The sequence below is a fragment of the Lepisosteus oculatus genome, chromosome 14 (assembly GCF_040954835.1).
Source record: "Lepisosteus oculatus isolate fLepOcu1 chromosome 14, fLepOcu1.hap2, whole genome shotgun sequence".
Taxonomy (NCBI): Eukaryota; Metazoa; Chordata; class Actinopteri; order Semionotiformes; family Lepisosteidae; genus Lepisosteus; species Lepisosteus oculatus.
The window spans coordinates 183,057-244,004 of NC_090709.1; the positions used below are offsets into that span (position 1 = coordinate 183,057).

Below are 60,948 nucleotides of genomic sequence, written 5' to 3' on the forward strand. Positions count from 1 at the left end.
TTTTTACATTACATTTTTACTTCGATCAAATTAACATATCCACAGAATTGAGCTTATAGATACCTATGTGTTAACCACTGAATGTGCAAGGTGTAAAACTGCAAAATTGTCTTTTAAAATATAAGGATTACAGTACTACATTTGATCCTAAATATTTGAGTAAATAAATGTTGAGTGGAAACTCACTTGAAAAAATGTCTAAACTCAGTGAAAATTTGGTTTTCAGACTTATGACAAATGAACTGATGACAGAATTCAACTTCGCTGGCACAAACCGAAAAGATAAACAACAAAAGAGAGGGCTGGGAGACACAAATCTTTATAGAGTAATTAAAGGTACTCCTATTCTATGTTGTACTTTCAAACTTTGGGTACTCTTTAATTAGGACAGACTTTATTGCTCAATTGCTGTGATGCAAGCCACATTTTATCCGTTTATTTCAGCTTTGAGCTTAGTAAACCTTAATGGTTCATTTTTGAGATTATACTCAAGAAGATATTAACCATCATTTATTTGAGTAGTAATAGTATATAATTTTCTCCTAGCTGTGGTGCTGAAGTCCCACCCTACATCGAAAGAAAAAGATATAAAGGAGCACGCAATGCGTTACTTGAAGAATGCATATGCAAGGCAGGGGGCCAGGAGATCTGGACACTGAAAATAATAGGTTTCTGGTCCTGTTAGGACAATAAGACAGGGTTTGCAAATGGTGCACAAAAATTGTCTTAACTTCCATTGTAATATTTGGTTTTTTTGGGTAAATATATAAGTTGTACATTTTAAAATTTATATTTGAATCAAAATGTGGTTTTGAGTTAGATAGTGTGTTAATGTAATTAGTTTGTGTTTGTCATTACTATACTGTATATTGATGTTACCAGAATTTGTAGCTGAAATTTAAGACTAGTTGTGTTTTTTTATGATTATTGCCCATATGTTGATTGTTGACTGATTGCATACAATGTATAATTTAATTTTTCAGGTGTGAATGTGTATTTTCAGAATAAATTTCTAAACCAAACCATTGGCTTGGCTTACTTGTTTCTACACCTATAAAACCTATCTTTGATGTATAATAGACCTCTACCCATATACGTATAATAGACTTCTAAAGTTATCCGTATAATAGACCTCTAACCATATACGTATAATAGACCTCTAAAGTTATCCGTATAATAGACCTCTAAAGTTATCCGTATAATAGACCTCTAACCATATACGTATAATAGACCTCTAAAGTTATCCGTATAATAGACCTCTAACCATATACGTATAATAGACCTCTAAAGTTATCCGTATAATAGACCTCTAACCATATACGTATAATAGTCCTCTAAAGTTATCCGGAACTCCAACCACATATGTATAATAGTCCTCTAAATTTATCCGTATAATAGAACTCCAACCATTTATGTATAATGAACGTCTAAACATAGACGTATAATTGACGTATAACTTTAGACGTACATTAGAATTTCATTCTAGATGAATTGCAGACCACATTTAGACGTCTAAGGTATGCGTTTAATAGACGTATATTATACGTCTTTTGCCCACTGAGAGGGAACTATTTACATGGAAAACGGGCGATCTCCCCAGACTGTCTGCCCGTTTCACTGTTACCTGGATACCTCTTTATTTAGAACTCACTAACACTGATTTTTAGTTTAGAAGGATTCAAGTAGGGTTTTAGAAGAAAGGCAGCGACCTTAATCAAGCCCAAATCATAATTGAACCCATTCAGAGCCTACATTACATTTTAGCGTTTCATTCTGAGCAGAAGACCCTCACACCTGAAGAAGGCTTGCGTTTTCTCTCTTCTCTTTTAAGCATGTGTACAATGTGTAATACAATTACAATGTGTAATTACAATGCTGTAATACAATTTGAATAGTATGGGGGGGGGGAGGTGTCTTTCGCTGGAAATCTCGCCTGCTTCTACTTTACGAGTACAACCCCCTCTCTGCCGGAGTGCTGGCTGTGACGAATTAAACCGGTTTCACAGGTATTTTCAAATTAGAAAGTACAGTGTTAACTGGTAGCTGGTTCAAAACGCGATTCAAATCAATATAAATGTTTATTTTGTAACGCATAGGTGACTATTCATTGTTATTAAAAAGACTTAAATTCGATCATGTTGTGATATTTAGAAATATAAATTTGTTTGGTGCGAGTGAGGTTTTATTTAATCTCTGACCAAGGGAAACGTTTCATTTCTTCAAAGAAATGTTTGTTAAAAAATAAAGTCATAGTTCCATGGGATTCAATCACAGACCATGTGACATGGGAGTCAGGAAACTAACACACAGCGCCACCGGATTTGATAACGCTATAAAAATGCTATAAAATAATGTGACTAGTCACAGAACAAGTTTACAGCAAAGTACAATAATAAATGCTGACCATGACTTTAGAAGCATAAATTGCCTTACACTCAATTTAAACACAAGCTGTCTTTAGCCCTCTAAGCTGGTTCATACAGAAAGGTAGAGATCCAGGCTCAGAACACACAGCTTCATTAGCGAATACATATGCAGGACAACTAGAGAAGACATTTTACAGAGGATGGATTTTTAGAAACATCCCATCAGTGACATCACTGAAGTCAACTCCTAGGTACTGTAACTGTTGTGTGGATAGTTTCACTAGAATCAGACAAAGGTTTAAGCATCGCTTGTTCTAGATAAAACTGCAAAAAAAAAACAACAACCCATAATGTACTTCTTTGTGGCTCTGTTTGCCCAAATCATATATTCACAACATGAAATCTAGAAAATAATATTACGTAACCAAAATCCGCAATATGGAAACAGAACCTGTGTAATTGTTGATAGATGATATACTCGTAACATTTTTTCAAGACGAACTACAACATTTAAAAAATGACTTGTATGTACTTGATATCTCTAATCAATCCACGGCGACATTGTTAAAAGCAGAGTCCCAGCACAAAACGAAACTAAAACGCATACCGTTTTGCGCTTCTTATTAGTTGCTCAAAAGTAATTTGACCGTATGAAATGCATAAAATAAACCTAGAAACATATGTGAGCAGTATTTACCCACTGTAGTATCGGTGTTAAGACACCTCTCAAATACTGTAAATCAAGTTAAAAATATCTCAAGACCGATTCTGGTCATAATGAAACCATGTTTCGTGTATGTTTTCTTTAAAGTACCGAGACCAGCCATATACTGTATGTTTATGTTCCAAAATTAATATAGTTTATGGCCTTCACACGCGTTGCAGTATGCTCCTATTCTTTTTATGCTCAGCTACTAAGATTTCCCTTCAGTGGTAAAATTAGATATGAATATTCAATACTTAAACGGGCACAGTTAAGACATTAAATATACATATACATACTGTATACAGTACAGTTTTCATACGGTAATATGTTTATGTTCCTAAATCAATCTCTTTTATGAGCATGTGAAAGGCATGGTGAATCGATTCTCAAAACTTACTGTACTTTGCATGATTGGAAACAAATGCGTGATTGCGAAATGCTGTGGTGTTACTTTTACAAAGACGGTCAATGAAAAAAAGAATGTTGACCAGGGCAATACTTTGAGTTTACACTTACAGCTTGTCCAAGGTCATTCATTATTAATACTATTAGTAATATCTTCGTTAAAGACTTTGATGGCCACAGCTCAAACATGAGAGGTTGAGCTTTATTAGCTCCACCTTGCAGAAATTCCAGATACTATTATTTTGCTTGTCATATTATAGGAGAATTTACGGTAACTTGCTGTATTTACCGGTAGCTTGCGGTAGACTGCGTACAGCGTACCGGAAAATAATGCGGTATCGCCCGCGCATTTTGAATGGCTGCATCTGTATGCATCCAATCTAAACTAACACTGCCCACCTTTTCACAACCAAAAATGATTCTTTCCCAGACAGAAAGTGTAACATTTGCCTGATGTGCCAGGCCATCAATTAAATGTAATCCACAGAACAACTCATTGATAACTCCGATCCTAGCCTTGTCTGTCTCACTGAGGTCATCAAATCCATCTACAATTTCAGGCAAGATATCAGTTCTGTACTGAACCAGAATTTCATTAAATTTCTTTTCTGTACTTGCCCTGTCGCCAATTAGATTTGTAATTTTGCAGAAAATTTCCTTCTCAGAACGTGTTGCATCCGAATCCCTGCTTCCACTGTTAACAACATCTTTCACCATCTCTCTAACTGTGTCAAATATGCACTGAGCTGAACCTGATGTCTGCTCTCTGAGTCCTAAATGCATTCTGCTACCATCCTGGAAAGAAATCCCTGCAGTTCCATATTTATGGCCATATTTAGTGGTCCCATCTGTGGCAAGGGTTAAATTACTTTCTTGCAACAGTTTTCTGTCAGATGTTGCAAAGAAACTTGCCTCGCTTCTAACACAAGATATTTACAAAAACTTTCCCCTGGTAATCTATCTACCTGAATAACTACCAATTTATACAAAACTAGTCTGACTATCTGAGAAGCCTTTCATACACTAACGCCCATGTTTGCTACTAAATCCATATAAGCCTCTCTTACAGCATCACTATACTTGCCTTTTTCATACGTGCTAATATTGTGACTCACTATCCTGTCTATCTCTGTTTTCAAGCCTTCGTATTCTCCCTGCTAGAACTGTACCTCCTCATTTAGGTCCCTCACCCTATGTGCCAAATCTGCTTCAGAGTCACATTTCCTTTTATAATACGCAACCTTCTGCGATTCCTTTTTTTTTTGGTATATCTAAGCTTTTCCAACTGTTCTTGCAATTCATCAATAGTCTTCTCTAGCTGTGCCTTTTCCTTCTCTAACTCACTTTTCTCCAGTTCATTCAAAATGACTGTCTGCTCACACTCCACAATTTTTTGCTCAAGTGTCCGAATTTTACTATCCCTGCGTCTAAGCCTTTTATTCACATTTCTAACACTTCCATGTCCTAACTTTTCATTTGCCTTGCTAAATTTATTTGAGAGCTTTAATTTCAGTTTCAGCCTTATAAAGCATAAGTCCTCTCTCTTTTTTTTCTTGTCTAACCTAGCTCTTTCATCATGTAGTTTCCTGCATTCTTCCATTAATCTATGCACATTTTTAAACTGTGCTCCTAATTCACTAACTACCTCATTAGTGCACTTTACATCACTTAATTCACTCGTTCCTGATCTCACATCACAAGCAGAGCTAGTGCTCGCTGTTTGCTGTGCATCTTCTGCAGCTGAAATTTCACTGCTCTCCTTTCTTACTAGGGGCAGAGCAAAGATCTGGCTGTCAAAATCTTCCCTTTCACTTTTTCTTAAGCGGGATTTCTTATTGATGATCCTCTGTACATACAAACTAATCACTCGCTGAAAATATTCTTTTTCCTGTTCATTTCTTAGACAAAATTGTGATTTAAAATATCAAAAAGTGTCTGTTTCCTATTTGATTTTTTCATCTCTCTGTTCGTCAAGATTTTAACATCTAGTTTTTTTATTCGTTCAGATTTTAATTCTACATCTATCCCTTATTCCTCAAAGTAGCTACTGATGTATTGCTTTCCCTTACCACCAGGGCACACAAGCGTTTTCTCTGGATTCATTTTTTTTCTTTCGCAGGGTCTCTCTGATTTGATGGCGTCAAGTCAGGCACCCAGAGGAGGGGGGGGCGTCTTCCCGCCTCCATAACTAAAATGCCAAATAGGAGTGGCTTAAGCGACATACACAGTCGTGTAACTGACAGTTTGAGGTAGCCTATCGTGTAGATTTCGCTTTGTTGCTGATACAGATGCAGCCATTCAAAGTGCGCGGTACAGACACGTACCGCAGGTAATTGGCTGTGCTGTCGCGTATCATGACGCAAGATGACGTTGGGTACCGCGGTACGTGATTGATTGACCGAGAGGGGCACTCGTGGTCCATTGGTCTGTTGTAGAAAGACTTACTGTAAACGTCTTTACTGTGCCCGTTGTAGATATTGAATTTTACCACTGAAGGGAAATCTTAGTAGCTGAGCATAAAAAGAATAGGAGCATACTGTAACGCGTGTGAAGGCCATAAACGATATTAATTTTGGAACATAAACATACAGTATATAGCTGGTCTTGGTACTTTAAAGAAAAAAATACACACCAGTATTCCATTTCTCCCTAAACATTTTAAGCTTCGAAGTCTTTAACTAACGTGATACCGGAGTCAACAAGCATACTTTTAGAATTTGATTAATAGGGAATATAATATGGAATCGCGTATCTAAAGAATTTAATAACGGTATGATTATATTCGTGTACTGCGACAGGGCTGTGTAGGGCTGTTTCGCCTCCCTATTCATGCGAGTTGTCTTGTAGCCTACTGGTCTATGTGCCTGACTAACAACTGGCAGGTTGTGTGTTTGAATCCAGCTGGTGCTGAACTCTTCTTTTAACAAACATTTCTTCGAAAAAATAGAATAGCGATATTATGGACAATCAATTGACTTTTATATTTCAAAATATCGCAACATGATCGATTCTAAGTCATTTTTGATAACAATGAATAGTCACCTTCTTCCCTTCTGACAACAGTCCCTGCTTCTGCTTCCTGCTTCTATTGTGTGTGTGTGTGCAACAGAGTAAATTTTTATAGAGAAATGGAGGCTGGACAGTATGCGTTACAATATAAACATTTATATTGATTTAAATCGTGTTCCGATTTAAATCGCAAACGCGTGTTTAATTATATGTGTTTTTTAATCATAATCAGGCTAATGCAACATAAACTGATACAGTATCTTTGTCTTCTAAGTATCTTAATAAACTTTCAGCATAGATTTCTACCCGTCAAGATTTATATTTCTTGGGGTTTTGGGATCAAACGTGGAAGGATTAGATTGTAATCGTTTTTATTTGTCAAATACGTGATTGTATTTCTGAATGTTATGTGACACCTACAGTAGTTCACTGCTTTAAATACATCGAATTAAGAAAGTTATGTGTAGCACTTTAGATCTTTTTTCTGAACCAGGGAAAATCTGATTATGTTTCTCTATAACAATAATAAAAAACTTTATTTTACATATCGCCTTTAAAAGTGGCATCTCAAAGCAATACAGTAGATTGAAAAACAGTTAAAAGGGACCAAATTAAATACCAGACAATCGCAAACGTGTTTTCAATAAAATTATTTTATTCATTCAGCAGAGAGTGAGAGGGACATCCAGCAGAGAGAGACACACACACCGGTTTTCATTGACAAAATTGTTTTTTTCAATTCCTCTTGTCTAACAGGAATGTTTTGTTTGTGGACAGACTGTTAGACTAGAGGAAAAGAGCGCCTCCTCCTACGAAGCATTAATCGCGTATCTAAGGAAAATTGCAATATACCTTTGTTCATGCACATCATTATACAGTATCTCATTTTGTATTTTGATAAAAAAATCATTTGCCCAGCCACTATTGTTGTTATTGTTTTTATGTTGTTATGTTACATTATAATTTGGGTGTCTCCTCTTGCCAGAAAGCTCTAAATTGCAACGTAAATTGCAAAAATGCACTTGGAATCTGTCGAAGCCCTCCTACGAAAATTATTTAAACTGCGACACTGATCATTCATCTCTAAATAAACTTTATTTTATATAGCGTTTTAAGCGAATAGGTAATTAGATTGCTCATAAACCTATGAACAATCACGCTGTGTTTTTCTACATAAACACAGCGTGATTGTTCTCTGAAAATGCTTTTCCTTTATATTAAGGCTCAGATTTCAACTATAGATCGTATTATTATAAACTTTCTTGGAATAATGTATTTCATGTAAACCATGTTTGCTATTAATTCATTTAGGGCTAAAATACGTTCATTGTCTTCCAATCGAGTCGAGTTGACATTGGAAGCTTGCCACTCCCGGACTGTTAAAGCGATTCTATTGAGGGAGGAGCCCAGCTACCACTTAACACTGTACTTCCTACTTTGAAAATACCTGTGAAACCGGTTTAATTCGTCACAGCCAGCACTCCGGCAGAGAGGGGGTTGAGTAAAGTGGAAGCAGGCGAGATTTCCAGCGAAAGACACCTCCCCCCCCAAAAAAAAACCCAGTAAGCAGTAATGCTTTTAGTTGAAAATTGAGGTAGATTTTGAGGATGATAAAGAGGATAAACTGGGATGGGAGGAGGGTTTGGTTTTGCATAAGGGGCGGGATTATGATAATTGGAGGAATTTGCGAGAGTATAATGGTTTGATATATTTGATTTTGTATTGTGGTCGTTATCTAAGTTTTTGGTTGGTATTATGTTTATATGGTTGTTTTTGTTGGTTGGTTGTTATTATGGTTATTAATTATACGATCTATAGTTGAAATCTGAGCCTAAATAAAAAGAAAAAGCAAGTGATTAGGTTTATGAGCAATCTAATTACTTATTCGTTTAAAACGCTATATAAAATAAAGTTTTTTTATTAATTTGCTAGACAGAGCGGAGAACATTATTATGCATAAGACAAAGATAACAAAATCTGTGTACGCTGTAAGGTTTTTACTTCTTAAACTTTTAAAATACACATTTCGAACAGAAAGAAATCCTCTTCCTGGTACAGTACTGTATGTATAGCAAACCAGCACGTCTTTTTTCTCCAATCAGAGGGGTGTCAGATGGTGTCAGCCAATCACCATTCTGAAGCCCTACCATAATCTCTGGTATGGGGAGACCCCAGAATTCTGTCCTATAGTTTAGACAGATGATAGATACTTTTATTGATCCCGTGAGGGAAATAAAGTAATTCATTTTCATTTTAGGAAATTATTTGTTATTATTTGTTAAAAGCAAAGGAGATTGTCTGTTATAGTGGACATAAAAACAAGAGTTCGCTGGCATTATATCCTAGAAGACACAGACCAGGAGAATGCCCACAGCGTAAAAGAAAATGCCAGATGAACTGGGCGTTTGCCCAGCGTAGTTTTAGTGGACATAAAAACAAGAGTTCGCTGGCATTATATAATTATACAAATTACACTAATATAATTATATCTTATTAACTTCTTGAGATACGCGATTCTTTTAATACAATCTTTGCTGTGCTCTAGAGGATCCTTGTGCTATTTCGAGCTTGTGGTGAATGATAAGTGTCGCAGTTTAAATCATTTTCGTAGTAATAAATTATGGAATGCTCTGTTAAAAGCAAGGGAGTTTTTATGTCCGTTGCAGTTCTTTTGCAACATGAATATAATTATATCATTATTAATTTCTTGAGATACGCGATTCCATATTATATTCCCTTTTAATCAAATTCTAAAAGTATGCTTGTTGACTCCGGTATCACGTTAGTTAAAGACTTTGATGCTTAAAATGTTTAGGGAGAAATGGAATACTGGTGTGTATGTTTTCTTTAAAGTACCGAGAGCAGCCATATACTGTATGTTTAAGTTCCAAAATTAATATCGTTTATGGACTTCACACGCGTTGCAGTATGCTCCTATTCTTTTTATGCTCAGGCACTAAGATTTCCCTTCTGCTTCCCTTCTGCTTTGTGTAAGGATGGTATCAAAAGCAATCTTAAGTGGTGAGAAAGCTGTGCTCAATGTATTTAAGGGACTTAAAAGTAAAAGGAGATGCTTCATATTGCTTGACTAATTTTAAAAACTAAGTTATAAATGCAGACGCTCCCTCTGTGCCGCGCCGGGTGTAAATATCAAAATATTGTAACGCAACGGGGGCTCTGGCGGGCGCCCTTGCAGCATTAGGTCGGCCCCCCACCGTCGGGGGCTCGAACCCGGGACTCCCGCGTCTCTCTGCAGTGACCTAGCCCCGTGAGCTAAAGAAAGAATTCTCTACAGCCCAGTAGCTGTAGTCCTGCTATCACAGGGAAGGGCGGTGACGTCACCTGCTCTGTAAGCCGGCTCTTACACAGTGCCTGTCGGCCGTGAGCATTACAATATACATACCCAACACTGCTTGTACCCATCTGTCATGCAAATAAAACACCTTGAATTGAATTGAATTGAATTGAGGGAGGGGGAGAGACATAGCCAGGACTCAAGGCAAATAAGATACTTATGGGTACACAGGCGTTTGCACGTAAAGTTAAGTTATAGTTAACGTATGAAACGCTTGCACGTATAGTTAAGTTATTACTTGGTTTTCAAAGTGCAATGAAATACAATATTGTTGTTGTTGCTGTTCTGGTTGTTTTTATCCTGTAAAGCGTTTTGAGGAGCCACCTTTAAAGGCGATATATACTGTAAAAGCGCTGACTCTTATGGAATGTGGATTCAATTTTTATTTTATTTTTAATCGCGTTTCTAAGGAAATCTCAGTTTAACTTTGTTCATGAACAAACAGTGGCATGTTACATTATTATTAGTTTTTTTGTTAACAAGGCTCGCCAGCTAATGTGAATCGAAACCTATCTTTCTAGCTTTTAAAGTCGTGCAATGTGTAAACCACAATTCAACTAGAGAAAAAAAGACCTGACTGACAAGATTTAAGATGTGGCTATCACTGTTGGATTAAAAAAAACGCATTGCCCGACGTTTGTTGCATTGCTTGAAAAATAACTTTATTTCGAGAGACTGGATAACTAATTCAAGTGTTTTTTTTAACTTCCTGAAAAACAACTAATAATTTAACTATATGTGCAAAAGTTTTATGATATGTTGCTGTTGTGAATGTCTGTGTGCTGGCTGGACAGGAGGCTCCACTGCACACAGGGAGGGGCAGGAGGAGGGGACAATCCGATACGTACTCTTAGAGTTTGATTAATAGGGAATATAATATAATATAGTACTAAAAATAAGATGCACTCTACAGACATTCACAACGGCGACTGTCAGAAGATAGGACACAGCCGCTCAGGCACCCGCTGAATGGAAAAGGGGCACTTTAATGTTCTGTATGGCTAATACTAAAGCCAATACTGGCTCAATACCGTCAATGGGCTTTAACGTGCTAATGCGTTGGTTTAACAGTCCGGGTGTGGCAAGCTTCCAATGTCAACTCGACTCGATTGGAAGACAATGAACGTATTTTAGCCCTAAATGAATTAATAGCAAACATGGTTTACATGAAATACATTTTTCCAAGAAAGTTTATAATAATACAATCTATAGTTGAAATCTGAGCCTAAATATAAAGGAAAAGCATTTTCAGAGAGCAATCACGCTGTGTTTATGTAGAAAAACACAGCGTGATTGTTCATAGGTTTATGAGCAATCTAATTACCTATTCGCTTAAAACGCTATATAAAATAAAGTTTATTTAGAGATGAATGATCAGTGTCGCAGTTTAAATAATTTTCGTAGGAGGGCTTCGACAGATTCCAAGTGCATTTTTGCAATTTACGTTGCATTGTCCAATGTTCTGTTGTAATACAGGCTAGAATACAGTTAGTCTAAGCTTTATCAGCTTATTTAAAATAAATTTTTTGAATCCCCGGCGGAACACATTCCATAGGAATCAGCGCTTTTATACAGTATATCCCCTTTAAACTCATATATTTAAACACGCGTTTACGATTTAAATCAAAACGCGATTCAAATCAATATAAATGTATATTTTGTAACGCATAGGTGACTATTCATTGTTATTAAAAAGACTTAAATTCGATCATGTTGTGATATTTAGAAATATAAATTTGTTTGGTGCGAGTGAGGTTTTATTTAATCTCTGACCAAGGGAAACATTTCATTTTTTCAAAGAAATGTTTGTTAAAAAATAAAGTCATAGTTCCATGGGATTCAATCACAGACCATGTGACATGGGAGTCAGGAAACTAACACACAGCACCACCGGATTTAATAACGCAATAAAAATGCTATAAAATAATGTGACTAGGCACAGAAAAAGTTTACAGCACAGTACAATAATAAATGCTGACCATGACTTTAGAAGCATAAATTACCTTACACTCAATTTAAACACAAGCTGTCTTTCTGTATGAACCTCTAAGCTGGTTCATACAGAAATGTAAAAATGCATTAGCCTGATTATGCTTAAAAAACACATAATTAAACACGCGTTTGCGATTTAAATCAGAACACGATTTAAATCAATATAAATGTTTATATTGTAACGCATACTGTCCAGCCTCCATTTCTCTATAAAAATTTACTCTATTGCACACACACACACACAATAGAAGCAGGAACCGCTGTCAGAAGGGAAGAAGGTGACTATTCATTGTTATCAAAAATGACTTAAAATCGATCATGTTGTGATATTTTGAAATATAAAAGTCAATTGATTGTCCATAATATCGCTATTCTATTTTTTCGAAGAAATGTTTGTTAAAAGAAAAGTCCAGCACCAGCTAGATTCAAACACACAACCTGCCAGTTGGTAGTCAGGCATGTAGACCAGTAGGGTACAAGACAACTCACATGAACAGGCAGGCGAAACAGCCCTACACAGCCCTGTCGCAGTACACGAATATAATCATACCGTTATTAAATTCTTTAGATACGGAATTCCATATTATATTGGCAGAAAAGCTTAAAACTACCACTTTTTCACACGCTATTTCACATGCTAGTTAAATACTTCGATGCTTAAAATCGTTAGGGAGAAATGGAATACCGGTGTATTTTTCCTTTAAAGTACAGATTCCTGGAATCTGACTGGCTGACACCGTTCTGAAGTGGTTCCATAAAATCTGGTATACGGAAAAGAAAGCGTTGATAAATACAAGTGTCTTTTAATACACTCTTTGCTGTGGTCTTGAGGATCCTTGTGATATTCTGAGATCTAGTTGAATGATAAGTGTCGCATTTTAAATCATTTTCGTAGTTAGAAATTATGAAACGCCCTGTTAAAAGCAAGGAAGTTTTTATGCCCGTTGAAGTAAAACAAAATGCCTGACAAACTATGGCTTGGACAGATTCCAAGTGCTTGTACAAATGTGCTAAAGAAATTATACTTTGAGTACACAGCTTGTCCAAAGTCATCCATTATTAATACTATTAGTAATATCTTCAGTAAAGGCTTTGATGCATTAATATTCCTGATAAAGGTAGGTTGTGTACTTTTGTCCAACTGAGCAATCTTGCTTTCATAAAATATACCAACATTTTAATGACTGATGATTAACATGCTGTAATACACAGTTCAAAATTAAAGGCTCAAATGCTGTACATGAGAGGTTAAGCTCTCCCTGGCGGTTTTACAAGGTGACGCCGGATAGTTTCCGGCAGAGCGTCAAATGACGCGCGATTAACCACATGACACTGCGTGATACCGCGTGATACCGCGACACGCCCACCGGGGTATGCCGCGAAATACCTCACCCATTTTGAATGGCTGCATTTGTAGGTTAAGCTTTTGAAACTCAAAAGTCATGTGAATGATTTTTCGCCCTGTTTCATTTGATAAACGCAATGATCACAAGCACCACCATGGTAACTGGGATGTGTAGTTTTTAATTCAGTTTGAATTATAACTGTACGTACTGTCTTCGTATTTGGCCAGGGCTTTAAAGAGAGAGCACGCCAAAAAGTTTCGGTGTCGTCGTCTCCGCTTTAAAGGTACCCCTGACGCGGAAGAATTCAATCTCGGAACGTTTGCCCAGCGTACTATAAGTATCCTACAGTCTCAATTCTAAATCTTCTTATTTTAGTAACTGTCTTGTCTGCATGAGGCTTCTGAACAACAGGTCTGTGCACAATCCCAGTGTCTCTGAGGAAAACGAACAGAAGTGAACAGAGACCTGAGGGCCTTTAGCCTTTCCGCTGTTGCTTTTGATGTGAGGAAAGCTTTCTGCTGAGGGAGAAATGTGGTAATTGTTATTTATAGCTATTCTTAAACTTAAAGACGGTTAATTAGTTCCACTAAAACTTGATCTCAGTTTAAATATAGCAGATATTTGTATAACAATTTTGTAAGATGTAATGCATCTAAGATGTGCTTCATCCGATGTGACAAATTGCCACAGACAGTATTTAGCAGAAAAAAAAAAGAGTTGAAGCAACATCAGCTAATATATAGACTCAGTCTCACTGGCTACAGCTGGCACATGGACTTTACTTCCTCGCCCATTAAATAAATGAAGGAGAAGACACTCACCTCAATGTAACACACTTCTGCTATAATCTGCTTTCTGATGGTGTCCAGGTGCTTCCTTATCTGTGAGAGGAGCACCAAGCAATGTGTTAGAGTTTGGATTTGGCATTTTATATTTCCCTGCAATACCCTAGAATCTGGATGGCCCACAACTGGACATCAGAGAGGGCAAGGGAAAAAAAACCATAAATTTGGCATTTCCAGTTGTGAATCAACTTTGGTTTACAGATGTCCTCAATGTGAAAGGTATGACCAAAGTGGGACAGAGGATGGGAATAAGTAAAATACTGTTTATTTCTGAAAAGATTAAAGAGTTTCATTAATACAGGTTACCACAGGTGCAGGTCCTATTTTTAGCATGTTGTTCAGAATTTAATCAGACAAGCCTTCTCCCCTGTTGCTCTGTTTGGGTTTAATTTAGCTGTTCTGTTCTTTAGTTGCTCTGTTTGTAGAAAATTTAGGATTGAGACCATATCACCTAATATTTCAGGTGTGAGTAAGCAGCTCTGTCTGTAATGCAAGTTAGAATTTCAAATAGGCGTAATATTGTTATTTTTTATAATTGTAGAGCTCCTCTCATCCCAAAAGGGCTTCACGTGTACAGTGCCTGAAAAAAACGTATGGACTTGGACTATACACATTTTACCATGCTATCCTGTGTTGGGTTCATCAGAATGTAGTTTTATGTTGAATGAAAAAGTCCTGGAGCTGCCTAAGCTTTAAAATGGAAAATTGTTAGTAACCTTATATGCCATCGGTGGACTGTGTGGGTTATATTACAGGCTTTTGGTTTATATAGAGTGCCCTGAATGGTACACTCACCAGCTTCTTATATTAATCCCACACAGCATCATGGGTTTCTTCCCAGCTTCTTCTGAGCTCCCCACAGTGCTGTTGAACTTTTCAAATGAAAGTTTACTTCATTTGCAACCTTGTCCTACATCTGCCTTCACTGCACTTCCAGTAATTCTTACAGCACTTTAACAGATAATAATGCAAAATTCCTTGAATTTGTCAATACAAAAGGTCTGGTAACACTGACTCCATGCTTGTCCTCCTCCCTCGCTGTCTTCAGCACATTCTAAAGCTGCCTTCACTGTGCCTTCACTGTGCCTTCCTGTAGTTGTTTCAGAACTTTAACGGCTTATAAAATCACATGAAAAAAACTGGTAACACTGTCCCCATTCAAGACCAGTAAATAACTTCCATGTTATATTGTGGCTGCTGTCTTCAGCCAGCCCAGACTGACACACAGAAGAGAGGTGCTATCACAGTCAGAGTCCTTCTCGCTGTCTTCATTTCCACTGAGAAAAGTGAAGATCACTGTGAAGAGACACAAAATCGCCTGCAATTACAATTCCAGAAACATTACTTTAAACAGGTTCAACTCTTTTTCTTTCTTACTTTCCAGCAGCTGAGACCCTCTTTCACCCTGAGTCCAAGACAAATGCTTTATCAAGTATGATGAATGTTAGCAACACTCATTATTATTACCTTTCATTGCTTCTTTAATTGCTAGTGGAGAAAGCTTGCTGTAGAATAGGATTATCACCAGTCAGAGCTTGACAACAGAAAGCAGTTTTGAATACTGCAGTTACTGGCAGTCAAGATGCCTACAGTATATACTAACTTGGCTCATACTGTAGCTTCCATCTGTCTGAAACATCCTTGTACAGATGCAGCCATTCAAAATGAGCAGTAAAAACCCGCGGTACAGTAACCAACCCGCAAGGCACCGTAGGGCACCGCAGGGCAAGTGATTGGCTGGGCAAAATGACCAACAGGGGCACTCGTGGTGCATTGGTTGGTAGTGAAAAGATTTAATCATTTAATGTCTTTACTGTGCACATTTCAATCCGCTTAGTTTTGAATATTTATATGGAATTTTACCACTAAAGGGAAATTTTAGTAGCTGAGCATAAAAAGAAGAGGAGCATAACGCATCTGAAGGTCATAAACGATATTAATTTTGGAACATAAACATACAGTATATTGCTGGTCTTGGTACTTTAAACAAAAAAATACACACCAGTATACCATTTCTCCCTAAACATTTTAAGCTTTGAAGTCTTTAACTAACGTGATACCGGAGTCAACAAGCATACTTTTAGAATTTGATTAAAAGGGAATATAATATGGAATCGCATATCTAAAGAATTTAATAACGGTATGAGTATAGCCGTGTACTGCGATAGGGCTGTGTAGGGCTGTTTCGGCTGCCTGTTCATGTGAGCTGTCTTGTAGCCTATTGGTCTAGGTGTGTAACTACCAACTAGCAGGTTGTGTGTTTGAATCCAGCTGGTGCTGGACTTTTCTTTTAACAAACATTTCTTCGAAAAAATAGAATAGCGATATTATGGACAATCAATTGACTTTTAGATTTCAAAATATCGCAACATGATCGATATTTGCGATATTTTGAACATATCTTCCCTTCTGACAGTGGTTCAGAAGGGAACACTGATCTGTTGTGTAGTGCAGTGCACAGAGAGACCTGCAGCTCTTGTTGTTTTCTGTGATAAAAAACTACAGAAGTCCACAAAATCAAAGAGTGACAGTCAAGTGGTTTTTAATTTCTTTTTAATCAGTATAATGAAGGTATTAAATCCAGATATTAAAATGTAGCATATAAAATCAGATTTACTATATGCACTATTGTCAGCTAAAACTAATTTTAATAGAAAAGAATTCCCCAGTAATTGTAAAGTGCTTTAAGTGGAGTGTCAAGAAAAGTGCTATATAATAAGTAATTATTATTATTCCTGTTCTGTTATTTTATCCGTGACCATGGCAATGGATAGCGCTTAACTTTTAAATTGAAGGTTGTTTTTCACGAGTATAAAACACTGCTTTAGTAACAGTTTGATCGACCTGTTTCAGTGTAATTAAACGTAAAAACGTGCGTGCTGTCTTTGTGACATCACAGCAAAGCAACGGTAGCCATAGCAAACAAAATGGGGTCAGTCAAGCTAAACAGAAAACAAAAACGGAAATGAATCCTGGTTCAGTCCAATCCGTATTTATGGTCTTTTAATATGATCAAAATAAAGCTGTTAATTAAAAACTAAATACAGCAGTGACGAAGCCAGAATGGACGAGCGGGGTTCTGAGTGCTGAATGCCGGTCCCCGTCACTTGTCACTAAGCAGCTCACCTCCTTTTCCAGTCTCATCATCTCACCTGAAGACTCATTTCAGGTGTCGACATATATTTTAATAAAAGACAGGACTGTAAAGCTATTGCCTCTCGATCGGTGCTCAGCAATTGGTTTAATTTGCGCAGTGTTTCTCCCGTATTCAAAAACAACACAAGCCCAGGACAAAATAAAACATCAACCTACCTTTTTTCGGGTGTAACAGGTTTGCTTTTAAAGAGTAAAATATTGAATTCGTCAAATTTAAAATATTGAAGGGAGCTTGAGATCTGTCCATCTGATGGCCAATTGTTTCAGTGTCGACTGAGCTGTCCGCGGTCGTGTGGCGTGTTGACGTAACAGGGGTTTGTAAGATTTTGAATCCTGCGTCACCACTCGTAGGTTTGAAAGTGGCTCTCGCTGTGAATTGTGGGTATGATCAAAGTAGTTGGCTGGTATATAGTGCCTTACCCAATGAATCAGGGGTGAGTTTCCCAAAAGCATCATAACGCTAAGAACATCGTAAACTTGATCTTAAGATCTTTCGTTAATTTACGAGTGTTTCCCAAAATCCATCGTAACTAAAGTAGGACGTTAAATCCTTTGTAATCTATGTGCTCCCCAACCCACTCGTTAATCACTAAGTGCTTCTTAAACTGGCTACCTCCTGCGCCAACCTTAGAGCCAGAGATTGCCAGACAGGGGTGAGTTTCCTGAAAGCATCGTAGCGCTAAGAACATCGTAAACTCGCTCTTAAGATAGATCGTTAATTAACGAGTGTTTCCCAAAACCTGTCGTAACTATAGTAGAACGTTAAATCCTTCGTAATCTACATGCTCCCCGACCCACTCGTTAATTACTAAGTGCTTCTTAAACTGGCTACCTCTTGCGCTAACAGAGATCGCCAGACAGAGCACATTCAATTCACGTCATGGGAATTGTCTGGAAATATAGAATACTAAGAGTTTATATTAAGGATTTTGATATTTTGTTGTACTATGTAAGAGGAAATTCGAAAAAAGAACATTTATTTCTACAGTAATGAATTTATTAGTCATCTTGGGTAAATTTCATAATCATAAGTCAAATGTTTTAATAATACTCCCTCTTTTAGTACTTTTTTGGGTGGGGTTTAAATTGTATTTAAATTCCATAAAGAACGTGAAACATGTAGGTGCAGCGCTGTAACCCCTGTCCCTGTGTGTGTACCTTTCCCGATTCGAGTTAATAAATGTGTTGTTCAACCCTATTCCCTGAGTCCCACGCCTGCTCCATTCTGTATCGAAACCCGCGGTCGATACAATATTTAAAGTTCGAATACCGTTTTATGTTCTGTCTTGATTGTTGACGGTAAAGCTTAGACCTACTTGTTTTTAAATTTGATTATAGGTCCTGTATTTGTTGAGTGACACGTGCCAAGCTTAGTAGTTAATTTTTCAAGATGTTATGTTAATAAGACCAATTAACACACACCCAACAACTTTAAATAACAACAGTATTTTCTCATGAAACACTGTGATTCTTAATGATGGCAGCGTGACAAAAAATATTGCTTTAAATCAAAGACGTTGTACAGGATGCATACACTGTCCACGCATCTTAGAGACTAACGAGCAACTTTACGATGTACGTAGTAGTACTTGCTACTTTTTCGTGCGTTTCCCAAAACCGCTCTTAATCGATCATTTTACGAGCGAGTAAAAAGTACAGTACTTCTTTGTTAACCCCGCCCCTGAAGTCGCTTAGCAAAAAGCATCACAAGTCGATTGACAATACTGTAACGCAACGGGGGTTCAGGCGGGTGCCCTTGCCGCATTAGGTTGGCCTCCCACTGTCGGGGGCTCGAACCCGGGACTCCCGTGTCACTCAACAGGGACCCAGCCCGCTGAGCCAAAGAAAGATCTTTGGCTCACTGGGCTGGGTCCCTGCTATCACAGGGAAGGGCGGTGAAGTCACCTGCTCTGGTAAGCCGGCTCTTACACAGTGCCTGTCGGCCGTAAGCGTAACAATACTTTCATTATATGGTGTCGGTTTTGGTCCTTCAGTGTGATGAAATAAAGTTGTGAAAAGGAATATGAAGTAAACATGACATCATAATTTAACAACCATTTAAGTGAAAGCTTATAGATAGGCACAAAATGGGACCCTTATTGTTTCTAAGAGAAAATAAAATAAATGACTGACATGCCGTAAAAGAAAACCAAGTTTAACTGGGTGGACAGTGTATGCATCCTGCACGACGTCTTTGATTTAAAGCAATATTTTTTGTCACGCTGCCATTGTTAAGAATCACAGTGTTTCATGAGAAAATACTGTTGTTATTTAAAGTTGTTGGGTGTGTTGGAACTCCATTTTAATTGGTCTTATTAACATGACATCTGGAAAAATTACTAAGCTTGGCACGTGTCACTTAACAAATACAGGACCTGTAATCAAATTTAAAAACAAGTAGGTCTAAGCTTTACCGTCAACAGTCAAGACTGAACATAAAATGGCTTTTGCGCTTAAAATATTGTATCGACCGCGGGTTTCGGTACGGAATGGAGCAGGCGTGGGACTCAGGGAATGGGGTTGAACAACACATTTAATAACTCGAATCGGGAAAGGTACACACACAGGGACAGGGGTTACAGCACTGCACCTACACTAACATACACACACACAAAGGGAAGAGACTGTATCCCAGTCTCTGTCCCACTATATACAGTCTGGTAGTCCCCAGGTGCTGTTCTCAGCCCACCCTGCGTGGCTCTACATTGTAATACATGTTACATGTTTCACGTTCTTTATGGAATTTAAATACAATTTAAACCCCACCCCAAAAGTACTAAAAGAGGGAGTATTATTAAAACATTTGACTTATGAATATAAAATTTACCCAAGATGACTAATAAATTCATAACTGTATAAATAAATGTTCTTTTTTCGAATTTTCTCTTACATAATACAACAAAATATCAAAATCCTTAATATAAAATCTTAGTATTCTATATTTCCAGAGAATTCCCATGACGTGAATTGAATGTGCTCTGTCTGGCGATCTCTGTCGCTAAGGTTGGCGCAAGAGGTAGACAGTTTAAGAAGCACTTAGTGATTAACGAGTGGGTCGGGGAGCACGTAGATTATGAAGGATTTAACATTCTACTTTAGTTACGATAGGTTTTGGGAAACACTCGTAAATTAACGATCGATCTTAAGAGCAAGTTAACGATGTTCTTAGCGCTACGATGCTTTCGGGAAACTCACCCCTGAAGACAAGAAGTTGTGTTTTTTATAACCGTGAACATTTTACGTTTTATTTTAGTATGTAATCTTTATTTTATTTATAGTGCAGTATATTCTTGGCATAATCTTTACATTTTGTGGGTTATGATTATTTATTTTAATTATTCCATAACCTCTATCTGTAACACTACTAGTGCAGCTGAACTTTGTACACCACTGGCACATTTTAGGCAGAACATTCTTAAGGTTGATCTCCTTGGATGCATGTGTCCTAGGTAATAATCACAAAGGAGATGTTTTTTAGAAGAACTTCAATACCTTTTTCTGACATTTATTTGAACCAGTGTTAAATGAACACAGTCTAGGGTTAGAGAAAGTGTCCCATTATGGTTGGGGTCAGAAAAACCATAAAGAGGTGACTTCAGTCAGTGTTATATCTGTTTTCTGTATGGCTTAAATATGGTTGTGTGATATATGATTGTAGTAGTTTGGAGGTAATGATAAGTGACCTCATTCTGAAGGCTTTGTGTTATTTAATGAACCAGCCACTGAATCTGTGGTGCAATCGTGACTCTTGTTCTCTGTGTGAAATGTGTTTTCATCCCAATTTGTGACATTGCAAGAGACAATGATATCTTTTGGAAAGTGTGAAAGCCATCTCATTTAGGGAGACATTTGTTTTAAATGCTCAGTTACTCTGACAATCCATTGACAAGACTGTAACAATAAGGGAGGGAGAGGAGCCGTAGCGAACACCAGTAAAATTTGAATGCCCTATTTGAGGAGGCAGAGGCAGATTGACCACTGCTAGGTTAGCAAAAAAGAAAAAAAATACACCACTTTACACAGCATCATCCAGAGTGGACCCTATTTAACAGGGTTTAGTCTTGGGGAAAAATTCTCCGCTTGGAATAGCAGGATCCAGCCTGAACTCTCCCTGTCTAGCGGGGTCCAAACTAGAAGAAAAGGAGTAAGGCCAAAAACAAAAGAAAACTCAACCCGCCCCCATGAATCATCAAGGTGGGACAGGAGAAGAGAAAAAGAAAACAAAAAGAAGCAAAAATGCTGCTTCAACACAAGGCCTGTCCTGAGGAGAAATAAGTTGTGCAGCTCAGCATACAGTTGCCTGATCAGGTGTTTCTGTCTTGAGTCTTCAGCGTTAGGAAGCCCCTAGGAGAGCTATGTTCAGTTCCAGGCTCCCAGCTGGTGTGTCCAGGACTATTCAAATGCCATAAGCCCTGGTTTAGATGGAGTGTACAAATGGCTGGCATCTTCTGAGCCAAAAGTATGAGCTTTTCATTTCTGTGTTGTATATTTACTAGGGATGCATCGATATGGAATTTCTGGGCCGATAACAATAACCGATAATTAACAGCTTGTGGCCGATACAGATACCGATAACTGATAATTTTCCTTTTTTTCTGAAAAAAAAGTTCACACTATAATATACATTTAATCTACAATTAATTACAGTTCATGTGTAATGAGGGTAAGAAAGCTAAAAATCTGTAAAGCTTAGCATACTTATTGGACTAATGTCAGATGTCCATATGTCTGTTGTGAAGCTAATGTCTCTGACGTTAGCTTTGATCAGCTTTGATCAGGTTGTGTAGGTGTGTGTGTGACGACAACATCATACAGGGGTGGCAAAGCAACATCAGAACAGTAGCTGCGGCTTGGGAGAGTATAACGGGGTTCCTAACGTTCAATTAGTTGACAGAATCCTCTATCCTCCACAATCGAAAAGGGTTGGTCCTCAAGTGCTGCTGTAATGGTGAAAAAGTTCCACACTGCCAACATTTTCACTTTGCAGCTACTGTACTGTAACCAGTCTAGTGCGTCAGTGTGTGCACATAAAATAAACTAATTGCGCAAACAGAAATAGGGTGCTGCATTATCAGTTGTAATTGACAATATCAGAATGATAAAAAAATGAAATTTTCGGATTTATTGAAGAATAATATATCGGCCTGCGATGCATCATGCACCCCTACTATTTGCCAGACTGGGGCTGGAATCCCAACTGGACCAACTGCTCACTACAGAGATATCACTCCAACACTCCACATGATCCAGTAAATCATAATAATAATAATTATAATAAACTTAATTTTATATGGCACCTTTAAAGGTGGCTTCTCAAAGCGCTTTACAGAAAGACAATGGCAACAACACCAATAAAAAAATAAACACGATGAGAATGTGTGAGAATTTGGATGGTGGTACTAAATACAGTAGGAGCTGAGGGGTAAAGAACGGAACCAGTTAAGTAAAGGCTCTTCTAAAGAAGAAGGTTTTAAGTCTGGATTTGAAGGAGTTTAGAGAAACTGACTTTCTAATATCCTTGGGGAGAGAGTTCCAGAGCTTGGGGGAATAACCGGAGAAGGCCCTGTCACCCATAGAACGTAGACATGCCTGGGGGACAATTAGGAGACCAGAATTAGAAGAGCAAAGGTTACGAAGTGGGGAGTAGGGCAATATTTCAGACAGGTACTGCGGTGCCAAGCCATGCAGAGCCTTAGAGGTGAGCATGAGAAGTTTAAAGTCCACACAGAATTTGACAGGAAGTCAGTGCAAGGATAGGAGCGATGTGATCACTTGCACTAGACTTGGTCACGATTCTGGCTGCTGAATTTTGGACATACTGCAGTACTACAATTCAGTTCAAATTGTTTATCTCTTTAGGGCTAGTGTCTCTGTTGTTGTTATTATTATTGTCAGAGAATCTGTTCTGATGATGTATCGATAAAGTGCTCATGCTGTTTGCATTTTGCAGTATCACATTTTGTGTTCAAGTAAATTATTTGAACCAGAGATGCATTTTCCAAGAGTTATTTGGATAAGTGTTTAGCTGACTCTATACCTGGACAAGAGCTACATTCAGTGAAGCCAGTACAGTACATAATGATAAAGATATTACATTTCCCAACAACACGACATGATTCTTTATCAGTATAATTTGTAGTTCTCTTTTACGTTTTTTGCCTTTACTTAGCTAATTTCAATTTTTTTGAGGGAGGACTTACAGTTTTTAAACTGGTGACACTTCAGCCTGCTGTGATTCTGATATTTGTTCTGTGACATCACCAGTCACAAAAGTCAATGCAAACACTGGCACAACACAGTAAAATGGTGTTAAGGTATGGACATGTAGGATTTTTGTTTTCAATAAAAACAAAGCTGTGCTTTCTTTGTTTTACTTTTGCTTTTTACATAGAGCAAAATATAAGACATTTGTTTTGAACTTTTTCTGGCTCTTTCTGTTTCAAACTGTTAAATATGGAACGTGACCAGTGGCGGGTCAGTGGCATTAGTTTTCTTGCAGTTAAAGGGTTGTAGGTGTCTGGAACAAGGTACCCAGGCATGTATCTATTTTCTTTCAACAAATGGCTAAATGAGATCTTTGAAAAGCAACCAAAATAGCAGGATGGTCTGCATGGCCTCGTATCATTTGTACATTAGTGTTTCATGTTCAGTTTCTAATTATGAAAAAATAGCTTATTTTCTCTATTATTGTTCACAGAAATCATACACAGAATATCATTGCAACAAGCAGTCAGTCTAATCGCGGTGGCAGCTGTTGGTCTTTGTAATTCTAATACCTTACGACTGCTCTGCTCTGTACTTAAATGTCTGCTTTCTCCTAGCAGGTGTGTGAGGTACCCGCTGACAGGCAAGAGACACTGCACAGCAGAGCTCTGCAGGAGTAACCCTTGCTAAAGACCCAAGAACGAACAAGCCAACGGTTCTGGACTCTAAGACACAACCAAGAGCCCAGAGGTGAGGATAACGAGTCCCAGAGTCACTAAGTGGCAGAACTGGATTCTGATAAGGGTATAAAGATTTTATTTTAGGTTAATATTGTGATCAGTTTTTTTTAACTGTGTCCTCCCATTTGTAACTACTTTATCCATCACAGTGTTTGAATGATTTATTTGTTAATAGTGTAGCGCTCTTGGGTTTACGTGGGTATGCGCACTCGCCGCTGCTGCCTCAGGTCAGCCCCCCATCGCTGGGGACTCGAACCTGGGTGTTACTCAACAGGGAACCAGCCAGCTGAGCTAAAGGGAGATCTCCCCCCAGCTCGCCGGCTGAGGAGCCTGCTATCCACAGGGGAGGGGGGTGAAGTCACCGCGTAGGTAAGCCAGCTCCACAACCTGTAATGTCGGCCGTATGCTGCCATAGCTGCTACCACCAGGTCACATGGGTATTAACTTACATGGGCTCAGACTTACCCTATTCTGACATTTCAGTTTATTTCCCTTAAAAGTATGGAGAATGTAGTGTACTGTAGGTAGGGAGAAGGCCTCGGTTAAAGAGGAACTGCAACGCTATTGTTATAATTCAGGGTTAGAAAGAATCACCATTGATGAGTGCATTTCAAGCCACAGTGAATGTAAAATGCACACAGTAATGTGTAAAACCTCCAATTTATGTAACAAAATAGACAAAATAGATTATATTTCCAGGTGTGTGCAGCGCCATGCATGTGGTTCAGAATGATGCAACAAAACGTCTGGTGACGTGTGCACTCCTATGACATTGTAAACAAGCAGACTTGTGAATACATCCGAAGACACCCAAAGAAGGCTCCACAGCCTTGTGTTTCCTTTGTCCTCTTTTCAGGATGGATTAAACCTTTATTTGTTCCTTTTGAATACATCTCTTTTAATTCCAGACTGTTTTGCCAACAAATACCACTTACTTGTTGGCTCTGCCTGCAGATCATGTTTGAACATTTCTGCCATATCTACTGCACAGCCTGTACAGGGGCATAAACTTTCTGTAGACAATTTATTTCATCTACTTTTCATTTACAAAAATTATTTTGAAATTTTATGGTCATGGGAGGGTTAGTGTTATTTAGGCTAGGTCAGTCTTTTTAGTTCTAGGGAGAGTGGCTTTATAAACCGTTTCAAACCTAGCACCCATTGTCACGAGGGCTAATATTAGGTGTTGCTTTCCTTCTGCTTATTTCTGTGAATGCCAAAATTCACAACTGTAGGCATAAAACTCCAGCAGTAGTACTGACAGAACCTTTTTAAGAAGACTACTTTATATGAAACCCACCATAGTGGGAAGGGTTGTTTGAAAATGTTTTGTCTATTAGTTCTTGTTTTATACAGAGATAAAAAGTTTAAAGAATTTAGGAAAACCTTGAAAAAAACTTTTGTGACTCCTGTTTCCTGTCACACAAAATTGAGCCATATGTCAGACTTGTAATAAGCATCAAAAATTGTATTAAGTTTTATTGAGGATTTATTTTGGGTATTTTCTGTATTCAACTCTTTTTAGTTTTGTTTCTAGATTAAATCCAAGAATAACTATTTTACATGTATTAAATTGAATAGTCCCAATTACAATGTACAATCTACAATGTTTGCTGTTTGAGCAACAGTGTCCAGCCCTGACCTCTTCTCCATAATTCCTGCTGGCAGAGGAGAATAGAAGTGGATACACAGTGAATGTGTAGCTGATCAGGCTGGGATCTGAGGATGCTGCACTGAAGAAAAAGGCACACAGCTCTCTGGTCAGCGTGCTGCTCCACCCCACTGACCCCAACACAGAGGTCATCCAGGTAAAGACACAGAGCAGTGGGACTGTAGGTCTTCTCAGGTGCTTCTTCGACATTGATACTAGTCTCCTGGCCAGTAATTAAACAGGGGTGCTTTGAAGAGTGATAGAAAGAGTGATTTTGCAGGGAAGATGTTGATGTTTTATTGTGGGTTAACCTGTAGTTTCTGTAAAGATCTGTCTGCAGGAGTACAGTCCTGCTGAGTGTTCGGACCACGTCATTACAACTGATGAGTCCCAAGCCCAGTTCTTCAATATTCAACCCTAAAGCCGTATTCAGTAATCGAAGCATGTTGATCCTCCTCCTCATTTTTAGTTCTGAGAAATCCTGTGTTTGTTAAAGAATTTTGTGCAAAGATCCCAAAAGAAAAGACAGTGACCATCACTAGTGGGATCTGCTTCAAAAAGAATTGATGTGGTCAAATTCCTTCCTCATCTCCCACATGACAAATTCATCCAGGACAGCAGCTCACAGCATGTGAGTCATGCAAAAAGGAGGTCAAATCCTTGAATCACTGGTCATATTCCACTTATCAGACTCCCGAGTGCTTCCAGTTTTTCAGCTGTTTCAAGTATTCCCACTGGGACTAATGTTTCCCCATCACAAGCTGTCCTGGGATGTGCAGTCTCCCAGTGGACACTGCTCACTCAGTGCTGTGGATCATGTAGTGATGGTGACCATGTAATGTCAGGTACATTGAGAGTGTCACTGAGGCAGTTTTGATCTTCTACATCACTGTGTGGCATGGCAACACTTTTGCTCAGGACAGGGAGCAGCTAGAGAGATTAGTGTGTACTGCCTGCAAAATTGTAGGATGCTACCTTCTCTCTGTGGACTCGCTCTGCTACTCTAGACTGAACCGCACAGCTCTGAAGATCCTCAGCGACCCTTCCCTCCCTGCTAGGCACCTTCAAGAAGACTGTGAGATACATTTTGTTTTACATCAAGTTTTTGCAGGGCTATTTGTGTGCAAAGGTGTTATATATTTTATTACTCAGTTTTATTTATTTTATTTCTGGTGTGTGTTAAGGATAGCATGTGAAGATGTGCTGGGTGAAAGCTGTCTGTTATTTGCTTTATGTTGTATATTTGTATTCTGTGTCTTTTGATTGTATGAGCTCACCAAACCAATTCCCATCCAACTAGTTTTCAGGGAAAATTTAAAGTATCACAGAAACTGTGCAGACCTTTAGAAAACACTTAACTGCCTGTAGTATATGAAGTGCTTTTTGTCAGTAATGTGTTTCTTGTTGACATTTCCATAAAGTATTCATGATGCCTCTCTGTTTCACTGGATTGTCTTTAAAAGAAGCTCCAGTTGACTATTTGTTCTCACTGATGGTATCTCATAGAGAGTCTTAGAATCTATTTTATCCAGAAATCTGGCTGTAGGCTATTACACAATACTTACCCATTGTGTAGAGATTTTTGTTATCTTTATTTATATTTGTCAAACTCAACCAGGACTGAGGAGCCTCCTGCAGGACTAAGAGTCACAGGTGCAGTGAGGGCTGCTGAAGCCATGGAGTGCTTCAGCTGGCCCTGAGCGATGGTCTTGTGTTTGGGGCTGTAGGGGACTGGGGCTCCAATCCCCTGTCACTGCAGAGACCCTGGACAAGAAAGGATAGTTGTTCACACTGTGAGTTCTCTGTGTCTCCTTGAGACACATTTTAAATTTATTAAATGATAAAAAATTGTGCAGAACCTGTATTTCATTCCAGACACAGGCAGGTGAGACAATGTCCTAAATTGTTATTATGTTGCAGACAGTTTATGACATTTTAAGTTGTCATAAATGTTGCAGAAACATCTTCAGCATTTTGAAGACTGGAAAAAGTAAAATATGTGCGTTGGCCATCAAAAGAAAAATGATGATGATGTAAAACAAAATACACCTGAAGAAGACTTAACAGCTGAAATATTATTATCTGTTATTGTTCATTTCAGGAATTATCTTGTTATTATTTGTTCCTTTGTTGACAAATATAAAAACTGTATCAATATTGATTACCTAATTTCAATAAAGGTTAAAGCATACCTACAAGAATAAATAGTTTACACCAACAGTAGGTTTCACAATCTTTGGTCTCAATAAGAATATGGATCCTACTTTTACACTTTACTTTTACAGGCAAAATAATGGGAACTACAATATACAGAATATTCATCGTTTGCTGATAATTTGTTAGTTTGTCAATATTATCAGCCAGTAATCATTGAACAGTGTCCTGACATTCAAGGCACTACACCGTTTTAACTTCGCATGATAGTGAATGCATGGGTCTGCATATTTCCTAATGCATTATTATCACAGAACACATTGATTAATTGAATTGACAAGCTCAGCGGAGATACTGCATTAACATTGAAAATAATACCGAAATCGAATGACAAAAATGGGTGAATAACACCGAAGTCCCATATTTGTGTTTCATAGCAACAGTCACTAAGGAAGTGCGTCTTAACCCGGAACTCTTCTGAGTGGAAGAGGGATTTGTTCCTGTTTGTGAACGCGAGACTTCCTGTTCCTGTGGTTGTGTGTTCAAACTCGCATGTTTAAACCCGCACCTTCATTTATTGCTTCTTTGTCAGATGGACTCTGAAAAAATGGAGGATTGGTTGTTTAACCTGGAAACCGATCTTCAACCTTTTATGGAGGTTTTGCTTAAATCGATCGTGTATGAAGTTTCAGAAGTTTTCCGGAACAGAATGTCTGATTCCGAGGACTCGATTCAAAACAAACTCCGCAGCATCTCTCAGATTCTGGTGAGACGGGCGGTGATTAAAATCACACAGTGTGTCCAGGACAGTTTCGGCACCGAAATAACACAAATGAAAAAAGAAAACGAGACCCTAAAGGTCAGATTGCAGTTCTGGGAGAAGGAGTCGGGAGCAGGCGGAGAGCAGGGACAGACAGATAATGGATGCATGCCTCCCTCTGAAGTCACTGGAGAGATAAAAGAAGAAATGGTCACGAAACTGGAGCTGTCAGGTCAGTGTGGTGACTTGTATATAGTAATGTCTGGGGTATTTAAAAACTGTTTTTAAGTTCTTTGCCGTTTTAACCTGTAAGATTCTATTGTATCAACGATATCAGTAGTGAAACACTTGTGAATCGTTTATTTGCCTTATATTGTACCAGTACCGGTTACATATGGCAATAAAGTTCAAGTTCAAGTATTTGATATATTTATTTAGATGTCTAAATTGTATATAATTATGTATCATCAAGAAAAGCGAACACACAAACTTTTCAAAAGAACAAAGGTTAAAAAGAAACCAATTATAAAAAGCTCTGTATTTTGTCTCACTGTAATGTAAAGTATATAAAAATTGAAAATAGTAGCATTAGAACTGTATATATTCAGCGTTTCTTCTGGTTTATCTTAACAAATTAACTTTAAATTTAATGTGTGCAAACTCTTGTCGAAATGATTGCGCATAGAGAAACGGCATGGAGCTGTCTCTTGCGAAACACCGAAAGAAATGTGTAAAATCCTACCAGTGCTTAGAAAATGCACTTATTTATCAGGAAGTTTTAAAATACTAGTCCTCCAGAATGGAGTTGCTTTCAAACTGCAGTTTCCGAAGAATAAAAACTTATATTCTGCTATTAGAATACGTATTAAATAATCAAAGTATACACTGCTTGAGCAAATCTTTTCTTCTTGTTTTCTTCTGCTGTACTTTAAGATGCTTTTTTTTTAGCTGTTTGCAGTTACTGCTGCTCTTGAGTATAAATTGAATATGTGACACAACATATGGTTTGAGGTTGAGGAGATAGATGCCCAGACAATCGATCTGTCTCTATTAACGCTCTTCTCTCTCAGTGCAGTGTTAATGTACTGTAGTGTCCAGTCAGCGTGTCAGTATTAACTGCTCTCTCTCCCAGTGCAGAGTAAGTGTACTGTAGTGTCCAGTCAGTGTGTCTGTATTAACCCCTCACTCTCAGTGCAGTGTATCTGTATTAAACCCCCTTTCTCTCAGTGCAGTGTTAATGTACTATAGTGTACATTAAACAGCCACAGGTAACTAGCAAAGAGAGGACATTAGCTAGCCAATATGATAAAGGAATAAATGTTTTTTTAATTTCTTTTGCACATTTATTTGAACATTTCCATCGATTGTACAAGCACTTGGAAACTGTCCAATCCCTAGTTTGTCTGCATTTTCTTGTATGCTTTTATTCTGTGTCTTCTAGGATATAATGCCGGCGATTTGTGTTTAAATTGGGTTTCCAATTACACTGCAGCAAACTCTTGTTTTTATGTCCACTATAACAGACAATCTCCCTTGCTTTTAAAACCAAGCGTTTCATAATTTCCTAAAATGAAAATGCGACAGAATTCTGGGGTGTCCCTATACCAGAGATTACGGAAGGCTTCAGAATGGTGATTGGCTGACACCATCTGACACCCCTGTGATTGGAGAAAAAAACTTGCTGATCTGTTCCACATAGCAGGAGGACAAAAGCATATGCTGCTTCTATTCAAAATGCGTATTTTAAAAGTTTAATTAGGAAGTTAAAACCTTACAGCGTACACAGATTTCTAAACTGATCAGAAGGAAGAAAAATCACCCGTGTTTCGCGCATAAAAAGTGGTTATTAACTATTGAAACCTGTTTTATTTATTTTATTTTTATTTAGATTAAGAGTTCCCGTCACCCCCATTGCCATTTAAATCGCAAACCCGTGTTTAATTAAATATTTGTATTGATTCACAATCCGGCAATGCAACGTAAATCGTTATCTTTGTCTTCTTCATAATAATGTTCACCTCTCTGTCCACCAAATTAATAATAAACTTTATTTACGTCGTCTCAGCTTAAAAGGTACCCCGTCGTGGAAGAATTTGACCTCTGAACGTTTACCCAGCGTAATATTGTATTTAATTGCACTTTGACAGATTATCTTTAAATCAATTGTTGTCAGAATATCCCCACCTCCAAACAAGAACAAAACAATTTTATTAACTGGCTGTTTCAGTAACTTAAAGTATATATTTAAAGTAATAATTTAACAAACATATCTTTAAAAATGTATATATTGTGTTGTGAATGTCTGTAGATTGTATCTTATTTTTAGTTTTTGTTTTGTTTCACGTTAATTTTATAATGGAGAGTGTCATAGAGACGATTCCTTTACCCCCCATCTTTATTAAAATACTTTTATTTTTTCACAATCTGGCAGTGCCAGACAGAATTCACATTCGCTGGAGCCAAATGGCCTTGCAGATCAGAAAATCAAGGAACAAAACAATTATCGCGTCCGGCTCCTCAATGGAATTGCTTTAACATGCTAATGCGTTGGTGTAACAGTCCGGGCGTGGCAAGCTTCTAATGTATCCCGACTTCGGCGAAAGGAACCCATCTTTCATTTAAGACAATGAACACATTCTCACCGTACATTAGAATATAATGCTGGCGCGCGGGTGTGGTGGGGTGCTGTACCAGCTGTCAAAATTGTTTTTTTTTTTAAAAACTCAATTGAGTGTCCATAATATTGCTATTTTGCTATTGCTACTGAGTCTCTGTGTCTACAGTACATTGTGAACAAACCGGTTTCACAGGTATTTTCAACCCCCAGCCACTGTTGTTTCATCGGTTGTTATCCTGTAAAGCGCTTTGAGGAGCCACCTTTAAAGGCACTATATAAAATAAAGTTTATTATTATTATTAATATTTATCATATTTTTCCTTACAGAACTTGTAAATTGTTGTTGTTATTGTTGTTGTTATCCTGTAAAGTGCTTTGAGAAGCATACTGTCAAGCTTGTCAGGTGCATTCTCTTGTAAAATAAAAAGTAGAGCTTTGGGGTTATTAGTGCTCCACTTACAGCAACCCAATGTAAATACATTTTGTCTCCAAATCCACCACCACTTGTATGAATCATAGCCCTGCCAAACGATGCAAATTCCGCTGCAATGGTTGTGAAGAAAGATGTGAAGACGGGGGTTTGAATTTAATCTTTTCTGTAGGGGGTTTAGACTTCCAAGTCACAAGCTGGGGTTTATGGCAGGAAAGGGGGTTAACTGATAAGGATTGCAGATGCCAGCTAGGAACCCCCCTGGGTGTAATGTTAAACTGACCATTTGCCCAGAACATCGTAAACTGGCCAAATACCATGAACCCCCCTCTTTACCATCAGACCGAGTGACGTCAGAAACGGAGAAGAAAACTGTATATAACCCAAAAGTTTGTAACAGTACGGGGAACAATACTTCGGTTTTGTTGTTTCTTGCGGGAAACAAGACTTCGGCTTTATTGTTCCTTGCATGCAATAAACTCATCTGTTTTACTTCATCTCGGGATCAAGAACCTTATTTCTTCTGTTACAACAGTTGTGTTCAGGAATTATTCAGTATGGCATCTCCATGTTCAAGTAAACACTGCTCTATGTGCAAATGCAAAAAAGCCACCTTTAAAGGCGCTATATAAAATAAAGTTAATTATTATTAATATTGATGATATTCTTCCTCCCAGGACTTGTAAAATTATTGTTGTTATCCTGTAAAGCGTTTTAAGAAGCATACTGTCCAGCATATTGCATTTCATTACACTTTGACAGATCGTCTTATAATCACTTGTTGTTAAAATATCCCCCCAAGAGGATATCCCCCAAGAGGTATCCAGGTAAGAGTGAAACGGGCGTACAGTCTGGGGAGATCGCCCGTTTCCCATGTAAATAGTTCCCTGCTTCCGCATCCCTTGGTCTCTCTCTCTCTCTCTCTCTCTCTCTCTCTCTCTCTCTCTCTCTCTCTCTGGCTTGTCTTGTGTCTCTCTCTCGTCTGGGCGCGGGAGTGTTGCTGGCGGGTGTTGACGGAGAAGAAATAAAGCACAGTTTGAGTCTCTGTGTTCGTCCTCAGCAAACCCAAATTCATTACATTGGTGTCAGAAGCGGGAGGATGGACAGTGAATGGCTGATGATGTCGGACTCGGAGAAGCACCGGTTCCCCCAGCAGCTGAGTGACCCCCTAAAGTGCCTTTTGGGGGCGAGCAGCAGCTGCCAGCTGCCGGGACGACCCCTCAGCACCACCAGTAGCCACAGCCCTTATCAGGGCTACCCCATGGTGACCTACGCCACCCCTGCTCTAGCCTGCGCCGGTGAGACCTAGCCGTTATAATAGGGCGTTCCTCTGGGACCTGGCACCGACTGAGGAAAGAGTGCTTCACCCCGCCTGCTGTGGGAAAGGTTGGCCACAGCCGGGGCTTAATTCTTCCCAGCCTCATCGAGGGCAGACCCTACCAGGCCCTCGTCGACACCGGTTCGACCATCACCCTGCTGCGACCTGGTTTCCTGCCGGGCGCCGAGGCAGCCGGATCCCCAGGGTGCTCACCGTGTACTTTGGGGCTGCGAGGGTGAAACATCCCTTTTACCTTGCCCCAGTCTGCGAGGTGGGTAGTTGCCTTGACTTGGGCGTGAGAGACGGGGTGCTGCGCCGGGGGTGGCGGGTGCCCTCCAGTAGCAAGGTCAGGTGGCAGCAGCGGGCGTCGCCTGGGCCTGTTGGCTGACTCCCAGGACGGTGAGATAAGCTTGCCCCTACCCAAAGTCTGTAAGGCACTCTGTGCACTGTGGGAGGCCTTGGAGGTGAGGGATGGGGTACTGCGCCGGGGGTGGCAAGTGCCCTCCAGTGGCGAGGTCACTGCTTGGCGGCCTCCAGCTGGCCGTGCCCCGCTTGGAGAACTGCCCACGGAGTGACCACGACACCACAAACTGCCACCTGACCTCGCCGCTGGAGGGCACCCGCCACTCCCGGCGCAGCACCCCGTCATCCTGCTGCTGACACCAATGTAATGAATTTGGGTTCGTTGAGGACAAACACAGAGACTCAGACTTGTGGAGTTAAAAACTGCTTTATTTCTTCTCCGTCACCACCTGCCAGCAGCAGTGATTATAAGACGATCTGTCAAAGTGCAATGAAATACAATATACTGGACAGTATGCTTCTCAAAGTGCTTTAGGGGATTATAACAATAACAACAACAATTTTACAAATCCTGGGAGGAAGAATATTATCCCTATTAATAATAATAATAATAAACTTTATTTTATATAGCGCCTTTAAAGGTGGCTTTTAAAAAAAAAAACTTTTTTTAAATGCATTTGCATTTGCACAGAGAGCAGTGTTTACTTGAACATGGAGATGCCATACTGAATAATTTCTGAACACCACCATTGCAGCGGAATTTGCATCGTTTGGCAGGGCTATGATTCATACAAGTGGTGGTGGATTTGGAAACAAAATGTATTTACATTGGGTTGCTGTAAGTGGAGCACTAATAACCCCAAAACTCTACTTATTATTTTACAAGAGAATGCACCTAACAAGCTGGACAGTATGCTTCTCAAAGCACTTTACAGGATAACAACAACAATAACAACAACAATTTACAAGTTCTGGGAGGAAAAATATGATCAATAATAATAATAAACTTTTATATATAGCGCCTTTTAAAGGTGGCTCCTCAAAGCGCTTTACAGGATAACAACCGATAAAACAACAGTGGCTGGGGGTTGAAAATACCTGTGATACCAGTTTGTTCATAAACAATGTACTGTAGACACAGACACTCAGTAGCAATAGCAATTAGCAATATCAAAATAGCAATATTATGGACACACAATTGACTTTTTTTTTAAAAAATAACTTTTATTTTTGACAGCTGTTTTTTGTTGACAGCTTGACAAGTTTATCACTAAAAAGACCACGGGCATTCTTCCTCCCCCATACATTCTAAGAATAGAATATAATTTATTATTAGTATTTAGTACTATTATGTAGTATTTATTACAGTGCTAAATTGCAAATTATTGATTACAAATAGTTTATGCTAACACCTAGCTTTCTTAACGCGAGAAGTACTTACTTACGGTAGTACTGTACAGTAAGTACCTACTGTACTTAAGTACTACTACTGTAAGCAAAAAAAAAGGGGTTTTGGAGGGGGGGGGGTGTCTTTCGCTGGAAGACTCGCCCCCTTCTGCTTTGAAAATACCTGTGAAACCGTTTAATTCGTCACAGCCAGCACTCCCGCAGAGAGTGATGAAAATTGCACAGCCCCAGGCGAATGCACATTAATATGTTGGGCTTTTGGGCTCAGGTGGATTTGCGCCCTACAGTTCAACCTGCGTTACCGCTGTGTACTGTACATACAGTACGAACGTGTTATTTTGAAATATAAAAAATGTCAATATACTGTAGTGTCAATAATATTTGCTATTTTAGTTTTTCAAAGAAGTGTTTCTGTTAAAAGAAAACTCATAGCGATTGCTGGATTTGAACACTCGACCTCAAATTTATACAGTACTGTAAATCGGTCGCTTAAGCAGTGATAAAAAGCTTGGATTCTCATGTATCTGATACAAGTATCTTTTAATACAGTCTTTGTTTTGCTCTTGAGGATCCTTGAGCTCTGGTTGAATGATAAGTATCTCAGTTTAAATAATTTTCGTTGTTAGAAATTATGAAACGTTCTATTAAAAGCAAGGGAGTTTTTATGTCTGTTATACTAAAAGAAAATGCCCGACGAACTAGGGATTGGACAGTTTTTCAGTGCTTGTACAATCAATGGAAATGTTCAAATAAATGTGCTAAAGAAATAAACAAAAAAGTAATTTATTCCTTTATCATATTGGCTAGCCATGTCCCGTCCTTGTTAGTTAGATCAATGAATTGCTGTGGTGTTACTTTTTGTCGATGGAAAAAATAAAGTATTTTCATTTAAAATGACGGTTACAAATAATGTGGACCAGCGTAATACTTTGAGTTTACAGCTTGTCTAAGGTCATTCATTATTAATACTATTAGTAATATCTTCGGTAAAGGCTTTGATGCATAAAATATTTCTGCATAACTAAAATATTTTATGATAAAGGTAGGTTGTGTACTTTTGCCCAACTGAGCAATCTTGCTTTCATAAAATATACCAACTTTTTAATGACTGATGATTAACATGCTGTAATACACAGTTTAAATTTAAAAGCTCAAATGCTGTACATGAGAGGTTAAGCTTTATTGGCTCCTCCTGGCGGTTTTACAAGGTGATTCCAGATACTTTCCGAAATGACGTCATATGACGCGATACACTGTGTCATACCTTGTTAGGATGCGACACTCCCACCGCATGGTACCGTGGTGTACCTCACTCGTTTTGAATGGCTGCATCTGTATATTAAACCCCTCTCTCTCAGTGCAGTGTTATGTAAGGGTGTCTCTGTTAACCTCTCTCTCAGTAATTATTTATGTACTGTTGTGACCAGTCAGTGTGTCTTTATTAACCATCTCATTACTTGGTTAATGCACTATAGTGTGCAGTCAGTGTCTGTATTAACAAACTCCAACAGCTTTATTGGCATGACCAGTAAGTTACAGTGTTGCTAAAATGCCAGTACAACATCTACAGGCATTTGCAATACAAATGCAAACACATCATAGGACATTTATTTACAACATGCAACACATACAACATTATCAAAGAGATAGGTTCACTGTTCCTCAGACTGTGACAGGAGATTACATATTGGGCTGCTAGTTCAACTGAGTTCCCTCCTCCTTCTCTCAGTCTTGTTAGCTGTTCTGATTCTGGCAGGTGTGGGATTTTTTGGGACTAAGTTTGTTTTTGTAGCGAGGAATGTTTGTTTGAATGTTTAAAGTGCATCTCTGTCTCTGTTTCTCCCTACTGGTGGTAGCGGCTCAGCCTGTCCTCGCTGGGAAGTCAGGTCTGCCTGTGTTGCCCAGTTTCTATGGCCAGGCTGTGGTTGCTGAGCCTGTCCTTCACCAAGGTATGTTTCTATTTGCTGTTTCTTACCCCTGGTCATAGACTCCACTAGTGTCTTTTTATCTGTTTAGCGTCCTATAGCATTCCATGTTATTTTGTGTTTGTGTGTGTGTGTTTCAGTGTGTGAGGTAGTGTTGTTTGGCTTGTGCTGTTATTTGGTTGATTTTGATTTGTGTTGCTTTAACTGTGCTGTCCTGAGGCTGGTTGGTGTCAATGAGGACCAGTGAGGTCAAGTCAGGACAAGCTGGCTGAGGAGACTCTTCTCTGGGCTCAGCTCTTGGCTCAACAGGGCCTTGTGGTGGTATTTTATTGTTCTCTTCTGTATGCTGATTTGTAATGGGATTTCAGCCCTGCATGCATTGTTAGGAGTTTTTCTCTGCACATGAAGGATCTTTTGACTGACCTCTGTGTGTAGAGTTTGTATGGGATGTTGTTCCCATTTAGTGTAACTGGTTCTGTGAGAGGACCCCACACTTCACTGCTATATAGGGCCATGGATTGGATTACACTTTCAAATATGTGCAGCCACATATTTAGGGGGATTGATCTTGTAGAGCCTCCTTCTAATAGTGTAGAAAGCCCTGCATGCCTTCTCTTTCAGTGCCTTCCCTGCCAGGTCAAAACTCCTAGACTAACTGATTGTCAGTCTGAGGAATGTGTAGTTGGTTGTGTGTTCCACTGTGTTGTTGTTCAGTGTGAAGTGGTACCTGTTTCCTTGAGATCAGGCTTTCTTCTGGAAAACCAAGACCTTTGGTCTTTTCCAGATTGACTGTCAGTACCCAGGTCTGACAGTACTGCTCCTGCTTTCCAAGAGCTGTCTATTTACAGTGGATATAAAAGGTCTGCACACCCTTGTTGAAATTGCAGGTTTTTGTGATGTAAAGCCAGAAATCAAGATAAATCATTTCAGACATTTTTCCATCTTTAATGTGACCTTGCAACTAACAAAATTCAAGAGAAAAATAAATAGATAATTATTAGGACATATAATTGAAATAAAAAAAACCTCCAACATCCTGGTTGCATAAGTGTGCACATCCCCCCCCCCCCAACTAATAATTTGTGGAAGCACCTTTTGCTTCTTGATTTCTGGCTTTACATCACAAAAACCTGCAATTTCAATAAGGGTGTGTAGACTTTTTATATCCACTGTATGTGTGCATTTCTTTTCTTCTTTAGGGTGTGTTTTTGGTTGTATATTCCTTGCAATGCTTTACTGTTCTGTCTGCGATCTGTATCAAACCATTTTTCCTTTGCTTTTGTTTTTTGAGTGTGTTTTTTATTAATTCTTTTTTAATTTTGATTTTAAAGATTGTTTCTCAGTTATGTTATTTAAATCTTTTTATTGCCAGGTTCATACAGCTGACTGGGCTGTGTCCCTTTGTCATTGTGCTGGTATGATCTCTTGATGTATAGTGTGATCTGACTGTTCAGAGAGGGGAGTTAGTGGCCTGACAGTGAAGGCTCTAATACAGGATGGGTTCAAGTCAGTGACAGCCTAGTTCACCACACTGCTGCCCAGAGCTGAGCTGTAGGTGAACCTGCCTAGAGAGTCCCCTCTGGTCCTGCCGTTGACAATGTACAGGCCCAGTCCTTGACAGAGCTGTAGCAGCTTGCGCTCGATCGTGTTGACAGCTCGATGGCTGTACGTGGTTGAAGTGACCAATACAGAGGGGATTGTCCAAATATATGAATTGTTTCCCTGTGTGCTGGTGTATACCTGTTTGTGCATTGAGGTTACCGCAGAGCATCACATTTCCCTGGCCCTGGTAATGGCAGATCTCATTGTGGATACTGAAGAATTTCCACACTGTACTAAGGAGATTCTAAGAATGAGATGTAGACCCAGGAAATGGGACCCAGGAGACCCAGGAAATCGTCTGTACAAAAATGAGATTTTTTCTGTTGACTTGAAGCCAAACATGACTATTTTAGTTCAAGTAGGTAGCTGTGTCAACATGTGTAGGCTGCAAAGGAACAAGTAAAGGTTTTTGCCATGCTGAAAAACATGGAAAAGCAGAAACTGAATTCCATGCCTTCTGCAGGTGTTAGGCTCCTCTGCCGAAACGTTGTTTCCTTTCTTTTCTTTTCAGCATGTGACTGTTTTCTCTTTACAGGTTAAATGTGGCAAATGAGCTCTACTCTATACCACAATTATTAATACCTCACTCTCATTGAAGCATCTTTTTACAGTTTTAATATACTGTGGTGTCCAGTCAGCATGTCTGTATTAACTCTGTGTAGTGTTTTGACCTGTAGTGACCATTTGGTGTGTTAACCACACGCTCAGGGGGCTATTTATGTACTGGAGTGTCCAGTCAGTGTGTCTGTATGAACCCCTCTCTCTCTCTTTGCAGTGTTAATCTACTGGAGTGTCTAGTTTGTCTGTTTTTTTCTGTCTTAGCGCCTCTTTTTCAATGTGGTTATAATGTACTGTCCAGTCAGTGGGTGTGTATAAACATACCTGTCTCTCAGTGTAGTGTTAATGTACTGGAGTGTCCAGTCAATCAATGTGTTTGTATAAACCCCTCTCTCTCAGTGTTAATGTACTATAGTGTCTAGTCAGCATGTCAGTTTTAACCTGTTTTTCTGCAACAGAAAGAGGGTTATGAATGTATTATTTAAAGGTTTATTATTAGAAGCTGTGTTATTGAAGAGGATATATCTAGGTTGAGTTAGTCAGAAATTCCAGTTACTGAAACCTGAAATTGCAATGCTGCAAAGAAGTGCTGAATACAAACCAGTATTGTAACCATTGAGCTAAACTGGAATAAGTAGAGCCCTGTCTTGTCTTTCACAGCTGTGGGCCAGTCTGACTGCACTGTAGAATCATTCTATTTAGGTCATCGGGTGAATTCAATGCATGGCGGGGCTGTGGGCTGGGCGCAGGAGCCGGCGCATGGCAGGGCTGTGGGCTGGGCACAGGAGCTGGCGCGTGGCAGGGCTGTGGGCGGGGCGCAGGAGCTGGGGCGTGGCGGGGCTGTGGGCTGGGTGCAGGAGCCGGCACGTGGCGGGGCTGTGGGCTCAGCACAAGGCGGGGCTGTGTTCTGGGCGCAGGAGCCAGCGCGTGGCGGGGCTGTGGGCTGGGCGGAGGAGCCGGCGCGTGGCGGGCTGTGGGCTGGGCGCAGGAGCTGGCGCGTGGCGGGGCTGTGGGTTTTGTGCAGGAGCTGGCATGTGTTGGCCATATATTGTAAAATGTTTTTTTACACGGCGATTTCATATAATAAGTAGTATGTTCATTAAAACTATATTCAACATTCTGTATGTGAACTTCTTGTATACGTCTACTGATGGTCAATAGTAGACTAGCAGTCAATAGTTGTATTGACTACTTCTGTTGACCAGGAATTGATGTCGCCAGATGGAACCGAGCTTTCGTTAGGCGTTTCGACCCAAATCCATGACGCCCTCCTGCTGGTCACTGCTCATCTCCTCCCAGCCTCCTCCTGACTCCTCTCTCCTGCTCCAGAGCCAGCACGAGGCTCTCTCTGGTGTCTCTCCCAACCTTTGGACTGCTGTCTATCTTTCCCTCCCAGTCAACCCAACAGCTGTTGGCATTCTCCACACTGATTGTACAGGGAATCTTCTGCATCCCAACCCCTCTGGAACAAGCACGTCTGCCACCCTTTATCTTTGCATTCTTGTACCACATCTTTGTATTTGACACTTGTTCTCTCAGAGGCCTCCTCACATCCTTCCTCCTGTGGCACCGTCAGTTCAAGGAGGATAATCTTCCTTGCCTCTGGGGACAACATCACCACACTCTCCTTAGGGATGTTTGTACAACCTTGAGAAACTGCAGTTTCCTCCATGGTGCACCCTCATCTCCCAGGATGGAGCTTTATGCAGGATGGAATCCTTGATTTTCCTTGACTTTGTCTCACCCTCCCTGACAAATGCAACTGTGTTTGTAAATCCTCTATGAGCTTGCTGTGCCTTCTGTCACTTTCTCTAGGATTTCCGCCAGTGTTGTCAAGACCTTGTCATGGTGTCATCTGTACCTCCCTTGGGAAAGTGCTACTCTGCACCCAGAGAGGATATGTGTCATGGCACCCTTCTCTCCACAGAGTAGATCTTCCTTCATACCCAACTTGTACAGATTTGTTGGTGATAGGAGGGTGGCCGCAACCGGACGAGATGCAGGAGAACCCTAGCCTCCACAAATCTGTCCAAGCTAATCTTTTGAGGAAGATTCCACTTTGTTCATGTTCTGTGCACTCCCAACTCCACTGCTCTGGACCTTCAGCTCTTCTCCTCCCGATTGCTCGCTTCTTCCTGTACCATAACTCTCCTCTCTTTTAAGCTGGCTTTTTCCCCACTGCTGGAAGTATGTAGTTCCCAGGCCTTGCCTGCCAATACATGGGTTCCCAATGATATCACGAAGCTTTAAGTACGCTGGGTAACCATTCGAGGTATCTTTAAAGCGTAGACGACAGCACCCTCTTTAAAGCCCTGGCCAAATACGAAGACAGCATATACAATTAAAATTCAAACTGAATTAAAAACTGCACATCCCAGTTAACATGGCGGTGTTTGTGATCCTTGCTTTTAACCAATGCGAAAGGTTTCGATAGCATAACCTATCAGCAACAAAGCGCGATTTATACGATAGGCTACCTTAAACTGTCAGTTACAGGACTGTATGGTGCTTAAGCCAAAATTAATTAGGATTTTTAGTTATGAAGGCAGGAAGACAACCCCCCCCCCCTTCCGGGTGCCTGACTTGTCACCATCTTTAACCATTCCATGTCCGAATCACAGTAGGGAGAGACACTTACGATAAAAAGTGAATCCCAGCTACTATACAAATAGATTTTTGTGATAAAGGGAAGAAAAACATTAGTATTTACTGCTAGTATTTAGTGTAAGATTTATAATTGAAATCTGAGCCTTAATTTAAAGTTAAAATCTTGATAAAGCAATGTAGGAAATGCCCAATTTTTCAGGAACAGAAATACACATAGAAAATAAATCCTTTTTGACATCTCAGATCAGTTTTGATCAAGGTCTCCAAAACAAAAAAGAGCATTTTCAGAGAACAATTTCTTTGTGTTTATATAGGTTAAGCGATTAGATTTATGAGTAATCTACAGATGCAGCCATTCAAAATGGGTGAGGTATTTCATGGCATACCGCGACACGCCCACCGGGGTATCACGCGGTATCACGTGTGTCACGTGACTAGCTATCCGGCGTCGCCTTGTAAAACCGCCAGGGGGAGCTTAACCGCTCATGTACAGCATTCGAGCCTTTAATTTTGAACTGTGTATTACAGCATGTTAATCATCAGTCATTCAAATGTTGGTATATTTTATGAAAGCAAGATTGCTCAGTTGGACAAAAGTACACAACCTACCTTTATCAGAAATATTTATGCATCAAAGCCTTTACTGAAGATATTACTAATAGTATTAATAATGGATGACTTTGGACAAGCTGTATACTCAAAGTATAATTTCTTTAGCACATTTGTACAAGCACTTGGAATCTGTCCAAGCCATACTTTGTCAGGCATTTTGTTTTACTTCAATGGGTCATAAAAACTTCCTTGCTTTTAACAGGGCGTTTCATAATTTCTAGCTACGAGAATGATTTAAAATGCGACACCTATCATTCAACTAGAGCTTAAAATGTCACAAGGAAAAATACACACCGGTATTCCATTTCTCCCTAAACATTGTAAGCTTCGAAGTCTTTAACTAACGTGATACCGGATACGTCAACAAGCATACTTTTAGAATTTGATTAAAAGGGAATATAATATGGAATCGCGTATCTCAAGAATTTAATAACGGTATGATTATATCTGTGTACTGCGGCAGAACTGTGTAGGGCTGTTTCGCCTGCCTGATCATGCGAGCTGTCTTGTAGCCTACTGGTCTAGGTGCGTGACTACCAACTGGCAGGTTGTGTGTTTGAATCCAGCTGGTGCTGGACTTTTCATTTTTATTTATTTATTTTTTAATCGCGTAACATAAACATATTACCGTATGCAAACTGTACTGTATACAGTATGTATATGTATATTTAATGTCTTAACTGTGCCCGTTTAATTGAATTAAAAAAAATTATTTAACACGAACATTAAGCTGTTTACATCTTCCGCCTGAGAACAGTCACCCGTTGCTACCCAACGCAGAATGGTGATTGGCTGACAGTATCTGACACCCCTCTGATTGGAGAAAAAAGACGTGCTGGCGTGCTATACCAGGAAGAGGATTTCTTTCTATTCAAAACGTGTATTTTAAAAGTTTAAGAAGTAAAAACCTTACAGCGTACACAGATTTCTAAACTGATCAGGATCGTTATCTTTGTCTTATGCATAATAATGTTCACCGCTCTGTCCAGCAAATTAATAATAAACTTTATTTTATATAGCGTTTTAAACGAATAAGTAATTAGATTGCTCATAAACCTAATCACTTGCTTTTTCTTTTTATTTAGGCTCAGATTTCAACTATAGATCGTATTATTAATAACCATAATAACAACCAACCAACAAAAACAACCATATAAACATAATGGTGGTGCTGGACCTTCCAGTTTTATTTATTTATTTTTTAATCGCGTAACATAAACATATTACCGTATGCAAACTGTACTGTATACAATATGTATATGTATATTTAATGTTTTAACTGTGCCCGTTTAAGTATTGAATATTCATATCTAATTTTACCACTGAAGGGAAATCTTAACATAAACATACAGTATATGGCTGGTCTCAGTACTTTCAAGAAAAAAATACACACCAGTATTCCATTTCTCCCTAAACATTGTAAGCTTCGAATGAAACCACTAAATAAAGACATAAATATAGAAATCTTAAGATTTGTTTTATTTAATGTTGGTAGCAGGATGAACTGTCAGAGTGTATATTTTGTCGCAAAGTTGCTACAAGATGTTAACAGTGAAAAAGGTATTTAGAAATGAGTTATTTCAAGATGAAAAAGAAAACATACACGAAACATGGTTTCATTACGACCAGAATCGGTCTTGAGATATTTTTAACTTGATTAACAGTATTTGAGAGGTATGTCTTAACACCGATACTACAGTGCTTAAGTACTGCTCACGTATATGTTTCTAGGTTTATATTATGCATTTCATACGGTCAAATTACTTTTGAGCAACTAATAAGAAGCGCTAAACGGTATGCGTTTTAGTTTCGTTTTGTGCTGGAACCCGTGGATTGATTAGAGATATCAAGTACATACAAGTCATTTTTTAAATGTTGTAGTTCGTCTTGAAAAAATGTTACGAGTACATCATCTATCAACAATTACACAGGTTCTGTTTCCATATTGCGGATTTTGGTTAGGTACAGTATTATCAAATCCAGTGGCGCTGTGTGTTACTTTAATGAGTCCCAATCTGTGATTGAAACCTGTAAAACTGGTTTAATTCATCACAGCCAGCACTCTTCAGGTGTGAGGGTCTTCTGCTCAGAATGAAACGCTAAAATGTTTGTGTATATTCTAATGGTAGTGGGGGCAGGGTGTGTGGGAACAGGTTTGTTCTTCACACCTGAAACATTTTCTCTGAAAGGATTTTCTTCGAAGTTTAACCGATCTTGTTACAGCATGTTACAGTTTACTATTATTAACCATATTAATTTTAAGTGCTTAATGTAAAATCTTGTAACAATATATTTTCATTGTTCAAATATACATTAATATACATTAAGTCTGACTATCATATAATAAGTTAAATACAAAACTAAAGAAAAAATAGGGTTAAATATAATTCAAAATATTTTGCTAACAATGTTAACTGTTTATGAATAATAAAATGTATTAACTAAGGAGTAGGATGGCACAGTTGTTAGTATGTTTTTTGTTTTGTTTCTTTTTCATAAATACAACAGTAGTACCTGATGTCTCAGTGGCTTTCAAAATTAAATTATGCATGCAAACCTGTGAACTAGAAAGATAACTAAGATTTTAATACTAATTAAATGACCGCAGGCACTTCCCACCCCCTCTACATTCTCAGAGTAGAACAGACTAACCTTCTAATGAAAGACGGTCCACCCCCCACGGACAGGAAAAGTGCCCACAGGCACTTAAACTTAATATGGTCAGTAACGGTAAACAGTAACATGGTAAGAAGGAGCACGTACAAACGTTTTCGAAATAATAATAATAATAATAATAATAAACTTTATTTTATATAGCGCCTTTAAAGGTGGCTTCTCAAAGCGCTTTACAGGATGACAATAACAATAAATAAGAAGACTACAACAATAAATAAGAAAATTTCACAAGACAGGACACAATTATAATTACAACAATACAACAATAACAATAGAGGAGACCGTGGAAGATGGTATTAAGAAGAGCAGAGGGGTGAAGAATGGAACCAGTTAAGTAAAGGCTTTTCTGAAAAGGAGGGTTTTGAGTCTGGATTTGAAGGAGTTTAGAGAAGGTGACTCTCTAATATCCTTGGGCAAGGAGTTCCAGAGCTTGGGGGCATAGCAGGAGAAGGCCCTGTCGCCCATACAATGTAGACGGGCTTGGGGGACAGTAAGGAGGGCAGAATTTGAAGAGCGGAGGTTGCGAGGTGGGGAGTAGGGCGATAAAAGTTCAGACAGGTATTGAGGTGCCAAGCCATGTAAAGCCTTGTAGGTGAGCATGAGGATTTTAAAGTCTACGCGGAATTTGACCGGAAGCCAGTGCAAGGACTCCAGGATAGGAGTAATGTGAACACTTGCAATACATCTGGTCAGGATTCTGGCTGCTGAATTTTGGACATACTGCAGCTTGTTCAGAGTAGATTTAGATACCCCAGGGAGCAGAGCATTGCAGTAGTCAATTCGAGAGAATACAAATATGTTGATCAGCTTTTCAGCCACAGTTAATGATAGCATAGGGCGTAGTCTTGCGATATTTCTAAGGTGAAAAAAAGATGTTTTGACAGTATGCTGTACATGTGGGTCGAATGTTAAGCCAGAATCGAATATAACCCCAAGGTTTTTCAATTTTGATTGGAGCTCAAGTACAGAGACATCTACAGACAGGGTTACAGGACTGGCTTTACGAAGTTGGTGGGGGGTACCAATAAGCATGACTTCAGTCTTGTCACAGTTAAGATGAAGGAAGTTTTGAGTCATCCAAATTTTTATGTCAGAGATGCAATTAGATAGAATAGAGACAGCCACATCAGTGTCGGGTTTGGTATGGATGTATATTTGAGTATCGTCAGCGTAAAAATGAAAGCTGAGGCCATGTGATCTTAAAAGCTGACCAAGTGGGAACATGTAAATGCTGAAGAGCAAGGGGCCCAGTATTGAGCCCTGAGGGACACCAGACTTGACAAGACCAATTTCAGACCTGTACCCATTGAGAGAGACAAAGTGACAGCGATCAGTGAGGTAAGACTTAAACCATTTGAGGGCAGTGTCAGAGACTCCAAACACAGTCTCGAGACGAGAAAGCAAGATGTTATGGTCAACAGTGTCAAAGGCAGCACTGAGATCAAGAAGGATGAGTATGGAAAGAGAACCAGAATCAGAAGCTATTAGGAGATCGTTGGTGACTTTGACTAGGGCGGTTTCTGTGCTGTGAAGTTGACGGAAGCCAGATTGGAGGGGTTCGAAAAGGTTGTTTGTCATGAGGTGGTTATGTAACTGAAGTGTGACAGCGCGTTCTAGAATTTTAGAGAGAAAGGGTAAGTTGGAGATGGGGCGAAAGTTGTTAAGATTGTCGAGAGCCATGTTAGGCTTCTTTGGCACTGGGGTAATAGCAGCAGTTTTGAGGACCGTTGGTACAATGCCGGTGCTCAAGGATTCATGTATTATATTGAGGACAATGGGACAGAGAGAAGAGAAACAGGACTGGAATAAAGTGGTGGGAATGGGATCTAAAATAGATGTGGTGGGTTTCATGCGCGTAACTAGTTTGTTTAGGGATGCTGAGTCAAGAAGAGAGAAGCTGGAGAGACGGGAACCAGAGAAGTTGGATGAGGAGGAAGGAGGTATGGAAATTATATCCGTAGTAGAGAGAATGTGATGCCGGATGTTGTCAATCTTAGAACTAAAGAAATCTAAGAATGTGTTGCAAAGTTGTGATGAGGCAGGTAATGTGGTGGGGCAGTTTGGCTTGAGCAGTCTGTTGATGGTGGAGAAAAGATGTCTGGGATTGTTTTGGTGATTTTCAATGATGTGAGAGAAGTAGGTGGATCTAGCAGACTCTATAGTAACCTTATAATCAGATAAGTAATCTCTCCAGGCCTGATAATGTACATTGAGGCCGGAAAGACGCCACCTACGCTCAAGTTTGCGAGAGGCTGCCTTCATGGAACGCAGATGGTCATTGTACCAGGGGGCAGGGCGAGAGAAGGAGATGGTTCGAGTTTTTAAAGGAGCAAAGGTGTCGAGGGTAGATAAAAGAGCATTGTCAAGTAACTGTATTTTGTCCTCTAGAGGGTCAGAGGAAGAGAAACAGGATAAGGAGGACAGAACAGAATTTGCAAACCTTGGGTGATCAATTGATCGCCAGTTGCGGAAATTGACAGAGAAATAACCACATGTAAGACTCTGATCCTAAAAATGTTTAGGGAGAAAGTGGAATACTGGTGTGCTTCCAGAAGAATCAGTAAGGCTCAGAGATTACATAAAACTTCACAGACATTAACGAAGAGCATAACGCGTGTACTGTATACACTGCAAGTACTGTACAACCCAACTCTCTGCAGGAGTGCTGGCTGTGACGAATTGAACCGGTTTCACGGGTATTTTCAAAGTAGGAGGCGAGATTTCCAGCGAAAGACACCCCCCCCCCCCTCCCTCAAAAACCCAGTAAATACAGTACTTACTAGTTAAAGGCTAGGCTCCCGACTACGGTGAAAGGAACCCTTCTTTCATTAGAAGACAATGAACATATTTTAGCCCTGAATGAATTAATAGCAAACATTGTTTACATAAAAGACATTTTTCCAAGAAAGTTTAGCCTTTGTCACTAATGAAACCACTAAATAAAGACATAAATAGAAAAATCTTAAGATTTTTAAAATACATGACTTTGCTAAAATTTATTTGAAAATAAAAACAATTACAACCGCCAGGGGAGAGAGAGAACAGGGGAGGGGTGTTGGTTTTGCATAAGGGGCGGGGCTATGGAAAGTAGGTATGTTTGGGAATGTGTAGTTACATGTTCTGGCTGTTTGTGAATTATCGTTGTTGAGTATGGAGTGTTGAGGTATTGATTTTGTGTAATGCTTTATGTTGAAAATTGAGGTGGATTTTGTTTATGATAAACAGGATAAGCTGGGATGGGAGGAAGGTTTGGTTTTGCATAAGGGGCGGGATTATGATAATTGGAGGACTTTGCGAGTGTAAAATGGTTTGATTATTTGATTTTGTATTGTGGTTGTTATCTATGTTTTTGGTTGGTATTATGTTTATATGGTTGTTTTTGTTGGTTGGTTGTTATTATGGTTATTAATAATACGATCTATAGTTGAAATCTGAGCCTAAATAAAAAGAAAAAGCAAGTGATTAGGTTTATGAGCAATCTAATTACTTATTCATTTAAAAAGCTATATAAAATAAAGTTTATTATTAATTTGCTGGACAGAGCGGTGAACATTATTATGCATAAGACAAAGATAACGATCCTGATCAGTTTAGAAATCTGTGTACGCTGTAAGGTTTTTACTTCTTAAACTTTTAAAATACACGTTTTGAATAGAAAGAAATCCTCTTCCTGGTATAGCAAACCAGCACGTCTTTTTTCTCCAATCAGAGGGGTGTCAGATGGTGTCAGCCAATCACCATTCTGCGTTGGGTAGCAACGGGTGACTGTTCTCAGGCGGAAGATGTAAACAGCTTAATGTTCGTGTTAATTTTTTTTTTTAATTCAATTAAACGGGCACAGTTAAGACATTAAATATACATATACATACTGTATACAGTACAGTTTGCATACGGTAATATGTTTATGTTACGCGATTAAAAAATAAATAAATAAAAATGAAAAGTCCAGCACCAGCTGGGTTCGAACACACAACCTGCCAGTTGGTAGTCACGCACCTAGACCAGTAGGCTACAAGACAGCTCGCATGATCAGGCAGGCGAAACAGCCCTACATAGCTCTGCCGCAGTACACGGATATAATCATACCGTTATTAAATTCTTTAGATACGCGATTCCATATTATATTCCCTTTTAATCAAATTCTAAAAGTATGCTTGTTGACTCCGGTATCACGTTAGTTAAAGACTTCGAAACTTACAATGTTTAGGGAGAAATGGAATACTGGTGTGTATTTTTTTCTTTAAAGTACCAAGACCAGCTATATACTGTATGTTTACGTTCCAAAATTAATATCGTTTATGGCCTTCACACGCGTTACAGTATGCTCCTATTCTTTTTATGCTCAGCTACTAAGATTTCCCTTCAGTGGTAAAATTCTATATCTACAACGGGCACAGTAAAGACGTTTACAGTAAGTCTTTCTACGACAGACCAACGGACCACGAGTGCCCCTGTCGGTCAACCAATCACGCACCGCAGTATCGCGTGTCATCTTACCTGCGATACGTGTCTGTACCGCTTACTTTGAATGGCTGCATCTGTATTTTCTTATTAGTTTAAACGGTTAAATTTCAGCTGGAAAAGATCGCACCAGAGACAGCACTATCTCTGCTTGTCATAGACGTTCAGGAAAGGGTGAATTAAGTCGTGTCAAGTGCAATAATATTTGGGTGAGTAATCACAGTTTAAACAGTTCACAGAGTAATGTAAAAATACTAACAACAACATCACTTTATTAACCCTTTACAATTTTTTGCATTAGGAATTATCTTTTCACATACCCCAGCTTGCTCTCCATGAGACACACAGACAGGGAGAGAGCCCTGTCTCTCGTCAGAGTGCAGGGTCTGCCATTGTACAGCACCCCTGGAGCAGTTGGGGTTAAGGGCCTTGCTCAGGAGCCCAACAGAGTAGGATTCCACTGCCGGCTGCGGGATTTGAACCGGCAGCCTTCTAGCCATGGGCACAGATCTTTAGCCACAGAGCCACCGCTCCACCTCAAAAATGCACATGAGTAAAGTTTTAGAAATGGAGCAGGTGTTACTTGGACATAAGCAAACAGAAAAAAGCTATGACCAGACATAGTGCACAAGAGGGATGCAGGAACATTTGCAAAAGCTTAGATGTACAAAAAATCACAGAAAGGTGTGTGTTACAAAAGAACATGTGAACCTGAAGTAGATTTGGCAGAGTGAGGGGCTTGAATGATCAGGTGCATTTCTGGCAGGAAGAGTACGAAGGTTTGATGGGATAGATTCAGAAAATTAGCACACATGAAAAACAGAGCAATTCAGTCAGAGAGCCTTATATGAATTAATAGCAAACATGGTTTCACAGAAGGCTTCTCAAATAGTTAGACATTTAGCTAGATTGCCAGGGGGAAGGATTTGTAAATATATTTTGTTAAAGCAAGTCAGTTTTTTGCAACACCAGAGTCAGACGAACAAAGGTTGCAAGGTGGGGGGAGTAGACAGATAAGCCAGATAGGTACTGAGTGAGGATGAGGATTTTGAAGTTGGCTCAAAACCTGAGAGGAAGCCAGTGCAAGGACTTGAAGACAGGCGTAATGTGATTGCTTGCTTGCGACCTGATCAGGATTCTGGCTGCCAAATTCTGAACATATTGGAGATTGCTCATTGTGGATTTAAATACCCCAGTGAACAGGATGTGCATTTATTAATTCTAGAAAAAAGCCTTTCTTAGTTTCTCTAGTTCCCTTAAAAAGAAACTAAAGCAGTGTGATGTTTCCACAATGCATAGAGCTATATGGCCTGTATTTACATATGATATTTGTTATTTAAACAAATTTACACAAGCAGTTTTTGCGGATTTAAGTGAAGAATGAGTTACTGCAGATGGAAGACTAGAGATGTAGGTATTAAGAAGCTAATTTGGGGAAAGTTGAGGAATACACTGTTAACAAGAGCACTTCCTAATAGGGTTAGACATACTTTTGACAGATTGACAGGAGATGTTATAGACTGCAGAGGAAGATGATGAAGTTAACAAGCTGAATGTTTACATAGATACCGAAATGAGGATTGTATTTTAGAAATTTGTGCAATTGCTAACATTGAACTGTGTGCTGGATGCACATAAATTGAAGGAATGGGAAAATTTAGCTAATGCTGATCCACAGAGTCAGCATCTTAAGATGTTTATATTTAGAGGCATTTTGTTTAAATAACTAGTTATGGATACTGATGTGCAAGAGAGGTGGAAAGGCTGTTTCCTTAAGCCGGCACTATAAAATTTATCCTCAGTGATGCATCTCATAGTGGGTTTCTATCACTATGTATAGTTACACAGTGCCTTTAGTTCCATCCATTTTCTAATGGAACTGTAGCCTATCCCAGCAAGCAATGGACACAAAGCAGAATATACCCTGGACATGGCGCCAGTCCATCACAGGGCAGACAGACAGACAGACAGACAGACAGACAGACCAGCTTTCCCATATGCCAATTAACCTACAAGTATGTTTTGGACTGTGAGGGGAAATCATATCACCTGGAGAAAACCCATGGAACCCAGAGAGAACATGCAAACTCCACATACACAGGACTGCAAGATAGCAACGCTAACCACTTCGCCACCATTAGAAATGGATGGATAGCTTAGTTATCTTTCTAGTTCAAAGATTTGCATGCATAATTAAATTTTGAAAGCCACTGAGACATCTGGTGCTACTGTTGTATTAGTGAAAAAACATACAAAAAGCATGCTAAGCACTGTGCCATCCTATTCCTTAGTTAATACATTTGATTTTTATAAGCAGTTAACATGATTAATGTAGTTCAGGTGGGTAGCTGCGCCAGCATGCGTAGGCTGCAAAGGAACAAGTAATAGGTTTATTCCATGCTGAAAAAAAGAAGAAAGAGACCACAATGTTTCGGCCGTGGAGCCTTCTTCAGGTGTGAGAGAGACAGGGCAGTAGGCAAAGGTAAAGTAGCGGGAGAACAAAGGTTGGGAGGGAGGAGGAGTGAGAGGCGGGAGCAGGGGACAGAAAGAGAGGCCAATCAAGAGGTGTGAAGTCAGAATGGGTGCAGAGAGGTGTGAAATGAAACTTCCAATGAATGGAGAAAATTTAAAAGAACAGTAGTCTGTCGTTAAGGGAAGGGAGAATGTGTGATCCTAGCTGCAGAATAATTTTGGTTTCGGTGGTCTTTCTGATGTATGAGTTCGGAAAACCGTCTTTGAGAACACAGACGGAGAGTTTAGAGTGATCGTGGCCGTCAGAGGTGAAATGAGAAACAATGGGCTTGGAGAGATCTTTAATCTTCACAGCCCTGACGTGTTCTCTGAAGCGATCTCCGAGTCTCCTTCCTGTTTCTCCAATGTAGATGGCTGGGCATTTACTGCAAGAGATACAGTAAATAAGGTTGCTGGAGGTACAAGATGCTGTCTGAGTGATCCGGAATTGTACAGGAGGTAGCTGTAACAGAGGATACCCCAGCAGTGTGATTGACAGGGCCCTTGCCCGAGCCAAAAACACCCCCCGGACCATCAACCCGATCAGGAACTCCCGCCGTAACAACCGCATTCCTTTGGTGCTTCCTTACCACCCTAACACACTTCCTATCCCCAGGACCATTAACCACAACTTTTCCATCCTACAGGATGATCCCTCCATTGGGGCCCTCTTTTCTGATCGCCCTATCATCTCATATCGCCGACCACCTAATCTGCGTAACCTCCTTGTTCACAGCTCCCTTGACCGCCCTCAACAACCATCCACACCAGGCACCTTTCCTTGCAACAGAGCTCGCTGTATCACTTGCAAGTTCACAGCCACCACCACACTCATTCGAGGCCCCTCAGGACAATTCCGGATCACCCAGACAGCATCTTGTACCTCCAGCAACCTTATTTACTGTATCTCTTGCAGTAAATGCCCAGCCATCTACATTGGAGAAACAGGAAGGAGACTCGGAGACCGCTTCAGAGAACACGTCAGGGCTGTGAAGATTAAAGATCTCTCCAAGCCCATTGTTTCTCATTTCACCTCTGACGGCAACGACCACTCTAATCTCTCCATCTGTGTTCTTAAAGACGGTTTTCCGAACTCATACATCAGAAAGACCATCGAAACTAAAATTATTCTGCAGCTAGGATCACACATTCTCCCTTCCCTTAACGACAGACTACTGTTCTTTTAAATTTTCTCCATTCATTGGAAGTTTCATTTCACACCTCTCTGCACCCATTCTGAATTCACACCTCTTGATTGGCCTCTCTTTCTGTCCCCTGCTCCCGCCTCTCACTCCTCCTCCCTCCCAACCTTTGTTCTCCCGCTACTTTACCTTTGCCTACTGCCCTGTCTCTCTCACACCTGAAGAAGGCTCCACGGCCGAAACGTTGTGTTCTCTTTCTTCTTTTTTTCAGCATGGAATAAACATATTATTTGTTCCTTTGCAACATTATTAATTGTTAGCAAAATATTTTGAATTATATTTAACACATTTTTTTTCTTTATTATAATTACTAATAATTATAAATGTTTACTAATAGTTTAACACCTAACTTTCTTATTTGGATTATTTCTTATTTACTATTAACTGTTATTTCTTATTTAAATTCTTATTTAAACACTGAACTAAGTATGACATAACATTCAGAAATATAATTGAGAATAGTTTTGTGGTGTTTGTATAGATTAACTTTTCTAACATGTATAAAAAATTAAAGATGATTAAAATCTATAATCTTTCCACATGTAATGTCATTAGGAAGCACAATAAGTTACTGCTTTGTCTAACAATGGTATCAAAAATAAATCTAAGTGGTGGGAAAGCTGTGCTTAATGATAATTAAGGGACTTAAAATTCAAAGAAAATTATTTACGTTGTTTAAACACTAAGTTATAAATGCAGATGTAATTGGTGCCATTCGCACTGCCTTATTCATTGTGTATGGCTGAGCTCAGTGCCTTCCACCTCTCTCGGTGCCACCTCCTTCTCTGACAGAGCGCAGTGGGCGGTGCACTATTTTCCCAGCCTCTGATAGGGGGGAAAAAAAGGCCTGCTGATCTGCTTGACACCACAGGAAAAGAAAAGAATGTGTTTTTTTCTGTAAGAGATGTGTTTATAGTTTATGAAATTCAAGTATTTTAAATGTTTATTTAAAATGTAAAAGAATAGTGTACACAAAGATTCTAAGCTGAACACGAGGAAGAAAAATCACCCATTTTTCACTAATAAGTGTTTTTTAGCTATCAAAACCCGTTTTTATAGCTTTTAAAGTCATGCAGTGTTTAAGTTAGGCAGGAACACGTCATTGTATTTTATTTCAATTTATTTTTTAAAATTTAAAAATAAATTGTTTGCCCAGCATACTTTAAGATCATTTGCAGTCTGCAGCAGTCCACTTCTTTCCTGATCTGGTACTAATTCCTGCTCTTCTGACCAGGCCGTCTCTGTAGATTCTGAAGGACATCTCCACCTTGAATGCTTCCACAATTGAAGATAGGGGGAGTTGCAGCTTTCCTGATCTTATGTAGAGCCTCACTGATGTGACGCTTGGAGGGATTCCCTGCCACGTTCGGAGGTGCTTGTTGATCGTTCTCTTCACCCCTTCCACCATTGATTATTAAACTATAAATTAGAAATATAGTGTTCTTTTGTATATGTTCATAGTTTAATATGAAGAAGGACGTTTTTTTCTGTAAGTGAATTTAGCGAGGAGCACAAAGAACTCTCAAAAGCAATCATGTCTTTGTGTCTCTATTAAGCCAGACGGGTAGCTGCATATTGGCCTTCACACAAGCAAATCAGTACTGGGTTGTAAGTGGTGATTAAATTCAAACTGTATGAGTAAAGTCTTTTCATTCAGAGTTTGGCTTCTTTCATAGACTCCTGATAACTGTTCACAGTCCTGGTTGCTCAGAATTTACTTCCCTTGTAGTGCATCAGGCAGTCTCCCAGCACTTCTCCCACAGACAGTGCCTTCTGTCTCAGCTGGAGTCCCTGCCTGTACAGCCTCCTCTCAGGATGCAGCGGTCAGCATCTTCCCTCACATCTGCCTTTCATGTGCTTGTGCTTTAGCTACACCTGATGTACCTCCCAGCCCCACACATCTGCCTTTTGCACTCTGTCTCTCTCTCTCTCTCTCTCTCTCCACGAATTTGCCCCTGCCCTCTGTCCTCTCATCTCATCTCTCCCAGACACGTCTCTGTTAGTGAGGAACACACAGCTCTTCCTCACTCTGCTTCACACTCTGTAGGCAGAGGCTCCTGTCAGCTTTCCAAATAAAGGCATATCAAAGGTGCAGCACTTCAGAGAAAGGCACCATTCTCCAGGGATCCAGCCCCTGGTGGCATCATACTACTTAGTTTACATGTTATTGCACTTTCTACATGTGGTTTTTGAAGTTATTTGCAAGGCAAAACTTGAATGTCTGTATGTATCTTGAATAACAAGAACTTTAGCTGTTGTTACTCCAATTGTGAATAGTAAGCTATGCTAATTTACACATGAACAGAAAAGATATTGCAGTAAATGTACTGTGTTGATCCCGTCCATTTAAAACAGCTTCCTGTTCTGACCTGGTTTCCTTCACACTTACAGAGGGATAAGAGAATCACTAGAGTGCAGTATAGTACTTGCCTCATATTGCAATCTCTAAATCTTATATTGTCTTATTTTTTATTCACCATGCTGCTGACATGGAACATTGCAGTGGAAATACAGTTGATGACTTTGGATGCCATTTCTGTGCTTGATTGACTTTTAAAACCTGCTCATCATCCACTATTTTGAAAGTCTTGTGAATCATTGAAGGGTGGAATAGATCTGGCTATATCTGTCTCAGTATAGATAGATTTTCTTGTACAGAATATTTGCTTTTGATCTCTACTCAAATCACGTTAAAGGTTTTTTTCATGTGTCTTGTGTTTGCAGGTTCAGAGGCCACTGTCGAAAGGACTCCTCCTGAACAGCGGCATAGCGACAAGGAGTTGGGCTCCAATCGGATGCAGGAAACAGAGCTCACTCCTGCAGAAGAGAAAAACAAACTCGGTGAGAAGCACACAGAGAGCAGACAGAGTGTCGAGGATGTGGATTCTGTACAGATGATGAAGCCAGAGCCTGAAAGTGAGAGACATGGGGTCATGTTACCTGGCAACTTTACAGACAAGCTTAATAATCTTGATACTAAGAATGTTGCTGAAAGTTGTATTGAACTGGATTCTATGTCTGTTCATTGTTACAAAGAGGAGGAACTGAATGAACTGGGTGTTATAAATCCTATAAAGCTAGAGAAGGAGCCCCACCTGATTGACACTGCTAAGCAGGACACTGAAGTGAATAATGAAGAGAACACAGCTCAGTTTCAGGGCACAAAGCAAGATCATTTGGAGCATTTGCACAGCGAGAAGCCACAGCAAAGCCAGCCGATCAGACCAGCGCCTTGCTCAGATAGTATGGACAAACTGTCATTACAACACAGACAACAGCAACGTTTTTGTCAATCCAGCACCTCAAAACCCCACCGATGCCCCCCGAAACCTTTCGGCTGCACTCAGTGTGAAAAGAGCTTTAGTACATCGAGCCAGTTAAAAAGTCACCAGCGTCTTCACACAGGAGAGAGACCATTCAGCTGTAGTGAGTGTGGGAAGAGTTTTAAACACTTAAGCACCTTAAAAACCCACCAGCGCCTTCACACAGGAGAGAAACCATTCAGCTGTAGTCAGTGTGGGAAGAGTTTTAGTGACTTGGGCAACCTGAAACAGCATCAGCGTGTTCATACAGGAGAAAGACCTTTCAGTTGTAATCAGTGTGGGAAATCATTTAGTCATTTATGTAACTTAACAAGCCACCAACGCCTTCACACAGGAGAGAAACCATACCTCTGTAGTCAGTGTGGGAAAAGTTTTAGTCGTTTAGGACACTTAAAAACCCACAATCTTGTTCACACAGGAGAGAAACCATTCAGCTGCAGTCAGTGTGGGAAGAGTTTTACACGATCAAGTGACTTAAAAACACACCAGCGCACACACACCGGAGAGAGATACAGTTGCAGTCAGTGCGGGAAGAGTTTTAGTTGGCCAAGTGACTTAAAAATACACCAGCGCATTCATACAGGTGAGAAACCATTCAGCTGCAGTCAGTGTGGGAAGAGATTTAGTACTCCAAAGGACTTAAAAAGACATCAGCGCATTCACACAGGAGAAAGACCATGCATCTGTAGTAACTGTGGGAAGAGTTTTAGTGACTTGGGCAATTTGAAAAAGCACCAGAGCATTCACACTGGTGAGCGACCATTCAGTTGTAGTCAGTGTGGGAAGGGTTTTATTAACTCAAGCAGCTTAAAAAGGCACCAACGCCATCACACAGGAGAGAAACCATTCAGCTGTAGTCAGTGTGGGAAAAGTTTTAGTTTGGCAGGTACCTTAAAAACCCACAGTCTCATTCATGCAAAAGAGAAACCATTTAGCTGCGGTCAGTGTGGGAAAAGTTTTACTCGGTCAGGTGATTTAAAAACACACCAGCGCATACATACTGGAGAGAGGTTCAGTTGCAGTCAGTGTGAGAAGAGTTTTAAACACTTAAGCACCTTAAAAACACACCAGCACATTCACACCGGAGAGAAACCATTCAGCTGCAGTCAGTGTGGGAAAAGATTTAGTACGACAAAGGATTTAAAGAGACACCAACGCATCCACACAGGAGAGAGACCGTTTATCTGTAGTCAGTGTGGGAAGTGTTTTGGGGACTTGAGCAACTTGAGAAAGCACCAGCGCATTCACACTGGAGAAAGACCTTCAGTTGTTATCAGTGTGGGAAGAGATATAAAGACACAGGTACCTTAAAAATCCCAACAAAGTCAAGTCGGAGAGGAGTTTTCTGCTGTAATATCTGAGTGAAAGATACCATTATATCTGTCCAGGAGATAAACTATTCAACTTCAATGTAGGGAGAGTTCACAGTAAAAAAAAAGTAGCAGCTTAATTTTTCCTGGTAAAGCATGTATGTTTTCTGTTTCTATTGAGTCGTAAGAATCTGCATTGGTTCAAAACCTGGCTTGTGTCAATATTTGCAATTCTTAGGAGCTTCAAAGCAGGAAGTAGGAAGAGATTTTTGCTGAGCTGTAACGTGTCTGAGACATTGATCAAATTAATTGTCTGGTTTACTTTGGTTAATTAAAGTTCTTTATATATCATTAAGAGTCATCAACAGTCCAAGAAAACAGGATAAAAAGAAAAAAGAATACAGAAGAGAAAAAAGGGTGACAATAGAGAAAATGGATCCTTGTCAGATCAATGTTAAGAAACAGATTCTAGTTAGGTATCTGAACCTCGTAAGGAGAGCCACTTTTTTGTTTTTGGGAATTTCTTATATTTCCTATATAAAGAATCCCTATGTTAAAAAGGGTCTCTTCGTTTGTGGCTGCATTTTTAACAGGGGTAGAATCCCATTCACTTTGTAGCATCTGGATCTATAGGGAAATTTAATTTCACATTATATATAGGTCTCTTGTTGGCCTGTGTCGGTGTTATAGGGTTTTTAAATACTTGGTTGCTGTCTAAGTTTTTCATGTTGGTCAGAATGTAGGCCTATGAGATGCCTTGTTTGTAAATAGAGTAACTGAAGTGTTTTATGTTGAGTTGTTGTGTGTGTGTGTGTGTGTTATTGCCAATATAAATATAAATTTGTCTAACCTAATGTGGATTATTTATTTTGCTTTCACCAACCCTGTGTCAGAGAACAAAGAACTCACGTGCCTCTATTTATATTGATTGCTTGGGTATATTCTTGGAATATCTTTGACAATTTAGGAGTTATGATTATTTTACTTGATTAACTGCTTGGTCTATTTTCCGAAATATTTTTCATTTTTTGAAACTCTATTTGTATGAGTAAATGTCAGAACATGATTCTCTGGTTCAAGCAGTTTTTGTGCAAAGGGTAATTCATTTACAAAGGATTTTTTTTTAACTTTTCAATGACATACCACAAAATGATATGACTATTCTTTTCCAGTTTTTAAAAGATAATGTTTACTAAAGATACTTAATGAAATGAAAAACACTCATCAATAGCTAAGGAATGACATTGATAATTGATTTGCTAATCAGACTAATAGAGCAGTAAATTCAATAAGGTCAGAAAACGTGGATGTTACAGTGAAAGAGGTAAAAGTGTGTGAGCCTAGAGCTAACCCGCTAGGCAGAGCAGAAGCAGGGAAGTGTGAGAAGCTTGTTAAACAGGAATCAACTGTTTTACCTGGGATTAACACTGTAAATACTCAATTCCTGGTCCCTGCTGTTGTTCAAAATTCAGGGGCAGCGAGCGCAGTCCTCAGTAAATCCTCTAGTGCTCCACAGACTACAAACAGTGACCTGAGGCCGCCATTCAGAGGTCTACAGCAACATCCCTCTACCACCAAAGGAATGATGATACTTGCGAGTGAATCTTTGCCTTTCTCACCTTAATCCTCCTTCTCCGAAGCGCCTGATATTGACAAGCTACAATAGACAGGAAACCCAACAGGCATCAACAGACGAAAGAAGCAGCCTTCTTAAAGCCAGTAAGCCTAGCTTTGTTTGCGTCAGTTGCCTGAGCTGCGGAGTCCCAGTGCCAACAGGTTAGACAAGAGATATGGACTCAGAAGAAGAATGTGAGTGGTCTGTGTCTTTGCCAGACTGCACACTCTATGACACCCTGGCTACACCAGAGGACAGGGTGAGCTGCAAAGCTCCAAAAGAGTTGCAACAGCAGTGAAATCTGCAGTTTGAAGATTCTGTGACAGAGAAGATAGAGAATCTATATTGCAAAATGCTGGTAATGTGCCTCCACAATAACTTGCATCTGCCTGCAGCACTGATAACCTGTCTGTCCCACTTTGTAACAGCAGTGACAGAGCTTCCTGGCCCCTCAGAACCAATAAAATAGTATCCCAGGTTCCACCTTTTCCATCTGCATCAGTGACACGGACAGCATGGAGGGTCTTTCAGCTTCTCCATGCATCAACTGGCAGGTAACAACTTCAGGACCCTGCCCTCACAGCAGCAGAAAAGCTGATGGGAGACTGAATCTGTTTGCTCTAGATGACATTGGCCTCACTGACATTTCTTTGAACCCCAGCAGTAAGATTCAACAGCAGTAATCTGGACTAATCTTCGTGTTCATGTTGCAGTACAGACGGGACGCAGTGGACACAGTGAAGAAGGCTGGGCCTGCTGTCGTGCTGGACAGACCAAAACCAGCTGCGATAATTTGGCCTTTCCTTAGACACAGATAAGGGAGCCTAGTTGAAGATGAACAACCAATGGCCAATACCCCAGGAAGAGAGAAACTGGACTGAGTAACAGGTTCTATTTTTGCTCCATGGCAATTGTATTGCTTTTCAAATGTGAGTAATTTTGTACTTTTGTAATATTTTTTCGTTTTTATGTAATGTCCTTGCATGTCGGTTTTTTCATCCTAGTGTGCTGCACTACAGCAGTGTCTTAAAAATGTTTTGTTTCATTTTAACTGTAAAACTTATTTGTTTTTGCAATGTATTTGTGGCATCGTTTTCTCATTGAAATAGGAACTGCTATCCCAATTTCTCAGATTTTGGTTATTAAATCTCAGTAACAAGATAAACTCATTGACGTTAAAGAACTTTTTTACAAATTTCAAATAAAGCACAGAATTGTGAACTTAGTAAAAGTACTGTAAGTCACTGTGTTGGTTCAAACTCACATTCAAGTTCCCACAAGTTGACGTGATGTAAACGCTGATTGTTGCTAACCCTGAAATACCATTGCAATTCCCCTTTAAATGTTCATTTTTATCTTATTGTTATTGAATTTGAATTTGGGTTGAGTACATTTGATACATATCAAAGGTTTTTTTTTTCCTTTGCTACTAGATTTTCATTTTAAATTCAGGCATTCACATACAGCAGCCTGTAATCTTAAATTAGTTCCACGAATTTGAAATTTCTGTGTGCCGAATCTACCTGCATATATATATTTTTGTATTTTGTAATGCTTGTGTGTAAATTTTAAGTCTCAGGTATGTTGGTTTTAGTGCAGCTTTTCAAATGTGAGTACACAGCAGCAACTTTCAGGTTACTCAGTGTGTTGAACAAGGACCCAGGTTTACAGAGGTATCGTTTATCCAGTCAGTGGAGACAGATATTCCCAGCATTGTGTAGGAGGTATAAGGTAACTTGACTGTTTTCCTTTTGGCTAGAGATTCACCTAGGATCACCTTCT

The 60,948-nt window shown here is 39.5% G+C and overlaps 1 pseudogene; it reads left to right on the top strand.

Annotated features, from left to right (window-relative positions):
* Nucleotides 1-28,447: 28,447 nt before the first annotated feature.
* On the top strand, nucleotides 28,448-57,225 carry LOC102697594 (oocyte zinc finger protein XlCOF22-like; annotated as a pseudogene).
* Nucleotides 57,226-60,948: the final 3,723 nt, after the last annotated feature.